Source organism: Eubalaena glacialis, chromosome 10 (assembly GCF_028564815.1).
Source record: "Eubalaena glacialis isolate mEubGla1 chromosome 10, mEubGla1.1.hap2.+ XY, whole genome shotgun sequence".
Classification (NCBI taxonomy): domain Eukaryota; kingdom Metazoa; phylum Chordata; class Mammalia; order Artiodactyla; family Balaenidae; genus Eubalaena; species Eubalaena glacialis.
In genome coordinates this window covers 17,888,610-17,960,698 of record NC_083725.1, presented here as the reverse complement: position 1 = coordinate 17,960,698, position 72,089 = coordinate 17,888,610, and the positions used below count along the sequence as shown (strand labels likewise).

Sequence of the window (72,089 nt, the reverse complement as noted above, 5' to 3'; positions counted from 1 at the left end):
GACCGATCAGGGTTGCTGAAGCTTGAAATGGCTGTTGCAACTTAAAATAAGACAACAATAAAGTGTGTCACATTAATTGACTCTTCCTTTCATGTACGGTTTCTCTGTACCATGCAATGCTGTTTGGTAGAATTTTACCAACAGTGGAACTTCTTTCAAAATTGGAGTCACTCCTCTCGAAGTTTGCTGTTGCTTTATCAACTAAGTTTATGTAATATTCTAAACCTTTTGCTGTTATTTCAACAATCTTCAAGCATCTTCACCAGAAGTGGATTCCATCTCAAGTAACCACTTTCTTTGCTCATCCATAGGAAGCAAGTCTTCATCTGTGGAAGTATTATCATGAGATTATAGCAATTTAGTCACATCTTCAGGCTCCACTTCTTAATCTAGTTCTCTTGCTCTTTCCACCACATCTGCAGTTGCTTCCTCCATGAAGTCTTGAACCCCTCAAAGTCATTCATTTGGGTTGGAATCAACTTCTTCCAAACTCCTGTTAATGTTGATATTTTTACCTTTTCCCATGAATCACCAATGTTCTTAATGGCATCTAGAATGGTGAACCTTTTCCAGAGATTTTAAATTTACTTCGCCTAGATCTGTCAGAGGAATCATTATCTATGGCAGCTATTGCCCTACAAAATGTATTTCTTAAATAATGAGACCTGAAAGTCAAAATTACTCCTTGATCCATGGGCTGCAGAATTGATGCTGTGTTAGCAGGCATGAAAACATTAGTAATTTTGTTCAGCTGCATCAGAGCCCTTGGGTGACCAGGTGCATTGTCAAGTGAGCAGTAATATTTTGAAAGGAACCTTTTCCTTTTCCTGGACAGTAGTTCTCAACAGTGGGCTTAAAATATTTAGTAAACCATGTTGTAACTAGATGAGCTATCATCCAGGCTTTGTTGTTCCATTTACAAAGCACAGGCAGAGTAGACTTAACATAATTCTTAAGGGCCTTAGGATTTTGGGAATGGTAAATGAGCATTGGCTTCAACTTAATGCCACCAGCTGCATTAGCCCCTAACAAGAGAGTAAGCCTGTTCTTTGAAGCTAGACACTGGCTTCTCTCCAGCTACGGAAATCCTAGATGGCATTTTCTTCCACTATAATGTCTACACTGAAAATCTTTTGTTTAGTATAGCAACCTTCATTGATTAACTAAGCTAGATCTTCTGGATAACTTGCTGCAGCTTCTACATCAGCACTTACTGCTTCATGTTGCACTTCTATGTTACGGAGATGGCTTCTTCCTTTAAACCTCATGAACCAACCTCTGCTAGCTTCAGACTTTTTTTTCTGTAGCTGTCTCACCTCTCTTAGCCTTCATAGAATTGAAGAGAGTTAGGGCCTTTCTCTGGATTAGACTTTGGCTTAAGGGAATGTTGTGGCTGGTTTGATCTTCTATCCAGACTACTAAAACTTATACCATATCAGCAATAAGGCTGTTTCGTTTTCTTATCATCTGTGTGTTCACTGGAGGAGCACTTTTGATTTCCTTCAAGAACTTTTCCTTTGTATTCACAGCTTGGATAACTGTTTGGTGCAAGAGGCCTAGCTTTCGGCCTGTCTCAGCTTTTGACATGCCTTCCTCACTAAGCTTAATCATTTCCAGCTTTTGATTTAAAGTGAGAGACATGCAAATTTTCCTTTCACTTAGAAGTCACTGTAGGTTATTGACTGGCCTAATTTCAATATAGTTGTGTCTCAGGGAATAGGGAGGCTTGAGGAGAAAAAGAGAGAGAGCAGTATGGTGGAGCAGTGAAAACACACGCATTTATCAATGGAGTTCACTGTGTTAAATGAGTATGGTTCTTGGTGCCCCAAAATAATTAAAATAGTAACATCAAAGATCACTGATCACAAATCACCATAACAAATATAACAATATTGAAAAAGTTTGAAATATTGCAGGAATTAACAAAATGTGACACAGAGACATGAAGTGAGCAAATGTTATTGGAAACATGGTGCTGATAAACTTGCTTGATGCAGAGTTGCCACAAGCCTTCAATTTGTAAAAAGCACAATATCTACAAAATGCAAAAAGTGAAGTGCAATAAATGGGGTATGCCTGTATATTCAAAGAACTGAAAGAAATTCTGCTTAAAGATGTTAAAGAAAGGTATTATGATGATATCTCATCAAAGAGATCATCAATAAAGAGAAATTATTAAAAAAATAAAGAAACAAATAGCAAAGTAGAAATTTTAGAGTTGAAAAATACAATAGTAGACTTGAAAAGAAAAGCTCAATAGTATATTTGAATTGGCAAATTACTATACTTGAAGATAAATTGATAGAGATTATAGAGGAATAGAGAGAAATATCGTGAGAAAAATAGATAGATCCTCATAGACATGTGGCACAATTTAAGCACACTGACATATACATCGTGGGAGAGCAACAGGAGAGGGGATAGAGAGAAAAGAGTAGAAAAAGTATTTGAAGAAATAATCATTGAAAATTTCTCAAATTTAATGAAAAACACTAATCTACACATCCAAGAAGCTCAACCAACTCCAACTAGGATAGTATAGAGATCCACATCCAGACACATCAGTGAAAGTGTTGAAAAACGAAGTGAAAATCTGTAAATCAGAAAGATAAAAATGAAAAGAAATAGGTGAAAGATTTTTCATCGCAGTTTCAATTTCAGTGCTTGTGATTGGTCTGTTCATATTTTCTATTTCTTCCTGGTTCAGTCTCGGAAGGTTGTGCATTTCTAAGAATTTGTCCATTTCTTCCAGGTTGTCCATTTTATTAGCATATAGTTGCTTGTAGTAATCTCTCATGATCCTTTGTATTTCTGCAGTGTCAGTTGTTACTTCTCCTTTTTCATTTCTAATTCTATTGATTTGAGTCTTCTCCCTTTTTTTCTTGATAAGTCTGGCTAATGGTTTATCAATTTTGTTTATATTCTCAAAGAACCAGCTTTTAGTTTTATTGATCTTTGCTATGGTTTCCTTCATTTCTTTTTCATTTATTTCTGATCTGATCTTTATGATTTCTTTCCTTCCGCTAACTTTGGGGATTTTTTTGTTCTTCTTTCTCTAATTGCTTTAGGTGTGAGGTTAGGTTGTTTATTTGAGATGTTTCTTGTTTCTTAAGGTAGGATTGTATTGCTATAAACTTCCCTCTTAGAACTGCTTTTGCTGCATCCCATAGGTTTTGGGTCATTGTGTTTTCATTGCCATTTTTTTCTAGGTATTTTTTGATTTCCTCTTTGATTTCTTCAGTGATCTCTTGGTTATTAACTAGTGTGTTGTTTAGCCTCCATGTGTTTGTATTTCTTACAGATTTTTTCCTGTAATTGATATCTAGTCTCATAGCGTTGTGGTCGGAAAAGATACTTGATATGATTTCAATTTTCTTTAATTTACCAAGGCTTGATTTGTGACCCAAGATATGATCTATCCTGGAGAACGTTCCATGAGCACTTGAGAAGAATGTGTATTCTGTTGTTTTTGGATGGGATGTCCTATAAATATCAATTAAGTCCATCTTGTTTAATGTATCATTTAAAGAATGAAATGAGAAGACTCCCTAACACCATACACAAAAATAAACTCAAAATGGATTAAAGACCTAAATGTAAGGCCAGACACCATCAAACTCTTAGAGGAAAACATAGACAGAACACTCTATGACATAAATCACAGCAAGATCCTTTTTGACCCACCTCCTAGAGAAATGGAAATAAAAACAAAAATAAACAAATGGGACCTAATGAAACTTAAAAGCTTTTGCACAGCAAAGGAAACCATAAACAAGATGAAAAGACAACCCTCAGAATGGGAGAAAATATTTGCAAATGAAGCAACTGACAAAGGATTAATCTCCAAAACATACAAGCAACTCATGCAGCTCAATATCAAAAAAACAAACAACCCAATCCAAAAATGGGCAGAAGACCTAAAAAGACATTTCTCCAAAGAAGATATACAGATTGCCAACAAACACATGAAAGAATGCTCAACATCATTAATCATTAGAGAAATGCAATCAAAACTACAATGAGATATCATCTCACACCAGTCAGAATGGCCATCATCAAAAAATCTACAAACAATAAATTCTGGGGAGGGTGTGGAGAAAAGGGAACACTCTTGCACTGTTGGTGGGAATGTAAATTGATACAGCCACTATGGAGAACCGTATGGAAGTTCCTTAAAAAACTAAAAATAGAACTACCATACAACCCAGCAATCCCACTACTGGGCATATACCCTGAGAAAACCATAATTCAAAAAGAGTCATGTACCAAAATATTCATTGCAGCTCTATTTACAATAGCCAGGACATGGAAGCAACCTAAGTGTCCATCAACAGATGAATGGATAAAGAAGATGTGGCACATATATACAATGGAATATTACTCAGCCATAAAAAGGAACGAAACTGAGTTTTTTGTAGTGAGGTGGATGGACCTAGAGACTGTCATACAGAGTGAAGTAAGTCAGAAAGAGAAGAACAAATACCGTATGCTAACACATATATATGGAATCTAAAAAAAAAAAAAAGAAAAAAAGAAAAAAAAGTGGTCAGAAGAACCTAGGGGCAAGACGGGAATAAAGATGCAGACCTACAAGAGAATGGACTTGAGGATATGGGGAGGGAGAAGGGTAAGCTGGGACAAAGTGAGAGAGTGGCATGGACATATATACACTACCAAATGTAAAATAGATAGCTAGTGGGAGGCAGCCACATAGCACAGGGAGATCAGCTCGGTGATTTGTGACCACCTAGAGGGGTGGGATAGGAAGGGAGATGCAAGAGGGAAGAGATATGGGGACATATGTATATGTGTGACTGATTCATTTTGTTATAAAGCAGAGGCTGACACATCATTGTAAAGCAATTATACTCCAATAAAGATGTTAAAAAAGAAATAGGTGAAGGAGATTAAGAGGTACAAACTTCCAGTTGCAAAATAAATGAGTCAAGGGTACGAAATGTACAGTGTGGGGAATATAGTCAATAGCTATGTAATATATTTTTATGGTGACAAATTGTAACTAGACCTATCATGGTGATCATTTTGATATGTATAGAAATATAGAATCACTGTGTTGTGCAATAGTAACTAACATAGTGTTGTAGGTCAATTATACTTCAAAAACTAACAAAGTCATAGCAGAAGAAATCAGATTTGTTCTTACCAGAATCGGGGGTGGGGGGGTGGAGAGTGAATTGGATGAAGGCAGTCAAAAGGTACAAACTCCCAGTCAAAAAATAAATTAGTGCTAGGGATGTAATGTACAACATGATAAATATAATTAACACTGCTCTTCATTATATATGAAAGTTGTTAAGAGAGTAAATCCTAAGAGTTCTCACCACAAGGAAAAATATTTTATTTTTTCTATTTCTTTAATTTTGTATCTATATGAGATGATGGATGTTCACTAAACTTTTTGTGGTAATCATTTCATGATGTATGTAAGTCAAATCACTATGCTGTTCACCTTAAACTTAAACAATGCTGTACGTCAATTATATCAATAAAACTGGAAGGAAAAAAAGAAAAAGAAAAATGACTAGTCACGTGCAAGGAAACCACAGTAAGATTAATAGTCGACTTCTCATTAGAAACAATGGATCCAGAAGACAGTAGGATAAATATTTAAAGTGCTAAGAGGAAGAGAAAAAAAAAAACCCCAAAACTCATCAACCAGACTTTTATCCAGCAAAACTATTTTTCACAAATGAAGGTTGAGAAAAAAAGACATTCCCAGATGAACAAAAATGGAGAGAATTCATTGCTAATAGACCTGCATTACAAGAAATAGTAAGGGGAATTCTTCAGGCTAAAAGTAGGTGACCCAGAGAATAATTTGAATTGACACACACACGTAAAAGGTGACTATAGAACTTAACTACCATGAATATTGAGAATCTACTGTATATGGTAATTGCTAGAACAACAATTAAAAACTTTTTAAAATAGTCAAGATATCATTAAGAGAATTAAGAGTTACACTAGAAAATATTCATTTAATACAAACAAAGCAGTAAAGAAGGAACAGAGGAACAAAAAGACATGGGACACACTGAAAACAAAACAAAACAAAAAAGCAACTGTCTCAATGATAACATTAAATGTGAGTGGATCAATCAGTCCAATAAAAAGACAGAGACTGCCAGATTGGTTAATAAGACAACATCCAAATATGAGCTGACAAAGTAGCTACACTACATTTAATGATACTAACAGAATGAAAGTAAAATGATGGCAAAAGACATATCATTCATATAGCAGTCATAAGAAAACTAGAGTTGCTATACCAATACCAGACAAAATAGACTTTAAAGCAAATAATGTTAATGGAGATAAATAGGAACATTTTCTAATGATAAAAGGGTCAATCCATCATGCATATATAGCAATTAGAAAAATATATGCATCTAATAATAGAGCTCCAAAATACATGGAGCAATAACTGACAGAATTAAAGGGAGAAATAGACAATTCAACAATAATGGAGACTTCAATATCCCACTTTAACAACGGTTAGAACAACTAGGCAGAAGATTGACAAGGAAATAGAAGACTTCAATATTATAAACCAACTAGACCTCACAGATATCTATAGAATGTTTCATCCAACAAAAGCAGATTACACATACTTATCAAGTGCATGGGGAATATTTTCCAGGAAAGAACATGTACTATGCTATGTAAACAAGCATATCTATCTATCTATCTATCTATCTATCTATCTATCTATCTATCTATCTATCTATCTATCTATCATCTGTCTAGCATCATACAGGTGGCCATGGGTTTGCATTCGCAGATATGGAGGGCTGACTGTACGAGACTTGAGCATCTGTGGATTTTGGTGTTCACGGGAAGTGGGGGATGAGGGGGTGCTGAAACAAATACTGATACTGAGGGACGACTGTACTTAGTGGTTTAAGATTGAAAGTTTCCCCTAAGATAAAGAAAAAGGAAAAGATGCATGCTTTCAACACTGTTATTCAGCATTGTACTGGAGGTTCTAGGCAGGGCAATTAGGCAAGAAAAAATAAGAGACATTCAGATTGGAAAGGAAGAAGTAAAACTATCTCTATTTGCAGGTGATATGACACTCCATATAGAAAATCCTAAGCAATTCACTAAAAACTATTAGAACTATTAGCTTCAGTTGCCTAAAGCTGGAAGTGGGAATAAGAAGGGACTGAATATGGAGACAAGGGATCTTTTGAGGATGATAAAAATATTCTAAAATTGATTTTAGGTAATGGTTTCATAATTAGGTAAATTAATTAAAAGTCAGTGAATGGGTTTTATGGTATGGATATTATAGCTTAATAAAGCTGTTAAAACAAAAATAAATACAGTTATGTGGGATATATGTTCAAATACTGGAATGCATCACATACTAGAAACATATTGAGGGAAAATCAGTTCACTCTGTTTGGGGTTGAAGGGTACTAAACATGAAACGTGGAATGAAAACCATTCTTGGTTTTGTCTATACCTGAACAACCCCAAAATCCATTAAATACAATTACTTGTAGTTTTTCTAAAGTTAGAGTTTAAGCCAGTCCACCATGAGGTTGGTGCAGAGAAGGGGTTCACATAAATGCTGATGGTAGGAGCCAAGGGCGCAGAATCCACATTTTGGCACTGCTTTGTTATTTTCTCCTAGTGTTATGTGAATATTTTATGTAGAAAGCTGTATGAGACAGTAGCATTTGGAAATGGGGAGATTCTCAAATGTCATCTCAAAGGTCTCCTTCCTATACATTCCCTTTAACAACGATGTTTTTTTTTGGTTAGACACATGCTTTTTTATTTGCTTGCAGAATCTCATTGAAGTTTGTGCGGGTGGAACAGCAGATGCTGTGATGCTTGGTAAATGCCTTTTTGTTGTTATTGTTAAAATTTTAATTTTATGAGAGTATAATTGATTTACAATGTTGTGTTAGTTTCAGGTGTACAATAAAGTGATTCAGTTATAAATATACATTTATTCATTTTTTAAGATTCTTTTCTCTTATAGGTTATCACAGAATATTGAGTAGAGTTCCCTGTGCTATACAGTATGTCCTTGTTAGTTATCTATCTTGTACACAGCAGTGTGTGCATGTTCATTCCTTGCTCCTGATTTATCCCTCCCCACCACGTTTCCCCTTTGGTAACCAGAAGTTTGTTTTTGATATCTGTAAGTCTGTTTCTGTTTTGTAAGTAAGTTCATTTGTATCATTTTAAAAATTATATTCCACTTATGTGTAATATCATATGATATTTGTCTTTCTCTGTCTGACTTACTTCACTTAGTATAATAATCTCTAAGTCCATCCATATTGCTGCAAATGGCATTATTTCATTCATTTTTATGGCTGAGTGATATTACACTGTATATATGTACCACATCTTCTCTATCCATTCTCTGTCAATGGACATTTAGGTTGTTTCCATGTCTTGGCTATTGTAAATAATGCTTCAATATTCATTGTTCATTGCAGCACTGTTTAGAATAGCCAAGACATGGAAGCAACTTTTAACAACAGTTTAAATAAAAATGCCTAGAAATTTGTTAGTGATACAAAAGGACATGTCAGCTGGTAGGACCTCTGATGGCCTAACGTGGGTACTGGGTATCAGGTATTTCAATATAAGTGGCAAGGAGCCAGTAGACAATGAGGGTTGCCATCAACAGAGCTGCTTTCAAATAATTAAATCTCCACCTTCTTCTGTGGAGTTCCTCCTCTTTTTGAGGATCATTCTCTTCTGCTAACACCCATCACCACTCTTTTTTATTTGCCATCTATCAACCTTTCCCTTACATTGTAAAAGACTTTAGTATTGAGTTCATGACCCTCTTTCCCACCCCAAATCCTGCTCTCATTCTGTGTCACTACTCCCCTTAGTGAGTACATCCTCCTTTTCTTCCTGTAGCCTCCGCACTTTTTCACTTTTTCTAATCTAATAAGTTATTAGATTGCTTAGACTGGGGGTCATAGGCAAATTTTTCTGTCAACGGTCAGATCGTAAAAATTTCAGCCTTTTGGGTCATATGATCTCTGTCACAGTTACTCAAATCTGTTGTTTCAGGGAAAAAGCAGCCCTAGACAATATGTAAGCGAATGGGAATGGCTGTCTTCCAAGAAACACTTTATTTACAAAAACAGGCCACAGATCAGATTTGGTCCATGGCCATGGTTTATATTCCTCTCCTCTGAGCTTAGACTCAGGCCTAGACGTGGGCTTATACAAGAATAAGCAAAAAAAAAAAAGAAAGAATAAGCAAATTATTTTACTTTTCTGAGTCTCCCTTTCTCTATCTGTGTATTGGGGATGATGCTTTCTAACTCTCCAAGTTTATGAGAATTAAATGAGACGATGTACCACCAGCATCGTGTAATCGATAGCACGCAGTACTCAGGAAATCCATGTTTTTTAAAAGGGGTACTAATAAAATCTTTTTTTGTAGGCTGAGTTCTGAATGAGTTGAGGAATTAGAAAAAAGCAAATGGAGAACAATGCCTCACCCCAAAATTCACTGTTACGTATAAGAAAGCTGTAATTGGAGACGGTGTCTTATATCTGTAGGCAAGCGGCATTTCTAATACTGAACCCCAGAATCAGAGAAGCTTACCTACACCATCCAGGCAGAACTAGACCAAGTCAGGCTTTCTCGAACAGGAAGGGGAGACTGGCTACCTTCGTATAAAAAATCATTCAGGTCCGTCCACATGGATGGAAATATCAGGAGTGGGATCTTAATGTTCTGCCTAGAGCAAATGTTCGTTGCCTTCCCCCACTGTTCCCAGACTGGAGGTTTATGTTCATGAGGTCAAGGCAACCTCTCCCACAAGGGTGTTGGCAGCACACTCACACTTTCTCATAGTTTCCTGAGTGTGTGCCAGGGGAGGTTCTCTGAGTTTAGCTCAAACTTCTCTGTGAATGTATTCCAAAAGCAGACTAGAATGGATTTTAACCTCCCAGGGCCTATGGATGTGGCGAAAAAAAAAGACCCTGCTAAGGGATTAAGATTCCTTGGCCATCTTTTCTTTTATCTTAAAAAAACTTTATGCCAATGTTGCATTTCCCAAGGGGTATGCTGAAGTTTAAATTGACAAAATTGCCTAAATTATTTACCAATTAAATGGCTTTAATCACCCCCCCCCACACACCGAATCATTGAGTAAAATTAACACTATGGGAAAATGTACTCTTGGAGTACCTAAGTACCCTCTTCCTTTGGGCAAAATTTTTAATTTGAGAAGCAAAAGCCAAGACTGTTATGTCAACCAAAAATCAGCTTTCCTTCACTACATTTATTTCTTCTCAAATCAGTCTCCAGGATGTGGAGCCATACCCTGAAACCACCATGCCCATTCTTGTGGGCTGCATGCCCGCACAAGTCAAGGAAGCTCTAGCCTCAGCTCAACTGCTGACACGATGACCTCAGGCCACTTTTGTAGCCCTTCTCCGTGTCCCAGGCTCTTTGTTCCACTGGGGTGGTAGTATGTGTCCTGACTAGCTCAGCAAGTCTTATGAAAACAAAATGAGTTAATTATATATTTTAGGGGTACAAAGCATGTGTCTGTTTACTATGCTATTATCTATGGGGCTGTGGTAATTATGCTGTGGCTCAGAGCACACATTTATCATCAAAGATTTAGGGAGCCAAGTGTTTTCACTTAGTTCTACACAAGAGAGAAGGCTTTTAGGGTTTAGTTTAAGAATATTGGACCCACTGTTATCATTGTCACAATACAATAGTACAAGGCAGTAGAGAGAAACATGCCTTATAAGGTGTGGGGAAGGACCGGCGGGATCTATATCTCTTTTCTTTCAATACATTCCTTTAGAAATTATCTACTGAATCTCTGTGCCAATCTTCTGCATGCTGTGATCACAGCCCTGATATCCATACAGTTATATGGATATGTGCCTGGACGGATTGGTACAGATGGAAACAAACAAATGTTATATGTACATACATATATCATATATGTGAAATATACATATGTATATCTATATGCATATCTCTACCTAGGTATCTCTGTCTCTATAGCTATCTCCATGCAGAGCAATGCAAATTGAGCATGGCTGATATAATATGGTGGTAACAGGCCACCTGGTAGGTGGCTGCATTGTGACTACTTTACCACTGTTAGTGACGATGATTCCCCATGCCCATAGAATTTGCTCTTTTGGATTCTCTCCTATCCTGTTACAGATGCAGGGTGCAGTGAAATTTAGACCTATGGCTCCTCCTCTTATGGCCTGAGATTGATTTTATTCATTCATTCATTCATTCATGCCACGGCTGCGCCCCGCCCCGCCGTATGAGGGATCTTAGTCTCCCGACCAGGAATCGGACACGCGCCCCCTGCAGTGGAAGCGCGGAGTAGTCGTAACCACTGGACCGTCAGGGAAGTCCCCTGAGATTTAATTTAAACCATCATTGTTGGAGTGCTTAATGGATGCAGTTGTTTAGACCAAGGGAAAGTGTTTCCAAAGAACACACTCCAAAGGTTGAGAAGAACCAGCCAAATCAAATCTCAGTCATTCAAGAACCGTGGACGAGGGCTTCTGTTTTCCTTCTTTCCAGTTTTCCGATACTTCTGCTACTGTGGAAGTGACTAATTCCACATGACAGCGAAATGAGGGCATAAGCAAAGGAAATCCACTACATAAATAAGTAAATAAATAACTACGTAAGACCTCAACCAAAGGTGACCCTGCGCTGGGATTAGATATGTCCGTTCTCTAAAACGAACTCCCTCCTGGCTTCTTTCTCTGGCTCTGTGGAGTGAGCAAGGGCATTTCATCGCTGGGGAAGGCTGTGATTCTACCTGGCACACTCTGGCCACAAATGGCATTTCAGCTTTTGATCAGTTAAGCTTATAGGGAGACTCCATTCCCGAAGTAAATGCAAAGACTGCTTTATCCAAAGAAACTCCGGACGGCTGTAATTCCTGTGAGAAAATATGAGAATATGATGGAGGAGATATTCATCCATAGGTACCGTACTGGCAGAGACAGGAGAGCGAACCATAGACCAGTCGGTGCTTTTCAAATGGTGCATTGCAACCCTTTAGGGGATAGTAAAATTATCTTATTTGGGCATGAAAAATACTTTAAAAATGGAATAGAGTAGTATAGAGTAAAATAGAATAACTAGAAAATATTACAGTACATTGCATGCAGTAAGGATAAGGATTGTTTTATGAAACATCGGGGTGTGTGTGTGTGTGTGTATGTGTGCCCTGAAATGAGATTTGATATGATGTTCTTACTGTGGGTCCCAGGCAAAAGAAGTTTGGGAAACACTGCTGTAATTTAACTCTTTGGCACATACTTCTGGTATTCTGGGTTTGCAAAACAAAAACTAAAATTCTGGCCACTCAACAATGACCTTCTCTAAAGAATACACTCTTGCCCTTTATGGCAATGTTTCTCAACTACTTTAGCATGAGGTGATTAAAAACCTGAGGTGGAAACAAGCTTCCTAAGAAGACAAAGGGGAGGTTTAGAAGGAAGCCCCCAGAAGCATGTAAGACCAGGGAGAGTGGATACCAGATAATGCATATGTGCGTGCATGTGTGCATGCGTGTGTGCGTGTGTGTGTGTATCTGAGAGAGATTTAGAGACCAGAATTCATCAGAGGGCACCAGAAAAAAAGTGTTTCTTAGGGTAAACAGTCACTAAAACCTTACTAAACCTGCTGAGCCCTCCATGAGAGAAAAGGCTCAGAGCCCTGACGTGACTCCAAACGAAAGAGTTCATCTGAGAGTCAGAAACCAGGAGTTCTTTCCTGCCTCACCCAGTTCAGCTCTCTGCTTTGGGGAGGACAATTGTTTCTGATTTCTAATAGAACATATGATGGAATTTCCTGGAAACCCAGAAGAGAGCAGTTGTACAGAACACAACCCTATTCTGGAAAAGTACTGAGGAGGAACCTAGGTATACACAGCAATGTTATATTTATTTGATTTAACGTGTGATTATTTCTCCTGTCCTCTCTTACAGGATTCTTGCTTTGTTTCCAAATGCTGTAGCTCGTAAATTACCGCTGCCATTGATGTTTATCTTAGTTTTCTGGGTCATTTACTTCTCTTCCAAAGACCTTGAAAAGGTAGGAATTGTTTCCTTTTTCAGAATTTCAGAAAGGGTGACTTTGAATGCTCAGTGTGATCAATGCAAGAATTAAAAGTTAAAAGAATGTTATCTTAGCAACAGATGTGGATGAGAGGGCCCTTTGTTCAGCAGTTATTCCTTTGACACCATGTATTCTATTATTATTTTTTTTTTTCAGTGGCAGGTGGATTTACTGCTGTCTCTGTAGTGTCTGGCCCTGCTAACCATCCCTTCTAAACATTCTCTCCGACCTTGGCCTCTGAGCCTCCAATCCAATTAAATCTCTGTGTCAGCCCCTGCTTTTTTCACAGGGTTTTAAAAAATTCTTTACATAGTTCAGTTCACATTTTTTGATTTTCCCCTTCTGCAGTCTTTTTTAAAAACTGATTTTGCTTTACTTTCTCCTCTTCTCAACCATTTAGTACAAATCCGATCTTTCGAAAATTCTGCTTTCATCATCTTCTTGACCTGATCAAAAACTTTCACCAATGGTTTTCACAGATGGTAGCGCTGAGGAGATCAACTCCTTAGTTAGCTATTCAACCTTCTTCTAAATTTGAACCCAACTTCTTTTCAAAGCATCTATTTCACCTTTGTCTAATACAAACCCTCAGCTCCAAACAAGAAGGACCACAAATGTAGGATGTTCAGACGATGATGTGAACTGGTAAATAGTAGAGCTCTCAAACCACAGCTCAGAAGCTTTCTCTCTGTGAGTCCTCTCTGTAAATATGTGTTTTCTAGATTTCTTCCATCAATCTTCTTCTCGTTCATGCTTGTACCCTTTAATTCATAGGCTCAGGTCCCACCCACCACCAATATTAGTGTTTCTTAAAGTGAGGTCTGGGGCTTCCCTGGTGGCGCAGTGGTTGAGAATCTGCCTGCCAATGCAGGGGACATGGGTTCGAGCCCTGGTCTGGGAAGATCCCACATGCCATGGAGCAACTAGGCCCGTGAGCCACAGCTACTGAGCCTGCGCGTCTGGAGCCTGTGCTCCGCAACAAGAGAGGCTGTGATAGTGAGAGGCCCGCGCACGGCGATGAAGAGTGGCCCCCGCTTGCCGCAGCTAGAGAAAGCCCTCGCACAGAAACGAAGACCCAACACAGTCAAAAATAAATAAATAAATTAATTAATTAATTAAAAAAAAAAGTGAGGTCTGGACACTCTCTGCACTGGAACACCTGTGTTTGTGCATGTGTGTGTAAAATGCAGATCCCTGAGCCCTACTCCAGAGCTACTAAAAAGAAATCTTTGGACTTGAGACTAAAATAATGAAGTTTTGAAAACTCTAATCAGAAAAGATACATGCACCCCGATGTTCATAGCAATGCTATTTACAATAGCCAAGACATGGAAGCAACCTAAGTGTCCATCCACAGATGAATGGATAAAGAAGATGTTGTACATTTATATAATGGAATATTACTCAGCCATAAAAAAGAATGAAATAATGCCATTTGCAGCAACCTGGACAGACCTAGAGTTTATCATACTAAGTTCACTTCAACAAGTCAGACAGAGAAAGACAAATATTATATGATATCACTTATTTGTGGAATCTAAAAAAATGATACAAATGAAGTTATTTACAAAACAGAAATAGGCTCACAGGCATAGAAAACAATCTTATGGTTACCAAAGAGGAAAGTGGGGTCAGGGGTGGGGTAAATTAGGAGTGTGGGATCAACAGATACACACTACTATATATACAATAGAGGGTCCAATGGTTAAGACTCTGCGCTTCCACTGCAGAGGGCACAGGTTTGATCCCTGGTCGGGGAACTAAAGATCCAGCATGCCGTGTGGCGCAGCCAAAAAAAAAAAAAAAAAAAAGATAAACAGCAGGACCTACTGTATAGCACAGGGAACTATATCAATATCTTGTAATAATCTATAATGGAAGAGAATCTGAAAAAGAATATATATATAACTGAATCACTTTGCTGTACACCAGAAACACAACATTGTAAATCAACTATACTTCAATAAAAAAATAAAATGATAAAGTTTTGACAAGTCCCCCAGCTGATTCACATGTCCACTGAAGTTTGAGAATCTCTGCCTACGTACTTCCAGAGCTGAGATCTCTTCTGCGCCCCACTATTCAATACATTCATCGGATATCTCCACCTCAGTTCCACTAGTTCCACTCTTCCAACACAAAGAAAAGCACACTGAGTTTATGTTCCTCTTCACCACCCTCCTTGGCAAAACAGGATCACACAGAAACAAATTCTCTGCTCTTTCTCTTCTCTCTCCTCTGTTGCCACAGCCCATTAGTCAACCAAGCCAAAACTCTCTCCACAAGCAATCAGCCGCTAATCTCACAAATTCTACCTCCTAAATCTCTCTCAAATCTATCCTTTTATCTCCATCCCCAGAGTCTTGCTTTAGTCCAGTCCTTTGTCATTTCTCAAATATGGTGTGGAAATAGTCCTCTAATTAATTTCCCTGGCTCCCAGTCTCGGCCTGCTCTAATCATTCATTCAGCAAACGTTTGTTGAGTATAGATTGTGTGTCAGGGCTGAACTAGGTATTAGGGATACAGAAATATAGGACATCATCTTTATGTTCAGGAGTCTGAGATTATATTTCTAAAATAAAAATGCCATGCTCCCAACTTCAGTGGGAACATGGCAGGGCCCAGACTTCCTGGCACAGTGTCTCGGTCAGGCTTTTTTATTAAAGGGTACAGAAAGCCTGGCCCAAGGCATTCTTGCACTGGCTGTTTCCTCTGCCTGTTCTTCCTCCAGGTTTTCACATGGCTAACACTCTTCCTTCAGGTTTTTGCTCAAATGTCATCCTCTTTATTTAGCACTAGAAACAGCCCCCACCCTACCTCTTAGTGTTTCCCTTACTCTTTGACTTTTAACTTTCTAAAATACTATATAATTTTCTTATTTGTTATGTTCATTGATTATTGTCTATCTTGACCTGCTATAAGGTGATCTCCATAAGGGAAGGATTATTATCTATATTTATTTGTTGGTATATCCCAAGTGCCTAGAACAATGGCTGGCACATAGTAGGTGCTTAATAAATAACTGTTAAATTACAAAATAAGAACTGTTCAGTGATCTAGGTGAGAGGTAATGGTGACCTGAAATAAGGTACTAACAATGAGGTTGGAGAAAAGTCAAAGAATTTGAGACAGAATTGACAGAAATAGATTGACTGTGGTGAGGGCGTGAGGAGGTGGAATTAAGCAGGAATTAGTCTAGATATGTACAAGTACGTGGCTGGTGATGCCATTCACTGAAGTATAGAACAGAGTAGGGGAAGTAGTTTTGGAAAAAAAAAGTAAGTTTAGATACGAACAGTTTATGTTTGAGGTGCTTTTATGTCATCTAAATGGAAATGTTTCTTCAGTAGACTTGAATATAGAAATTTGAAGCTAAGAAAGACGTGGTTTAGGAAAATGGATTTAGGAATCATCAGAATATAAATGGCAGCTTAACTCATTGGTGTCTGTGACAATTCCTTGAGTGAGCTACAGAGTGAAAAGAAAAGGACCTACTGTATAGCACAGGGACTTCTACTCAATACTCCGTAATGGCCTATATGGGAAAAGCATCTAAGAAAGAGTGGATATATGTATATGTATAACAGATTCACTTTGCTGTACACCTGAAACTAACACAACATTGTAAATCAACTATACCCCAATAAAAATTTTAAAAAAGAAAAAAAAGTTGCTAGTGCTATTGCCCCGAAGAACAAAAAGAGCACTGGTCTGAGAAGTGAGTGGTAGGAAAGAAAGTGATTGATGAGAACTCCTGAGAAGTTTAACTGGGTAGGGATAGGGAATAAGCAAAAGTTAGTATAGCAGTTCTTTTTTTAATATGAGAGATACGTGAATGCATTTAAATTCTTATGGAAAGAAGTTAACAGAAAAAAATTGGAAGCAGAAAAAAGTGGTATGGTACATTTAAGTAGGGCAGGGTGACAGAAAGTTGAATTGCCATATGACTACTTTTTTAGATTTCTAAAGCTGAGGTTAAGGAACAAAAAAATTTAGGTATTGGAGGAGTTGCCTCCTGGACATTGAGGTCTACTTGGAGGATATCAGGATTTTTAATGATGAAGACTATAAGTCAGTTTCTTCAAAATTTTCAGGCAATGAGTAGAAGGTACCAATGACTAGAAAATGATGGATAAGATTATGAGTAATTAGTGATATTTGGTCAGATGTATCATGGAGAACAAAAGATCTTAGAGTCTTCTGAAAAATACTGTATGTATCAGTGTCTATATATATGAAATATATATGTATTTGAATTATATATTTATATTTATATGTATTTACTATATATTTATCTCTAATATATATTTGAAATATATATACCCCTAATATTTATATTTGAAAAAAATATATTTGAAACAGGTTGTTAAAAGAATGAGGCAACTGGGCTAAGAGAAATTGAGCATTGAATCCTGATCTACTATTATTGAATTATTATTGAATCCTGCTACTACTATTTTAAAGAGACTTTCCCGTTTATATGACTCCTTTTAAGGGTCAGGCACAAAATTATTTGTTTTTCCTCACTCATATTTATGGTTCATATATTGTGTGATTCCATTGCATAATATTCTTGAAATAATGGAGGAATGCGAACAGATAAATGGTTTTCAGGGGTTAAGGGATTAAGGAGGGGTGGGCCTGGAAGGGAAGTAAGTGTGACTAAAAAGGGCTACATGAAGGAGGCTAGTGGTGACGGAAATGTTCTGTATCTTGACTATATTCAGTGTCAATATGCTGGTTGTGATATTTTACTACAGTTTTACAAGATGTTATCATTGTGGAAACTGGGTAAAGGGTATATGAGGTCTCTCTATTATTTCTGACAACTGCATGTGAATTTACAATTGTCTAAAAATAAAAAGTTTAAGTTTTCCCTCATTGCTATACTACTGTTCAAGTTAAAAATCTCATTACACACTGAATCTTACACAAACCATATTTCCCTTAAGAGTTTAGAACCTCATGTGGTGGTCAGCTTGCCTTTATCAGACCTTGTCCAAATGTTCCTGCCTGATCTCAGGTGCTACAGGAATTCTAGGGAAACACATTAGGTTTCCCACTCAGGCTGAGAAACCTTCTTCTTGCCCCGTTTGTCAAAAGTAGGGATCCCATAGAATGGGAAAGGTTTGGGGAGATTGCAAAGACAAAGCTCAAAAGAGTTATCCCATAAAGTGGTGGATGAACTCCTGGGCTCAACTCTGAGTTTAGCATGTGTCACTCTTACCCTAAATAGCACACTAAAGGCTTAGGGAATTCAGTTACAGGCTGAACCATTGCCCAGGTCCCAGACTGACCACTGGATGTTACATGCATGGGACAGATTCAAACAGTACAGCCAAAGGTTTTGAGAACTGAACAGACCTTGAAACTAGAGCCCACAAAAGGTGGGTTGGAACTAATGGCTTTAACCTAACTAGATCAATTGTCTGATTTAAAAAAATCAACATTATCTTTAGGGTTTAAACAAGATCCAGAATCTCATAGCACAGTAGTTAAAATATCCAAATATAAGCCAAAACTATTCAGCATATGAGGAACCAGGAAAATTACAACTTGCAGGAGAATAAGCAAAGTCACCAACACTGAGATAATGTAGATGTTGAAATTATCAAAAACTTTAAAACAGTAGTTATAATTGTATTAGTTTTCTACTGCTGCTGTGACAAATTATCACACACTTGGTGGCTTACATGATACAAATGTATTATCTTATGTTTCTTGAGGTCAAAATTCCAGAATGAACCTCACTGGGTTAAAATCAAGGTGCTGGCAGTGTGCGCACCCTTCTGGACACTCTATGGGAGAGTTCATCTCCTTGCCTTTTCTAGCTTCTAGAGCTCGTCTGTTTTCTCTGGCCCCTCCATCTTCAAAGCCAGCAACTTTGGGCCAAGTTCTTCTCACACCACCATCTCTTTGGTTCTCCCTCTTCTGCCTCTCTTTTTTACTTTTGAGGACTCTTGTGGTTACTTTTGACCCACCTGGATAATTCAGGATAATTCAGTATTCCTTATTTTAAGGTCAGCTGATTAGCAACCTTAATTGCACCTTTGATTTTAATTTCCTTTTGCCATGTAACCTAACATATGCATAAGTTTTGTGCAATAGAAACACAGATCCCTTATTCTTTTTCCTCAATAGGTAGGATGTTTTTTCTCCCTCTGGCTTCTATCATGATTTTTCTCTTTGTCTTTGATTTTCTGTAGTTTGAGATGATATGCTTAGTTGTAGATTTTTTAAATTATTTATCTTCTGTGGTGTTTTCTGAGTTTCCTGGGTCTATGGTTTGGTGTTTGTTATTAATTTTGGATAATTCTCAGCCATTATTATTTCAAATATTTCTTCTGTTCTTTTTTCTTTCTTTTTCTTCTGATGTTTCCAGTATGTGTATGTTATACTTTTTATATTTGTCCCATAGTTCTTAGGTGTTCTGTTCCTTTTTGCCTTTGCTTTTCAGTTTGTGAAGTTTCTACTGACATACCTTCAAGCTCACTGGTTCTTTTCTTGGCTGTGTTTAGTCTACTAACAAGTTCATCAAAGTCATTCTTTGTTTCTCTTACAGTGTTTTTGATTTCTAGCATTTCTTTTTGATTCTTTCTTAGAGTTTCCATATCTCTGCTTACATTACCTATTTGCTCCTGTATGTTGCCCATTTTTCCCATTAGAACCCTTAGCACATTAATTATAGTTATTTTTAATTCCTGGTCTGATAATTCCAAAGTCTCTACTATAGCTGAGTCTGGCTCTGATGCCCATATTGTTTCTTCAGACTGTGTGGTTTTTTTTTTTGTTTTTTGCATGCCTTGTAATATTTTATTGAAAGCTGGACATGATCTATTGGGTAGCTGGATTTGGGTATTTCCCTTCCCTCAGGTTGGTTAGGCTTTGGTAAACCCACGTAATTTAAGTTCTGGTGAAATAGTTTCCCTTGAGGGCAAAGCTTGTTAAGGAGAAGAGAGCACTCTGCGTGTATTTCAAGATTGTTATAGAAGAATTAAAAAGAGAGAAAACAAGTAAAATGGCAGCCCTAAGTCAAAACATATCAATAAATACATTAAATATAAGTAGTCCAAACATACCAATTTAAAGACAATGACTCAGAATGGATTAAAAAAAACAGTGAACCAACCATAAATTATTTATAGTACACCCATTTAAATACAAGTAGGCTAAAAGTAAAATGATGGAAATAGATATGCCATGCAATTATCAACCAAAATAATGCTTGTATGGATTTACTAATAACAAAGTAGATTTCAGAAAAAGAAAAACTACCAGAAGTAAATAGGATCATTACATAATGATAAAAGAATAAATTCATCCTAAATTTATAACCACCATACATTTGTATACATCTGACAGCTTCAAAATATTTCAAGAAAAGCACATAAAAATGAAAGAAAAAAAGGACAAATCCAAAGTTAAGTTGTTGACTCCTACATTGCTCTCAGTAATTGATAGAACAAGTAGACAGAAAGTCAGTGTAGTGGGTTGAAAGGTGGCCCTCCCTTCCAAAAGATATGTCTGCCTGAAACCTCTGAATCTAACCTATTTAGAAAAATACTCTTTGCAGATGTAATTAAGTTAAAGATCTTGAGATGAGATCATCCTGGATTAGGGTGGACCCTAAAGCTAATGACAAGTATCTTTTTAAAAGAGGAGAAGGGAGAAAACACACAAGGGGAAGGTGATGTGAAGATGATGGCAGAGATTGCAGTGATGCATCTACAGGTCAAGAATAGCAAGGATTGCTAGCATCCACCAGAAGCCAGGAGAGAGGCATGGAATATACTCTCCCTCAGAGCCTCCAGAAGGAATCATCTCTGTTGACATCTTGATTTTAGAATTCTGGCCTCCATAACTGTGAGAGAATAAATTTATGTTGTTTTAAGCCACCAAGTTTGTGACAATTTGTTATGGCTGCCCTAGGAATCTAATACAGTCAGCAAAAATATAGAAGAACTAAGGAATACAATAACTGGATCTGCTTGACATTTATATAACATTTCACCCAACAACAGCAGAATACATGATTTTTTCAGTGCACATGAAACATTCATCAAGACAGAACATACCCAGAGTCATAAAACAAACCTTAACAGATTTTAAAATAATTGAAATTACACAAAGTGTGTTTTCTGACATAATGAAATTACCCTGGAAATCAGCAACAGAACAATAATTGGTAAATCTCTCAACATTTGGAAATTAAATGACACACTTCTATATAATCGATGAATCAAAGAGTAAGTTTCAAGGGACACTAGAGAACATTTTGAACTAAACAAAAATGGCAATATAACATTAATATTTGTTGTACACAGCTAAAGCAGTACTTAGAGTGAAATTTATAGCATTAAGTGGTTGTTCTAAAAAAGAAGAAAGGTACCAAATCAATAATCTGATTTTCCACCTTAAAGAACTATAAAAAGCAAGCAGAAAGAAGGAAATAATAAATATTGATATTACAGTAGAAATCATTAAAATTGAAAACAGAATACAATAGACAATACAATAGAGAAAATCAATAGAACAAAAGTTGGTTCTTTAAAATGATTATTAGAATTGATAAAAATTTAGCCAAACTTATAAAGAAAAAAAAAGAAAGAGAAGGCATAAATAACCAATATCAGAATTGACAAATGGAAGTCACAGACATTAAATGATGATACGGAAAACCACAAAAAACTTTATGAATATAAATTTGAAAACTTAGATAAAATGGATGAATACCTTAAAGACCACAAACTACCAAAAGTCACCTAAGAATAAATAGATGTTCTGAATAGTTCTAAATCAATTAAATAAATAGAATTCATAGTTAAAACTTTTCTGAAAAAGAAGTATCTAGGCTCAGATAGTTACATGGGAAAATTCTATCAAATACTTAAAAAATAAGTAACACCAATTTTACACAATCTCTTTTTCCAAAGGATAGAAGAGAAAGGAAAGCTCCCAAATTATTTTATTAGGCCAGCATTACCCTGATGCCAAAACCAAAGACAGTACAAGGAAATAAAATAACAGACCAATATTCCTTATGAACATAAGTGCAAAAATTCTCAACAAAATATTAGCAAATCAAATATAACAATATATAAAAAGAATAATATACCATGACCAACTTGGTTTTATCCCAGGAATACAATTGCTGGTTCAATGTTTTAAAAAGTCAATCAGTATAATCAACCATGTCAACAGGCTACAGAAAAAGAAATACCTGATCATATTAATTTATACAGAAAAAAATATTTGACAAAATTCACAGTCATTTATGACAAAAGCTTTAGGAAGCTTGGAATGAAAAAGAGCTTCCTTAATTCATTAAAGGACATCCATAGCAAATATACAGCTAACATCATTCTTAATGGTGAAAGACTGAATACTTTATCCTTGAGATCGTAAAGAAGGCAACGATGTCCCTTTTCACCACTTCTGTTTAACATCGTACTGGAAGGGCTAGCCATTGCAGTAAGAGAAGGAAAAGAAAGTAAAGCACATGTAGGTTGGATATGAAGAGATAAAACTGTCCCTATTTGCAGATGACATGATTGTCTACATAGAAAATCCCAAAGAACCTACAAAAACATTTCTACAAGTACTATGCAAGTTTATCAAGGTCATAGGATATAAGGTCAACATAAAGTTCAATTGTATTTCTATATATTGTATTTTTAGCATTGAAAAATTAGAAATAAACAGTAAAAAATACCTCACACAATGCCATTTACAAGAAATTAAAAAGTGAAATCTTGAGATAAAATTCTAACAAAATGGGGCAGAATCTGTAGTCTGAAAACTATAAAATGCTGATGAAAAAAAATTATAGACATATAAATGGAGAGACATATTGAGTTCACGGATTCGAAGACTCAATATTTAATATGTTAACTGTCTCCAAACTACAGATTTTACACAATTTGAAACAAAATCTTCACAGGAATTTTTGTTGATCTAGACAAGATGATTCTAAAATTTATATGGAAAAGCAAGGGAACTAGCATAGACAAAGCAAGTTTTAAAAAGAAGAATAAAGTTAGAGGCCACACTAAAAAATTTCAAGACTTACTATAAAGCTACAATAGTTGACACAGTACAGAATTAATGAAGGGATGGATACAAAGATGAGTAAAACAGGATAGAAATTCCAGGAATGTAGCCATACAAATATGGCTACTTGATTTTTGATGAATGTAGAAAGGCAATTCAATGGAAAAATGAAAATTTTACAATATGGTTAGAACAATCAGCCATCCGTATGGTAATAAATGAATATCAACCTAAACCTCACACCTTATACAAAAATTAACTCAAGTGGATCAGAGATCTAAATATAAAGTCTAAATCCACAAAAGTTTTAAGGAAAACAGAATATCTTAACAACCTGTGGTTAGTCAGATTTCTTAAGTATAAAACTAAAAATGCAACCCATAAAATTAAAAAGTGATAAATGGGACTTCATCAAAATTAAAACATTTTCCTTTGTGAAAGACACTGTTGAGAGAATGAAAAGACAAGCTACAGACTGGGAGAAAATATTTGCAAATCACACATTCAACAAAGCACTTGTATCCATAATATACAGCAAACCCTTGAATCACATGGGTTTGAACAGCACAGGTCCACTTACATGAGGATATTTTCAATAGTAAACATGACAGTACTACACGATCTGCAGTTGGTTGAATCCATGGATGTGGAACCAAGGATGTGGAGGAATTGCATATACCAAGGACCGACTATAAGTTATACTCGGATTTTGGATTGCGTGGAGGGTTGGTACCCCAGCCCTCGCATTGTTCAAGGGTCAACTGTATAAGAAACTCTCAAAATTCAACAGTAAGAAAGCAAACAATTCAATTAACAATTGGGCCCAAAAACTTGAATAGATCCTTTACCAAAGAGGATATATGGCTAGCAAATAAGCAAATTAAAACATATATAATGAATGTGGTTTGCCATTAAGGAAATCCAAATTAAAACTCTGATGAGCTGTCCCTATGTGCCTAGTAGAATGGCAAAAAATACAACTAAAGAAAACCCTGCAATATCAACTGCTGGTAAGAACGTGGAACTCCTGGAACTCTCATTGCTGGTGAGAATGCCAAAACATATACCCACTCTGGAAAACAGTTTGGCTGTTTCTTGTAAAGTTAAAGATACACTTACTTACCATATACCCTTGTAATTCCCACTCAGGTATTTCCTGTAAAGCAGGTCTCTCAACTGTAGAACTATTGATATTTTGGTCCAATCAGTTTTTGTTGTTGGGGGCTGTCCTGTGCATTGTCAGATAATGCACCTTGGCTTCTACCCACTAGATGATAGCAGCAACTCTTCAGCCTCCCCACCCCCCAACAAACCCCCACTCTGCTTTAGTTGTGACAATCAAAAATGTCCCTCAGAGATAGCCAAATATCATATGAAAAGATGCTCAACATCATTAATTATCAGAGAAATGCAAATCAAGTCTACAATGAGGTATTACCTCACACTGGTCAGAATGGCCATCATCAAAATGTCTACAAACAATAAATGCTGGAGAGTCTGTAGAGAAAAGGGAACCCTCTTACACTGTTGGTTGGAATGTAAATTGGTAACAGCCACTATGGAGAACAGTATGGCGGTTCATTAAAAAACTAAACATAGAGCTACCATATGGTCCAGCAATCCCACTCCTAGGCATATATCCAGAGAAAACCATAATTTGAAAAGATACATGCACCCCAATGTTCATTGCAGCAGTATTTACAATAGCCAGGACAGGTAACCAATCTAAATGTCCATCAACGGATGAATGGATAAAGAAGATGTGGTACATATATACATTGGGAAATTACTCAGCCATAAAAAAGAACAAAATAATGCCACTTGCAGAAACAAGGATGGACCTAGAAATTATCATACTAAGTGAAGTAAGTCAGACGGAAAAAGACAAATATTATATGATATCACTCATATGTGGAATCTAATTTTTTTTTTAAATGATATAAATGAACTTGTTTACAAGACAGAAATAAACTCACAGATTTCAAAAACAAACTTACAGTGACCAAAGGGGAAATGTGGGGGGGGAGGGATAAATTAGGAGGTAGGGATTAACATACACACACCACCATATATAAAATAGATAACCAACAAGGACCTACTGTATAGCACAGGGATATTCTATAATAACCTATATGGGAAAAGAATCTGAAAAAGAATGAATATATGTATATGTATGACTGAATCACTATGCTGTATGCCTGAAACTAACACAACATTGTAAATCAACTATACTCCAATAAAATGTAAAAAAAAAAAAAATGAAGAAAAAAAAATAACTCCCCCGAGAAAACCCCCCAAACCCAAAAATGTCCCTAAGGCATTGCCAAAGCTTCCCTTCAGGGCAAAATCATAGAGCAATGAGAGCTCATATTCACACAAAACCTGTACACGAATGTTCATAGCAGCTCTATTCATAATTGCCCCAAACTGGATACAGCCCAAATGTTCTTTAGTAAGTCAATGGATAAACAAACTCGTACATCCATACAATGGAATATTGCTCAGCAATGCAAATGAACAAACTACTGACACACAACAATATGGACAGATCTCAAGGGCAATATGCTGATGGAAAGAAGCTGGTCTCAAAAGGTCACATAGGGACTTCCCTGGTGGCACAGTGGTTAAGAATCCGCCTGGGAATGCAGGGGACTCGGGTTCGATCCCTGGTCTGGGAAGATCCCACATGCTGTGGAGCAACTAAGCCCTTGAGCAACAACTACTGAGCCTGTGCTCTAGAACCCGCGAGCCACAGCTACTGAGGTCATGCACCACAACTACTGAAGCCTGCACTCCCTAAAGCCCACATGCCGCAACTACTGAGCCTGTGTGTCGCAACTACTGAAGCCCTCGTGCCTAGAGCCCATGCTCCACAACAAGAGAAGCCACTGCAATGAGAAGCCCACGCACCACAACAAAGAGTAGCCCCCGCTCACCGCAGCTAGAGAAAACCCGCGCACAGCAACGAAGACCCAACTGCAGCGAAAAAAAAAGATCACATACATGATTCCATTTATGTGACATTTATGGAAAAAAGGTGAAACTATAGCTATGGAGAATAGATCAGTGGTTGCCAAAGGTTAGGGGAGGAGAGAGCATGTTACTACAAAGGGCCAGTGTTTGGGGATGATGAAACTGGTCTCTTTTCTGATTGTGATGGTGCTTATACAAATCTAGACATGTGTCGAAACTCATAGAATTGTACATTAAACAAAGTCAATTTTACTGTATTTTAGTTAAATGAAACAAAACAAAAAACAGCATATATACCTGAGGTCTGCTCACACCAGTTCCTGTGTTACCTAAATTTGGTGAATCTAGTTAGAATCAGGATGTACTTGAAAATGAGGAGATTGGAAACAAGACAAAGATGTAGAATCTGCCCTTGTCTCTCAACATCATGCCTTTCCATGACTCTTGCCTCTAACACTTCCTTTGTTACCCCAATGCCTCATGCAAAATACCAAGGTATGCTTGAACTGAAAAGAGAAATTGTATCCCAATTTCCAAAGAGATGATAGTTAGGCGTAGGTAAGGTTCTCATTCTGGAGTAAAAAAAATTTAAAGAGCCAGTGATTTGCTATTTTTAAAATGCACACCTGAAACTAAATAAGTTTATTCTATTATTATCTCTCAACACAAATGTCCCATGTGTAAAGAACCCTACTTTAAGAGTGAGGAAATGAGGCTTCATTGAATGCATAATCACAAAAGTAGTAAATGGTGATACCAGGAATCAAAACCTACTGCTCTTTTTACGGTAGTATGTAATCACCATATCAGGGTTGAAGGAGACGTTTTTATTTTCTAGGAATATCTCATGTCTTATTAAGCTATCTATTTTGAGTCTTCAGCAACCTCACTCTCGGAGAAGATCCCCACCTCTTTAACTTCAGAGTTTGTCTCCTCAATCATTAAGCACCCAGTGTTGGGAAATGAATCCTGAAAACAAGAATCCTAATAAAATCAAGAATAAACACACCTTAGCCCTGAGTAATCAGATGAAAACTCCGCTCTGGAAGTCCCATGTCAAGAAGAATAAGTTACAGTTCTTCAAAATCCTCCACAATGTCTTTATCATCTATTAGCTTAGACTCTTCTTTAATTTGGTTGTTATTGGGATCTTTATAACATAAGAACTTTAGGATATTTGTTTTTATAAAGAAATCAGGAAGCAGAATTGCGTAGCTATAATTAATGAAAACCATTGTCAGAAAGAAGGAAACCAGGATGGCTGATTCTGCTTATTAGTTTGTTCCTCAGAGCTTCTCCAAGCCCTTTAAATACTTAGGTTAGACTTTTTGCTCTTTTTTCTTTTCTTTTTGACATTAATTGCCTTCTTGACTCAAAGAATTGTTCTTGATGGAAAGTTAATGGTTCTGGACTTATGGCCACAGTTTACAGATATGTAGTAAAGATAAAGTTTTTTTTCCGAAAGGAAAAAAATCTCAGTGCCAAGAATAGCTCTGCCTAAAAATCCTCTCTCCGCTTCTCTGTCTGGTAATCTTCCTCTCATCTTTTGAGAATCAAATGTCATCAGCTCCGTGAAGAAATTCTTTAACGAAAAAAAAAAGCTTTATTGAGATATAACTTACATAACATACTATTCACCTATTTAAAGTATATAATTCAATGATGTTGGGTACATTACATTATTAATTGTAAAAATTGTGGTTAAATATGACATAAAACTTTAACATTTTCACCATTTTAAAGTGTATAATACAATGGCATTAATAACATTCATAATCACCACTATCTATTCCCAAAACGTTTTCATTGCTCCAAATAGAAACTCTGTGACCATTAAACAATAATTCCCATTTTCCCCTCATGAAGCCATTTTTAACAGTCTGAGGCCAAGTTTGCAGCAATCTCTTTTAGATGCCCATGGAGTTCTACTTATATATCTTTCAAATTATTCACTTTTTGTAATAATAAGTTTACACATTTGTTCCTTTCACTAGATTGGTTTTTCTGGGTATATAATCATATCAGCTGCAAATAATAATTGTGTACTTCCTTTCATAATTAATCAGAAATAATTAGTTAAATTAAAATTATTATTAAGATCAGTAAAGAGGGCAAAGAGTATCTTTACCATAAGAACCAGTAGAGTAGATCTTTCTATCCACTTGATTGAATCTAGATAGACAAAAGAATGACAAAATCCAGTCATACAAAATATGAAAAACTGATTCTAAAGTTTATATGGAGAGGCAAAACCCCCAGGGTAGGCAAATCAATATTAAAGAACAGAGTCAGAGGACTGACGCTACCTGACTTCAAGAATTACTATAAAGCTACAGTAATCAAGGCAGTATGATATTATTGGTGAAAGAATGATGAACTAGTCAAGGGAACAGAAAAGAGACTCCAGAAACAGAACCACATAAATAAAGTCAACTGATGCTTGACAATGGAGCAAAGACAGTCTTTTCAGTAACTGGTACTGGAACAACTGGTCATCCATCCATGCCAAAAAAAAAAAAAAATCGAGACACAGAGCTTACACCCTTTCCAAAAATTAACTAAAAATGAATCATAGACCTAAATGTAAAATGCAAAACTATAAAACTATAAAACTTCTAGGAGATAACAAAGGAGAAAACCTAACTGACCTTGGGTATGGAGATGACTTTTTAGATATCATACCAAAGGCACAATCCATGAAGGAAATAATTCATAATCTAGACATCTTTATAATTAAAAACTTGTGCTCTATGAAAGGCAAGAGAATGAGAAGAAAAGCTGCAGACAGAGAAAGTATTTGCAAAAGATACATCTGACAAAGAACTGTTATCCAAAATATACAAAGAACCCTTTTTTTCCCCCTCTAGGATTATTTGGCACATTTTCATGGGAAAAAAAATTAGAAACCACTTGATACATATATAATACACACACACACAGAAACTGAAGCATCTCTCTGTAGAATCTGAAATATGAGCTTTTAGATAAGGCTGTAGCTGTAGAGAGCACATCAGTTCCCAAACTGAAAGATTCCCTTATTTATCTCGAAATTGCCGTGGGAAATGCTAGCTGTGCAATTCTAACCATCTTCTCCTAAGGGAACAGTCTATCATTGCTTAAACATGAAATGTATCTTTACTACACACATATCCTTTGCCAAACCCATTTGAAAAGCCATTTATTTGGAAGGTTTATTTGATCAATCTACTTGGTAGCCAGAACACCTTCTAGTCCTGCAGTCAAAATTTGGAGCATATTTTCAAGCAGAACTGGATTCCATACATTAAAAGATAAATGTGAACTAAAACTTAGTAAAAGAACCCATAGTAACCACATCAAGAGGAAAGGTTCACTGCTAAGCTACGTCAAAATTATACTTACATAAAAGGCACGAAATACATATATATTAAAAATTTATGGTCAAAATAAACCAGCTAAGCTGTTTAATTTATTCCCTTCTTGTCAACCAAAGAACTTCTCTAGTGTGTGGTACAATTTAGTGGTTAAGACTACAGGTTCTGGAGCCCGCCTCCCTGCTGTTGAATCACACTTCCCACCACTTACTAGCTCTGCATCCCTGTCCAAGTTATTTAACTTTCTCAGGGCCTCAGTTTCACTTTCTGTAGAAGAGGGGAAGCAGTTCTACTAGTTTCATAGGGTTGTTGTGAGGATAAATTAGAAAATACAATTAAAATGGTTAGAACAGCATCGACGCATAGAAAACATTTGCTAATCATTATTGTTAATGATACTGTAATTTTTCATTTTGTTTCCCAATTTCCATCTAAGTCTTCCAACTTAAAATATAAAATTGTTGTTAAGGGGAGATTGGGTGTGTCTTGCTTTTGTCTCCACATGTCTCCACAGCTAACACAATACAGGGTGCATAGCATGGATTCACTATGTATTTTATGGAAGAAGGAAGGGAGGGAAGGAAAAAAGAGAAATGAAGGAGGGAGGGAGCAAAGGAGGGAAAAAGAGGAGGGGAAGGGAGGGGAAAGGAGAAGAAAGGAGAGGAGAGAAAATAAAGGAGTAAAACTGAAAATGTATAGTCAGGAGTAGAAAACCAATAGTACTATGGCATGATTTCATGTTTGGGAGTAGAACTCTCTTAATAATTTCACAGGTAACTTGATTGTTCTTTATCTAAATCTACTTATTTAATACTTTTGATATATATGTACAATCACAACTGTTTGAATACATTACAAGTGTGCTTTCTGGTTAACTTTCCAAATATTTTAAAGCATTTAGTTCATTTGGTTTATACACACACATTGAAGGTATGAGGAAAAACACAGAATGAAGCATAAATTCATGTACACAGGCTAATTCAAAGTTAAGTTTTTAGACTTGTTTGCCCTAAAACCCATTTCCGGCTTTCCGACCAATACAGAGGTGACTGAAGGCTGGTTGGAGTGGTGAGGCCTGAGGCAGCTTCTGGAATTTCTGAGCAGCTCTAGTCGGTACAAGATGGCTCCAGTAGTCTTGAGTTACATGGAGTCTGCTGCGGCAAACAGATGTCTCACTATTGGATCCTCCAACCTGGCTCGGTGACCACATTATTGGGTTTGCCTTTGAGTACTTTGCCAACAGTCAGTTTCATGACTGCTCTGACCACGTCTGCTTCAACAGCCCTGAAGTCAACCAGTTCATCAAGTGCACGGGCAACCCAGTTATTTAAAAAAAAATTTCCATGGGTAGATATTGACCAAACCATTAGGTGTTTCATTTGTTAATTTAAATGTGCTATGATCTTAACAAGAAGTAACAAAATTGTTATTCTATTTAAGAGAAAAAAAATTTTTGGAAGCGATTATTTACCAGATAGTGAAATTATGATCATACATGATAATAAAAAAGGATGACAATAATGTAATAAAATGTAAAAATAAATTCAAAACGTAATTATCCTGCTAATTTAACTAAATCTAATTAGAATGAATTTGGGTAGTCTAAGTGATCTAGTTTGGCCGACTAGATTTTTACTTAATAAAATGGTCGATTTTTCTCTTCACTTTGTACCTGATAAACTTAGTACAAATGTACTTGTTTATAATTTGAAGTGACGTATTTTCATGATTTTCCAGTAGTGCTAATTCCTATAGAACAAATATTTTCTCAAAATTTTGTGCTCTACTGATAGTGTATTTTTATCCACTAAATAAACATTTTCTTGTTTAAAAAAATAGAATTGAATACTTAGATAATGAAAGTATGGAGAACAGTCTAAGATTAGAAGCAATAGAATTATGTCACAAAGGAATTTTTCAGTGGTTTAACTATAAATTTAAATACTTCTAAAAATGTCAAGATATGAACTGATAAAATATTTTCTGCAAAATTGAGAGACTAAATGTTAAGATGTTTGTTATATAAAGAACTGATGTCAACCGAGAAATTAAAAAACATTGAAATCAAAATAAAAAATTCAACAACGGAAACAGACCATATGGAAGAGAAGAAATATATTAGTAAAACCAGTGTTTGAGGGAAAATAAAGTTGAAACACACTAGTATTAAAATAAATGTAATTTAAAACACTAGTAAGTCTCCATTTTCACCTGTCACATTTGCAAATAATTTATTTTATTTTTTAACATCTTTATTGGTGTGTAATTGCTTTACAATGGTTTGTTAGTTTCTGCTTTATAACAAAGTGAATCAGCTATACATATACATATATCCCCATATCTCCTCCCTCTTGCATCTCCCTCCCACCCTCCCTATCCCACCCCTCTAGGTGGTCACAAAGCACCAAGCTGATCTCCCTCAGCTATGTGGCTGCTTCCCACTAGCTATCTATTTTACATTTGGTAGTGTATATATGTCAATGATACTCTCTCACTTCGTCCCAGCTTACCCTTCCCTGTCCCCGTGTCAAGTCCATTCTCTACGACTGCGTCTTTATTCCTGTCCTGCCCTTGCAAATAGTTTTAATGACAATGTTTTATAATTTAACCAACAGTATTTAAAGTGATGAATTTTGTAAGGGAGACTTAATTGAGATATCCAACCCCTTTCTCTTGGTGAGCAGACAGCTATCCAAACTCCTCAGTCAGAAAATGGATTTTGTATGACTCTTTTATTCAGGCAATGATCCAATTATTAGAATATGATATATGTGATGTTATATAATTGTTTTGGCATAACTAAATATCTTGTTCCAGAAAAATCTTTGACTATAGTTATGACACGGGAAATAAGACACCTGGGCTTCAAGCCTTTCTGTATAAATATTAAACAGCAGTCGACTTAAAAAGCAAAACAAAGCAAAACACAAACAAGCCAATTAAGAAACAAACAGGGGTGGTTTCCAACCCCAGCTTCACCTATGTCATTTTAGGCCATGGCTAAATGTACCTCCATGGGGCTTGAGAGATTCCTGGGACCTGAACAGACTTTAAATTGGTGGTAATATTTCCTCCAATTACCTCATTGTCCAGGTGAATTCATGGCATTCATTGTCAGCTAAACAAACACACTTTTGATATGACTACATATGTCTCTCAGTACTCTTGTTAAGGAGCATTATACATAACTCTTACACTTTGCTGCAATGATAAAAGAGACACTGGTGTGGCATGACAGCTAGTCTTACATATTGCTGATGGCAATATAAACTCTTGAGAATATATTTGACAGTCAAGAAGAATAAAAATGTTTATATTTATACTTTGGTTGATTGATAACTTAATTCAACAATATATGATCTGGTATTTCCATCCCTAGGAATCCATCATAAGGAAGTAATCCTGTATATGAAAAGTTGGAAAATATCCAAATGTGATGTAAAATGGAAATGAATAGCTATAATCCAATTGTCCAATATCATTGGCCACACAACCCATTTTACATCCTCTTGATGGAGTATCATGTAACCATTAAAAATGATTGTGAAAATTATGTAACAATATTAAAACGTTTATAATCCATGGTATTATCTGCAAAAAAGTATTAGAACTATATTTTTAGTATGATTACAACTAGATAAAATATATGTATAGAAGGAAAAAGAAAGGACATAATAATTAAAAAATACTATAAAGATAGCAAAGCTTAGGTAGGATCATATTTTTAAAAATATGCTGTTTTCCATATTGCCTATAATATGGCTATAGGATTTTCATAAAGAAAAATAGACCAAATAAGGAGATGGTGAAGGGAAACACAAAAATCTAATCATTAAATAGTATATAATTATTCTATATATTTAATTTTTAAGCCAATGACTTCTAGAAGAAATCATCAGCTGGCAGCACAGGAAGTCACATTTCATGGAAATTAATCCTGTGATTTCAAAACTGAAAACTAGTTAGAACCCATTTTTGATATGTGATTGCATCTACTGAAATGTATGTAAACTAAACCATAATAATTTATGTTGAAAAACAAGCCATATTATTTGCTGATAATATATCCCTTTTCTCTCAATACTTCAGTTCCTTGTTCAGCTTGAGAAACCCTATCTCTCTGAATCATTGGAACACCTTCAGAAAGTCCTTCTACCCAGAAGTACCACCCGATCCAGAATTTTCACCAACAGAGACTGAGCTGAGAATAAAGGGGGTCATGGAGAAACTAGACCAGCTGGTCCCACCCAGACCCTTCACCCACGTGAGCTCCACCACCAGCACCACACATAGCAAAGCCACCCTCCTCAGCCCTCAAGACACATACTGCAGGGGGGATCAGCTAGACGTCCTGCTGGAGGTGAGGGACCACTTGGGACGCAGGAAGGAATATGGCGGGCATTTCCTGAGGGCCAGGATGTCCTCCCCAGCCCTGAAGGCAGGCGCTTCGGGAAAGGTGACAGACTTCAACAATGGCACCTACCTTGTCAGCTTCACCCTGTTCTGGGAGGGCCGGGTGTCTCTGTCTCTCCTGCTCATCCACCCCAGTGAAGGGGTGTCGGCTCTCTGGAGGGCAAGGAACCAAGGCTATGACAGGGTGATCTTCACAGGCCAGTTTGTCAACGGCACCTCCCGGGTCCTCTCTAAATGTGGCCTGACCCTACTCTGGAGTGCTGAACTGTGCGAGTACCCGCACTATCGCGACCAGGAAGCCTTCTACTGCGTGAAGCCTCCACACGTTCCCTGTGAGGCGCTGACCCATGTGACCACCAGGAATGCAAACATTTCCTATCTCAGAGAGAAAGAATGGTTCCTTTTCCGCAGGTAAACGGGCCTTCAAACACAATCATCGATACAAAGAAGGAGACTTAGGTTCAGACCAACACTGCCTAATAACTTTTCTTAATCAAGCTCCCTTATGTTGACTAGGTTATAATCAGAGATTCAGTGCAGATGGTAATATATTCACAGGGTCCCATACAGGTCACCTCTACAACTGTGGTTTTATTCATCCTGAACTATTTGCTAAAAGGAGTACAACCAATGAAGCAATTCATGTAGGTCTATAGTTCTCCGGAGTTTGTAATACTTCCAGGTTCAGGAATTTTCTAGAGACCAGTATTTTCTATAATGTATTCCATGGAATACCAATCCTATAGAGTGTTAATGGATGCTATGCAAAAACAAAAAAAAGAACAACAACAACAACAAAAACCCCAAAACAAACAAAAAACCCAAGGGGAAGGAATGCTATCATTACTTAGTCTACCTCACCCTTTACATCAAATGAATCACCAAATCCTGTGAATTGTACCTCCCAAGTATCTCCTGAACCAAGCCATTTCACTCTATTGCTGTTGCCTCTATCCTTGTATAAACTATCATCCTACCTCAATTAGATTATTACAACAATCTCCAGAGATGTTTCCTTGCTCACAGCCTTGTTTCCTTCCTATTCACTCTGCACCCAGACCAATGTTTTACTTTTCCTTGCTCAAGACACTTAATATGATCGCATTGCTCTAAGGATGAAATCCAAACTCTTTAATATGTTTACAAGGACTTACCTAGCTCTGAAGCCCCTTATCTCACCTTTCTGCTGCCTTGCTCTCTGTCAGTCAAATTGAACTCCTTTAATTTCACAAATGGACTGTGGTGTCTCTCAGCTCTGGCATTTCACAAGCCTTCATCTAAACGTCATTTCCTCTATGTTTGGGTAAAATGCTAGTCCCGTACTCTTCCATTGCATTCTATTCTTCCCCAATCATAATACTCATTACACTATTAAATTTCAGATATATATTTTATACCCTCTGTTAAATTGTAAGCTCTGTGAGGCAATAACTGTAACTATTTTTTTCACCATTCATTCATTCAATTTATAAATAGCACAATCTATATTCCAGACACAGCTCTAGGTGTTGAGAATTTAACACTGTAGTGGGGTAGAAAGACAACAAACCAATAGACAAATAGATTTGTAACATAAAGCCATCAGAATAAGAGATCTGAATGTGATGGTGAATGCTATTTTAAAAGCGTGGTCAGGTACGACCTGTCTTGAGCACAAATCTGAGGATGGGTCACTCAGTAACCTGAATGAAGTGAGAAAGTGAGCCATGTGAATTATGGGGAGAACACTATTTCAGGAAGAGGAATAGAATCTGAAGCAATGGCATGCTGGAATGTTCCAGGAACCATGAGGGGGGACCAGGGAGGCTGGAATGCAATGAGAGAGGGAGAAAGGAGGTCAGGCGAGTAGGCAGAGCCTTAGAGTATCTATTAACTTTAGTCTCTATTCCTTCAAGTGGGATGGAACACAAAACATTTCCCCAAATTACTTGACTGTGGACCACTTACTTATTTATTTATTTATTGGCCGCACCGCGCGGCATGCGGGATCTTAGTTCCCCAACCAGGGATCAAACCTGTGCTCCCTGCATTGGGAGCACAGAGTCCTAACCACTGGACTGCCATGGAAGTCCTGGACCACCTATTTAATGGATCATTTTCAGGGATTGTGGTTCCATAGTTTGGTAAATACTGCTGTAGAAAGGCCTTGGTTTTCAGAAAAGCAAGTTGGATATCATAATATCCTGGAAATTCAAGTTCAAATCCAATTCAAACATTATGATGACACGAGGGGAGGGGGCAGGATACAACAGACCTTACCTGGCTACAGGATTTCCTTTCCACTCCTAGGTCACCTTTACTTCTTTTTGTTTTCCTGGTCAAGGTGTGAAAAAATCCATTTATCCTATGGCTCAGCCAAAAGAGGCTGGACTTTTTCAAATAAATATTTTACTAAAAACTAAAGGAGACATAATCATGGAGACATAAAGGCCTAAATAATTGCAAAGACACAGAGACCTTCCTGTCTTGAAGGTCTCAGAACCATGTCTTAACTCTATGGGCAGAGACTACCTGTGCTGATTCCATATTCCTTGTTGGCCACATCTGCTCCCTCTTGAGATGGTCCTCCTTGCAGCTTGGGCTGGAGGAGCTCTCCTTGCACACTCTCCTGGCTGCTCTCAGGAAATGCTAAGTCCCTGGTCTGGCAGATCTGCAGATCTGTATTTTGGGTCTAATCATGCTTCTCAAGTGAGCTATGTTCATGACAATAATCTGCCTGACCCCATTTTACTTCCCAAAAGACACATTGACTTCCTGGATCCCCTGCTCTATTCAAACCATCTATTCTCCCCCGCCTACGCCCCCCCGCCCCCGCCTCCAATGCATGGAAGTAGATATCTCAGTCTTCTCAAAGGTGATTTAGTGCCCACACAAGGAACAGTTGGCTTCATTGGTGATTCTGGATCCAAGAACTCTCACAGATCATTCTATCACTAAGATCTAGGGCCCCTTCTTAAGCCCACGCCAGATTCTGTGGCATCTTTCTTTCCCACCAGTCCAGGGACTAAGCCTGTTTCTCTTTCATTTGTCACAAAGTAAATACATTTTCCTACCAGGGTTCTCTCTCCCAACCCTAGCTGCAGAATCAGATGCTACCTCCTCAGATATTCACTTCTTCAAAGTTAAAAAGTCATTTTTCTTCTTAATTTAAGAGTTTTATTGAAAATCATGATGGGAAAATAAAGGGTATCACATGAGAACACATCACACAGGCAACAAGTTGTTGACAATTCTTTCCATTTCTGTTAGTTTCTAATACTATGGACCCCCTTCTGAAATGTGATACACAGGTACACTCAATACTAAGACAAGACACATTGAAATGAATGCCTCTATACCATGAGTACATATTTTTAATCCTAATTTTAAGGTCCCATTAAAGTTTGGCTTTGGTAACCAAATTTACGAGGTAGCCGGCTATTGGTCTCTTTTGTCAACTTCAACCTTACCTGGAATGGATGTAGAAGAATCAATGTTTCAAGTTTTAAAGTTCAAGTTTCCCACTGAGACAAATTTTAATTTGTGCCCAAGAGAGGTCTGATAGGCGCCTCAGTAAGATACTCTGGAGCGACTCTGCTCTCCAGCCCTCAGATGCCCTTGATAAAGAAAATATTTTTCACTTGACCTAAAAAAATCCTTCCCTGGGATTCCAGCAATCCCTCTCAATTTCGGAAAATGTGTCCTTTGTCCCTCCTGGAGATCTCTGTGGCTCTGGGCCTGGAAGTCCTTCCTTCCCCCAGATGGATTTCATTCTGATGAAATGAATTTGATTGATCAGTAAAGTGACCATCTTAATTGGTAAGACCTATACCTTGAGGTGAAACTCACTGTGCCAGAGCCTTGAAATATTATAGTGAATAAGATTTGACCTACTTATTCACTATAATATTTCAAGGCTCTGGCACAGTGAGCTCTCAAGGAGATGACAGAGAACAGAAAATAGACTCCTGGGGGGATTTGTGAAGGAGGAGAGTGCAGGGAGGAGAGGCTGGAGAAGTAGATACTCGTAGGCAGTGCTATGCCAGTTGAGGACCTTGGTCCTTATCCTGCAGGTTGATGATGGAAAGTCATGGAAAAATTTGGTGTAGGGGAATAAAACAGGCAGCACAGTGGATGTATTTAAGTGGGATAACCCAAAGGGGCAGAAAGACAATATTATAACAATCTAGGACATAGTTCTCAAAGTAATGTCCTTGTATTAGCAGCCTCAGCATCACTTGAGAGTTTGTTGGAAACCCAATTTGTGGACCCCTCCCCAGAACTAATTTTTTCTACCTCATTGAGGTATGATTGGCAAATCAAAATTGTATATATTGAAGGTGTACAACATGCTGTTTTGATACACATATACGTTGTAGGACAATGACTAAAATCAAGCTGATTAACATATCCATCACCTCACATAATTCGCATTTTTGTGTGTGTGGTGAGAACTCTTAATATCTACTTTCTTAGCAGATTTCAAGTATACAATACATTATTATTAACTATACTCACCATGCTGTACGTTAGATCCCCAGAACTTAGTCATCTTCTAACTGAAAGTTTGTACCCTTTAACCAACATCTCCCCAGTTCCCCAACCCTCAACTCTTGGCAACCACCATTTTACTCTCTGTTTCTTCTCTCTGAGTTCAGATTTTTTAGATTCCACATAAAAGTGAGATCATGCAGTATTTGTCTTTCTGTATCTGGCTTATTCATTTAGCAAAATGTCCTCCAAGGTCATCCATATTGTTGCAAATGGCAGGACTTTCTTTCTTAAGGCTATTGTACATATAAACCATATTTTTCTCTACCCATTTATCCATTGAGAGACACTTAGGTTGTTCCCATATCATGGCTATTGTGAATAATGCTGCTATGACCATGGAAGTACAGATATCTCTTCAAGTGCCCAGAACTATCGAATCAGAAGCTCTGAAGATGAAACCCAGCAATCTGAGTTGTAACAAGCACTCTAGATGATTTTGATGCATGCTCGAGTTAGAGAATTACCTGCCTAGGAAAATGTCCTTGAAGGACTGAATTACTACGAGTGGTAAATGTGGAAAGGGTGGCTTGTGGTAGAAAATCATTTGGAAGGTAAAATCAAAGAGAAATATATTTGATTAATTGCACAAAGAAGGTGAGTGACTCTCTAGATCTCTGCATTCTTGTCATCAGTAGGAGAACAGTTTTATAGAATCCTGGCCCGTCTATTCCCTGCAAAATATCTAAAATATATCAAAATGAAGGAAAAATTATTTGCAGAGAGTTGAGAGTGGTTTGATCCCTCTAAGTCCCCCATGATTCATTCTTAATTTAATGTCTGGACAGCTATCAGGCTATTTTACTTTCCCATTTCTTGAAGGTCCAACATGGGGCTTGAAATAATGAAGGACTTTACCTCCATCGAGGTCTTGCCATGTAACAAGTCTATTGTGTTCACAATTTATCCATTTAAAGGACATTCTTACTTTAAGAGATATTTCTTGAACATTAACCATTTCAATCTTTCATTTCCTGAGATAAATAGTATTAATCATCTTGGGTTTTGCAGAAGGGGTTTTATTCTTGGAAATTATTTTCATATCAATTTAAACCAATTTTTGTCTTGAGTCAGATATAAAAGGCTAGGTAACCCTTCATTTCAGCTGCCTTCTCTCAAAATGTACAGGTTATTTGTATTTGTATTTCAACTTGGGATTTGTTCCTGAAAAGCCAATAATTGGATACTGGTGAAAATGTCTCAAATGAACTACAGAGCTAGGAAATCTCTCTTTCAGCCAAACCATCTCAGTTAAAGTTCTATGAACTAGCAATTCCTGTGGATCTTTTAAATTTTATCACATAAACTTCAGTGGTCAATACAAAGCCATCTCACTTATCAAAGTGATGTTTCTACTATCCTGAAAGTAAAGTCAACTTCAGAAAAGCAAATTACTCCTGTTTTAACAGTCAGTGGGGTATGCATTTATCCATTGCCTTTTTCTCATATATTTGGCACATGTTTATTGAGGACCTACTGTAGGCAAAGAACTTTGCTAAATCCTGTGGAGATATAAATGAATCAGGAACCCAGACCTAAAGCTCACAGTCTATGAGAAAGACAGATCCCTTCTCTGCCATGGCAACCATTGTCCATACCCAACGTTTACACCAAAGAAAGTTCTTTGACCCTTGAAGCCACTTGAGTCCTCTTAACACCCCTGTGGTTTCTCTCTTGCCTGGACAGTAATTTCTAGTAAAGTCAGGCAGTTTCTTATAAGACAGTGCCACACTTATTTTAGGAGCCATTTATAAACCTGATATAATTCAGTATGGACAAACTTAAGTCCCTAAACATATACCCCAAATCTGAACAATGTAGGTAGATGACAAAAAGATGTGTTTTTAAAGTGGCAAAATAAAAAAATGGCCTGAGTCACACATGGATGGAAAGCTTGATATGAGTCAGTGAATTCAGCTTAGGCCACTTCAAAGTGGAATATTCAGAATAAGCGGATAATGTTCCTCTCTTTTTCTGCACTAATCAGACCACACAGAATATTAAGTTCAGTTCTGGGCACAAGAAAGAAACATTGAAGGAGTTTTCCTATTAACTAGAAAACATGGTTCTGATACGTACAAAATAAACAATGTGTAATAGTCATCTTGTAAAGGTGTTCAAGCTTTCTCCATGGATAAGGCGTTTGAGGGGGAGAAGATGTCCAGTCCCCCCCGCCAGTGTCATGGGTATGATATTCAGCTGGGCTACCGAGTCCTGCTCTTTTGCCACCACACATTTCCCCCTGATTTTGGCTAGCTGTCTCACAACTGAGTGGCCTTAGGGACAAGATGAAGCCCTGGGAAACATTGCAAATGCACAAAGAAAAAAATTTAACCCCAGTCTAGGAAATACCATTCATTATTGGGATTATTCAAAAGTGAGAACTTTTAACTCATCCCTTAACATGATCTTATTAAATAAATATTTGGGAAGAGAGGATGGCAGAGATAGAGAAGGGTGGAGGGAAAAGGGGAAAAAGAGGAAGAAAATGAGGAAAGTGTTTCTGAAGTAATTTGTGATAATAAAAGTTGCTGACTGTGGGAATTTTTATTGCCAGAGAGTGAGAACATAGAAACAAAATGTCAGCTTGGCACGAAGACTCCTTTTCCCAGTGGTTATACTGTGAAAAGAAGGTAGATTGCAGCATTTTGCAAACAGATCAAGTTAAATGAAACAAAAAATATAAATGACTGCTTGAAGAGAAAACTAATTTACCTCATGGGAGATTCAACACTGTGTCAGTGGATTCACTACTTACAAAAAGTGATAAAAAGTATGTATTTTATTTTTATTTTGAAACTATAGTTGCCTTCAGAGGTTATTTTTATAGTAGAATTCTTTGCTTCCCTTTTCTGACATTTATTATTTTTAAAAATTTGCCAAATATTTGGATTTGGGCTTTTAATAAAAAGTTAAATTTTATTTTTTTCATTCACAAGTATTAACATTTTCTTCCTCTTTCTCTATGCTGATAATAAGTTCAAAATTTTGTTAAGATTTTAATGCACCTGTTAAAGTTCCCTTCCTCCCGCAGGCAGCAATGCTCTTAGAGTTAGAAGTGATCTTGGCTAGAATTTTACAAATATGTGCATTTAAAAATTATATCATTATTTTCCTTTTGTAAAAAGATTTATTGATTTTTTTCCCCGTCAGCCTTAAAATGTTTTGATCATCATGGAGCTGGGATCTTTAAAACACATGTGCTTCTGGATGCTGAAAGACATATTTTGATTCAGTGGAAAAAACATGGTCATCCATTTATTACCAAAAATCTGTTCTCAGTGAAGGATGAAAATTATATCCCACGGGAAATTGACCGGCTAGCAGGAGACAATGACACAGCCACTGTCATCACTCTCGGTCAGCACTTCAGACCCTTCCCCATCAAAATCTTTATCCGTAGGGCCATCAATGTTCAAAAGGCCATTGAACGTCTCTTCTTGCGAAGCCCAGAGACCAAGGTGATCCTGAAAACTGAAAACACCAGGGGGGTGTCTCAAAATGCAGAGATGTTTAGTGACTTTCATGGTTATATTCAGAATCTTACCATGAGGGATATTTTTGTGGATCTCAACGTGGGTATTATTGATGCCTGGGACATGACTATTGCATATAACACTGATAATGCTCATCCACCTGATTATGTGATTGGAAATCAGATTAACATGTTCTTAAACTACATTTGCTAGAGGAAAGATACAAAAAAAGCCAATACCAGCCATTCTCTATAGATGACCTCACTTATACTGCAAGGATAGTTTAATGAAATCCAAGGTAGGAGGAAACAAAATAAAAATAATTACTGTTAAAATATACATAACATAAAAATGACCATTTAAACCATTTTAAGTGTACAATTCAGGGGTGTTTATGACATTCACAATATTGTACAACCACCATCTCGACCTATCCCCAGAATTTTTCATCATCCCAAACAGAAACTTTGTATCCATTGAACAATAATTCCCCTCCCCCCAGGCAACCACCATTCTACTTTCTGTCTTTATGAATTAAACCATCCTAGGTAGCTCATATAAGTGGAATTGTATAGTATTTGTCCTTTGTACTGGCTTATTCCACTTAGTATAATGTCTTTAAGGTTCATCCATGTTGTATCATATGTCAGAATTCCCTTCCTTTTTTAAAGCTGAATAATATTCCATTGCATTATATATATATCACATTTTGTTTATCCATTCATCTGTTGATGGACACTTGGGTTGTTTCCATCTTTTGGATATTGTGAATAATGCTGCTATGAAGAGGAAACCAAATTTGAAGGATTGTTTCCAGTGCTGAGTATGACGACAGAACAGCAAAACATCATCATTCATAGTTTGATTTTAAGAAATGTAAGGCCTGGAAAGGAGCAGTCTAAATGATTCAAGTTTAGAGAAAATGTGAAATGTAGGAGAAAACTTAGTGAAATCATAATAGCAGTCTTTGTGCTTAAGATAATTATTTGAAATTTGGTAAACAGTTGTTCTCTAGATTTCAGTAAGAATCAAGGATCACAGTCTAAACCCACAAACTCATTGAGACAAACCAACTAGTATTATGTCAATGTACAGACCCTACAACCCTGGTTCTTGCTGACCTTAAAAGTATGAGATGAGATCCCCTCCAGAGGACCTCAAATGACTTCATAAGCTTTGTCTCTAAACTGTCCTCTCAGAATAAAAGTATCCTCCATTTCCATTAATATACTTGAGGTCACAAGAGTGGAAATATTGTTACTCCAGGGTGATTTCTTTGTTTGGACTGTGTTTCTTAGGGAGAGGAAGTGAAATTATAGTACTGTAACATCAGTATAAAGGTCAATCCATATAGCTTAGGACCAGGCTCCTCTAAATAAGGGAACACACATTAGAAATCTTTCCTTTTGGTTCTAATTCTTCGCATAGGAAACTTTCAAAATACATCTAATCGTTCTTCCAATCATTGCACTCTTAAATGCTTATATCACTTATCATTGTCCCACCAAAGTTACCTTAAGTTCGTTTAACCTAGTTCTGAGTTGATAGAGTTTCCAGTTTTGTTACCATTACTCTTCTCTGATTGCACTGAAGTGTGTCTGTGTCATTCCACAGCATACCCCATGTCTCTCCTCAACAAATTGAATGCTCTAATTTAAATGTGATCAATCAGCATCGAAAAATGAGGGTCTATTACTTCACTCATTCTAAAGCTGAACTGTACAATATTATAGCCATTAGTCACATGTGGCTGTTTAAATTAAAATTAAATTAAATTAAAAATCATTTCCTTGGTTGCGCTAATCACATTTCATGTTCAGTAGCCACATGTGGCTAGTGGCGCTGTACTGACAGCACAATATTTACTTTCATTTGTTTCTGGAGACTATTTGTTAATGTTTTGTTGTAGTATTTGAATGTGTTTTTAATAATAAGGCCAATGATATATTGTAGATTTTTACGGTGAGTAAAAAAATTATCAAATGTTGCTAAGTGTCAAACTCTTGACTTTTATGCCATTTTCTTCTGGTTCAGTCTTTTAAAGAAATCCTGGTATCTATATAGTTCATAATGCTTTGGCCTTGAAGTGATAGCCTCAGATTATTGCAGATATTGACTATGTTGCTTGTGTATTTACAAGACTTGAGCAAGCCATTTGAAATGTAAAGATGTTCTTTACTGGTATTATCAAGCCTCTTTCAAAAGCCCATGTATGTACAAGGAATGAAACTAGAAATCAATAACAAAAGGAAAACTCACAAATACATGGAAATTAAACAATGGACTCTTTTTTTTTTTAAACATCTTTATTGGAGTATAATTGCTTTACAATGGTGTGTCAGTTTCTGCTTTATAACAAAGTGAATCAGTTATACATATACATATGTTCCCATATCTCTTCCCTCTTGCATCTCCCTCCCTCCCACCCTCCCTATCCCACCCCTCTAGGTGGTCACAAAGCACCGAGCTGATCTCGCTGTGCTATGCAGCTGCTTCCCACTGGCTATCAGTTTTACAATTGATAGTGTATATATGTACATACCACTCTCTCACTTTGTCCCAGCTTACCCTTCCCCCTCCCCGTATCCTCAAGTCCATTCTCTACGTCTGCGTCTTTATTCCTGTCCACTGCAGATGTATTTGATGAAGTCTCATAAAAAATAATAAAAGTAAAAAATAATACCCAAGGGGCAAATAGATTACTGATTCTGTAAAATTTAATTATCAGAGATTTGTGGTTGTATTTTTTATACTTTCTTTTTTACTTAATTGCATAAAATCACCACATTCACAGATATTTGGAAAGAATCTCTTCACTTTATGTCTAAAATTATTTTGAGTTGAAGTATTTGTCACTAATTTTTCCACTACATTTAATTTCAATAATCCACTCTTAAGCCTTTGAGTTATTTGTGTAGTGAGAATCTAAAATTATGTAATAAAAACCAATAAATTTAACATAAACAAAAAATACTCTGAAATGATATAAAAATATGTTTATGAATCCCAAACTGCTCCATGTTAACTGAATACTAGTCAAAATTAAGTGACCGAACAGACCTTATGACTCATGCACCACCTTTGAGTAAGCGATTTTTATTAAGAATATGGAGAAATTTGGGGAAAATCGTAATTTTGCCTGATAATTATATCAAGTCTTTCATGGCTTTAGTCCTCTCTATTAGACAAGACTTTTTTTTAAACGGGTGATAGAAATCAACCTCAAACTAGCCCGAGGAGGGGTAGGATAAAATGCATTTCATTTCAAATCTATGAAATATAAGTAAACAAAATATTTAAGTGTTTTTCTTTGAGAACTACTCAAACACCTCCTGACCCCTTGCTAAACTACCACAGGCCGCACTCTGAGAATTAGTGCTTTCTCCTACAAGGGTATTTTCAAAGTCAGCTCCTCCAAGAGCTTGGGTACCACAACTATCTGTGAAGCTTATAAAAGACATTGATTGACAGACTTAATTCTGACTAACCAAATAAGGCTTTTCCTGAGTGATGCTTAGAAGTCTCTATTTTTACATAGTAACTCTAACATACCCATCTTGGCATCTGGCAATGGGATTAATTTAAGAATCACACCCTAGAGTATTCTCTCTCCACTCTATTCCCTGAGGTCAAGCAACTTACACTTCTCCATTTGCCCTGTCTATATCGCTCCTCGGTTCTCATCTAAACCTATCACATGGCTGAGTCCTCACCACAGGATACTGTGGGAAGCAGCCCCCAAAAGAGTTAACTCATAATCCTTGTGGAAGTTTCATCAGCAGGTAGGACAAGGAAAAGCAGCCTTAGTGGGGCCTGATCACCAGGCAGTTTGTCTCTACCCTCACCTGCTCTGGATCCAATAAAACTAGTTGTCTATGCCTCCTCTTCTACTGCACTTCATGAAAAAAGGAATTCTGGTGCACAAGAAAGGTCACTCCATTTCCTACATATAAGTTACCCTAGGAATAGGGGAGGGGTGATGAGGGATGAAATAAAAATGTTCTGAAATATAGGTGGGTATATGTTTCTTGTCTCTTCTATTCATCTCTGTCTTCATTATCTGGGTCTCGGATATATTACACAATATGTCCTTCCTGCAAAGTACAACCTGGGCAGAGAAATAAGTGAGTGGCACTTTTCAAGGATTTGGCTAGCATATATTGAGATGCAAGCTGAGGGTTTCCTGGTGGCCAAGCAGGGAATGGTCAGTGCTGCTTCTATAGTCTTGAGCAATTCAGCTCTGACCCCCAAGCTGCAAATCTCACTAAGCCAAATGAGAGCTCTGTGACTGAAAAGATCTGCCCTACTCAGAAGGCCATTTGGTATCAGTCATTGTTACTAGGTTAAACACTTAGGGAGGAGGTAGGTGGAGTTCCATACTTTAAGCAGCTGGTGAAAGTATTCCTTCCACCTGCAAAGCGCACTTTCTATAAGGAGAATGGAAATAAATAAATAGGTTCTGCCTTTTTGCATATCTGCTGCTAGTTTAGGAATCAGCAAATTGATGGCTGCCAGCCAAACCCAGCCTGCAGCCTGTATTTATACAGCCTGGGGGACAGGGGCTAAGTATGGTTTTTGCCTTTTTAGGTTTGTAAAAATAAAACAAAGAAGAATATGTGACCCGCAAAACCTAAGATAGTTACCATCTGGCCCTTTACAGAAAAATTTGCTGACCTTTGGCTTAGAGTCCTTTTAGACTGGTGTACCTGGTAACTTCCTGGCTGGCCCTCCTCTTAATTGGACTCTTCCTGGATCTACCATGAAGACCAACAGAGAGTCATTTCTGACCTAGTTCACATACCTGTCCTCCATTTACCAAATCCCACTGGTGTGCAAGTAAATGTTCAACAACCAGCAATCGGAACAAAAAAGCCCTGATTTGTAGCATCTGCCGGTTTTTGTGGTATAAATGTTCCCCTCCACGGCTGGTTTCAAGCTACCAGCATGATGTTACTGAACACAGAATTGGGAAGAAAGGCACACATCAGATCTCACTAGATGGTAGGAGCTGACTCCAGCAACCACTGCCCGGTCCTGAGAGGTGTGAGGCATCTGGCGTACTGGAAAGAGAATCATTCCCTGGTTAAATATTCTTAAATTCAAATCCAGTCATCGCTACTTAACTCGTTGGATGACCTTCAAAAATTCACTTAACGTCAACGAGCTTGTTTTTTCATGTGCAAATTTGAAATAATGCTACATTATTATCTCAGAGAGAAGGATTTGGGAAGAGTGAGAATAGGTACAAGCAAACATACCACACAGTGTTTGGGATACACCTTCCCCACTTTTCCTCCACTGGCCCCATAGTAGGGTGGAGGCTTCCACTTCCCTCCTCCATCTTCTCTGCAGGTCACTCTACTTAGGCCAGGACTGGATGGGAGTCCAGTGGATCCTCCTTCTGGGTCTGTTGTGGAGGTGTTTGGGCCCCAGGAAAAGTTTGAGGTCTGAGAGAGTTGGCTGGGGCCTTATGAGCAGGACAAGCACAAAACTTTGGGTAGGTTGTCCTGAGGATGTCCTTCAAAAGAGAAAATAGTCACTGGATTCCACTTTAAGGGCTGAGTTCCAGTCTTATTTTGCTCTGTATCTATCATGGCTGGCACAATTGCATGGAAATAGGAGCCATTCAATATATAATTGCTGGATGAGTGAATGAATGCTGATTGTATCTGCCAAAAAATGAATGCAATCCTGATCAAATACTAATTAAGAGACTGGGCTGTGAGCAGCCTGAATTTGAATCCCAACTTTGTCCCTTGCTAGCTCTGTATCTTTGGACAACTTACTTAACCTCTCTGGACTTCAGTTTCATCATCTATAAAACAGATACTAGTATCTACTTTCAAGAATTGATTTAAAGTATTTACTAAAATAAGTCTGGAACAATATAAGTGCTCAACAATGTAAGCTATTATTATCTTTCTCATCAAAGTCAATGTTAACAACTAACACTCATTGACACCCACTATGCCTCATGCTCTTCTTTTAATCTATTAGTCGGTTCATCATTTCAAGGAAAGGAAGCCACAATACAATAGTACCACTCTAATATGTCAAGATGCCTAATTTTAATAGAAGAGATTCATCATAGCCAAATATTTCTATTCTTTTGGTCTCTCATGCTCATCCGATTGAACAAGCAAAGGCTGTGATGAAATCAAAACAAGTCTGAATAATAGCAGCAAAAGATGTTAAATCCTGATGCCCACTCTTGCCTCTGAAATGTTCTCTGCCTCACAGACATGTCTGCTCCTATCTCATCTATGTCACTGTTCTTAATTCTTAGACTTTATACCTTGGGTAAGATATAGGAGAGATAATGGTTAAGAAACAGAATGTTTTTCTGTAAATATTATGATATGGTCATTTTGATGCTTTGTGGAAGCGGTAGTATGGGGTAGCATTCGACTTTTAGCCTTTATTTCTCCCAGTAACTAATGTGAGAAAGGAATCTTCTCCCAGGATGGCCAGCCTTCACCCCACCCCTGGACATAGTCTCATTCTTGACCCGTAGTCCAAATATTTTACTAGTGCCAACTTTATTGTAGGCAACTTGCTGTTAAATCCTGCAAGTAATCTTTGGCTTTATAATTAAGTAACTGGATTTAGATTTTGGCTTAAATTTGTGGCTTTCTTGCTTTTGAATTGGGCTGTACCTTGTGTAACAACTGGCATCATAAAATACCCAATGTCTTGAACCACTTTGGCTTAGGACAATTGCCTTGCTCCATTAGCAAAACAGTAGACAATATTCTGGGAAATGTGGCATAATTCTTCAAATTTTCATCCATAAAAATAGAAGAAATAATCCTTATTGATGTCACTAGTGGAAAAAATATAACAGAAATCAAAGGCCATTTCAAAACGAAGAAGTGAATCAAGAGTCAGACATGGAATAAAGTAAGGGCAAGGTAACTCTCAGAGTTGGGACTTGCAGATGGGTTACAGGTGATGGATGAATTTGGTAGCAATTTTACTCATACATAAAAGCTTTTGAAAGAACCAAGCTAGTCTGCCTCTGTTTCTTTCTTTCTCTCTCCCTCTCTCTCACCCCTTTCCTCCCTCCCTCTCCCCTCTCTTTCTCTGTTTCTCTCTTTTCGTCTCTGTCTCTCTGACTCTCTCTCTCCTCCCTTTTGGTGGACAGGGATATGTAAACGTCAAAATGTAGCCTAAAAACAACTTTTAAAAATTTCATCTACATTCTAAAAACGGTCCTGAGGTTATTTGTGTTTGCTTTTTGATTTACTTATATCCAATACTTTTCCATCCCTGCAATGTCTAACTGACATTTCTTAACAGTTTTTTTCCTAGCCCCCTACACTCAATATCACACACTATTCTTTTTACATTGGAAGGTAATTCTGAGTTCACTTCTCTCCTGATTTTTTTTTCAGGCTTCTAGCAGCCATGAATAAAGTTTCACATGTAATACTTAACTCTTTTTATAAACAGAAATTGTAGAATGAAAACTGAGGTCCCCTTCCATTTAGGGGTCCGAAAAGGAATTCAAGGGGCTCTCACTGGTCAAATATGGGGCAATGTGAACTCCGAAAAGAATGACTGCAATTGTTTGAAGCACATTGAATATATAAAAGTCTCTGAGTTTATGGGAGAGAGGGAGAGGGAGTGAGAGAGAGAAGAAATCTCATTTATCATCATTGGAGGTAGGAAGTACAGAAATACCTTACTCTAAATGTTGATAATTAAAGTTAAAGAATTTGCATTCATCTTGCTTTTCCTGTGTGAATTGTATTCAGGGAAATCAAAGAGCTTGAACTGATGAAGGAAAGTTCTACTTAACAGAATTGTTCCAGGGAATAAATGTGGAAAGAATTAGAAAATCACCAGCTTTTAAGCTCCTAATGAATTTGTCTATTTAGATAATAATTATTAATAGATGCTAAAGTAATTACAGATATTCACAAAGCGCCCAAACATTGCCCCACAAGTTACTTACTGGCTGTAAGAGGAAAGTGCATCTACACAATGGGGAAGTCAGCCTGCCACCACCCAAACCCACTCAGCATCACTACAAGCGGGACAGTAGGCAACTACATGCCTTCTGAACACTTCATGCAACATAAAGTGTTTTTGTCCAAAATGTTGAACCAGAATCTAATTGAGCCTTCAGATCTATTTCTAGTTTATAGGAAACCTAGAAGTGTAATGGAACAAATTAACTAACACCTTGGGGAAGCAATGAGAAAATTCAGAAGATGGGTTATTCTGCAGAACAACTGCCTCATTTTTCAACAAGTCAATGTCAAAAAAACAAAGGAAGTTGTGAGATAACTGTTCTAGACTAAAAGAGATTTAAGAAGTAGAATGGTGGTTGCCAGGGGTGGGGGGTGGAGCAACGTGAAGTTGTCCAGTGGGTATAAAGTTTCAGTTGCACCAGATGGATAAATTCCAGAGAACTTCTGTACAATATCATGCCTATAGTTAATCCTACAACGTGCAGTTAAAGAATTAAGAGAGTAGATCTCATGTTAACACACACACACACACACACAAACACAAACTAAACAAAAATAACCAATTTGCTCAAGGAAACTTTTAGAGGTGATGGATATGTTTATTACATTGATTGTGGTGATGGCTTCATGAGTGTTACATGTTTTGTTCCAGATAAATTTATAAAGTCTATTTGAAACAACCCCCATCATACTCTGATCTAATTCACTCTGACTTGTTTTTTACAGATGACTTGTTTTTCTGCTTAGTTGCATATCCACACCTGGTATTTTTCTCTTTTAAGAACACTCCCCTTTACACTCCCTTCTTTGTAAGCATTCTTCATTCCAGAGAGAAGGTCACAGTTCGATAACCTTGAGAACCACAGAAGCCCATCACAAGACCAGTCCTGACGGTCTCCAGATGATCTCTGGATGGAAGGAATGCAGGCCCTGCACGTACCCTGATCCTAATCAACAACCCTGCTCCCTGAACCATTACTATAAGACTCCTCAAAACACCCCCCTTCCCCAGGCTGGGACACACAGTTTTGAGTGCATTATCCTGCTGTGGCCCCCCTTTGCCTAGCAAAGCAATAAAGCTATTCTTTTCTGCTTCACCCAAAACTTTGTCTCCGAGATTCAATTTAGTGCTGGTGTACAGAGGCCAGAATTCGGCCACAACATGCCCAAGCTCAAATTGTGCACATTAAACATGTACAGTTTTTTGTATATCAATTATACATCAATAAAACTGTTTAAAGAAAGAAAGACTTAAGAGATGTAAGATCCAATTATTAAAATGTATGATTATATATTGAATCCTGGTTTGAACTTGTAAAAGATGTTTTGGGGACAATTGGGGAATTTTGAATATGAACAGGATACTTGATAGAACTAAGATAATACTGTAAATCTTGTTGGGAATGATAATGGCATTGACCTTAAGTAAGAAACGCCATGTTTTAAAAAGGAGAGGCGTACATACGTATTTGGAAATTAAGTTTCATTTGTCTGACATTTACTTTAAAATACTTTTGCCAAAACAAAACAAGTGGAAAATAAATGGGACAAAACTAAATAAATGGAAAAAGATACAATGATAGTAAAATAGTAGTGATAGTGAAATTCTAATCATTGTTAAAACCAGATGATAGGTATCTGAGGATTAATTATATTAGTCCATTCTACCTATTTATCTAAATGTTTGAAAATGTTCAATAAAAAGTGAAAAAGAATATGAGGGTCCATAATCCCTTTGTTACAAGGAAATGGATGAAGTCACATCCATCATTGCTTTTCTCATGGTGAGTTGAAATCCACAATAAGGGTAGTAAATCTGGCAGAATTTCCAATGAAACTGCTGTGATTATAGGTACGTATAATCATTAGTGTAACTGAGATGTTCAGGCTTCATTTATCTGTGACGAAAATTACATGTCACAAATCCTATTTTTAAAAAATTTGAAATAAAGATATATATAAATATATAACACATATATACGTTAAAAGCAAGGCTAAGTACAATAGAATGGTATCACACGGAATACCACTCCCTTCAAAGAGTTAATTATTTCTGTTTTAGGTTGGTAGGTGGTATACCGTAAATTTAAGTTCATACTTCTTATTGATTATACTGACATTAGATGGAATTCATTGAGTCGTCATTGGGAAAGATGAGGAATCTAGGTCACTTCCAGCTTCTTTCTTCCACTGTAAGATTTGTTCCTTATATTAGTACTTTTAGTGCTTCTGTGGATTGTTTTTTTTATTACATTAGATAATACAGTCAAACCTCTATTTCATGTTAGATCACCTGTAGTCAGTATGTCTTCACTGCCAGCAAGTACAATAAATAATAATATGCCACTACTTCTTCCTTCCTTTCACCTCTCTCCCAACCCAACCAAAGAAATGGCAGAAATAATATTTTTAATGAATAAATTAATAACAATTTTAGGAAACAAGGAAGAGAACCAATAGCAGATGGAAAAATTTTGAGCATTTTCTGAAAGTCAGAAAACAATGTCACTCCTCAGGGGTATGGAAAGCAGCAGCTTAGTGCAGGAGAATGTTGGGTGCCATGGACCCGGGGGGGCATGGGAGCTGTCTGGTTGTGCCTTTGTTCTTCTCCACATTGCTTTGAGTGGACTTTTGCCCATTCTGTCGTCACTATAGGTCCCTGGTATGAGTCAGAGGTGGCAGCGCCCATCAGAACCATTGGATCCACTTGGTCAGGGAAAGTGTTCAGAAGAGTTACACACAGTTTCTGCCTCCCCAGGCCTGGTGGAGGGCCTGCAGAGTGACTGCATCCAGCCTCATGTGACCACCTGACCCAGGCCTCAGCCTGCTTCTGGTGGCTGTGGTTGCTGGGGGTCTTGGGCCACAGTGTGCGTGTCACGTGTCTCCTCTCAAGCAGTTTCCTGGCCTCGTTCCTTGGCTGAGAACCTCTCAAGACAAGTAGGCTGTGGCCCCGGCCCTCTCTGATGCCATCCCCCGCCACAGGTCCTTCTGGAAGCCCCATACTTCTCATTGGTACCCGAGTGGCTCTCCCCTAATGAAGGTGACTCACTGGAGACAGCCTGGCTGTGACAGCTATGAGTGAGCCTGTGCCCCGTGTCTGACCCCCCTTGCCTTTGCACTGTTCCTGACAAAGGAGGAAGCCTGCAAGGTCAAGTGGCTGCCCAGGATGCCCAGGGTGAGTTCAGGCCATGGGGGGCCTGGGGAGTTGACTGCGTATCTACCACTTATGAAAGATTTTTAATACTGATATTATTTCTCTTCGCATAATCACCCCTGAGGGAGGTAGTAAGATCATCCCATTTTACTGATGAGAAAACTGACACAGAAGGAGGTTAAATAATCTGCCCCAAATCACATCAATGATCAGTAGCTTGGACCAGATTTGAGAGGTCTGACTTTAGAGTGTTTTCTTTTAACAACTGTATTTCCTGCCCTTGAATAGAATTAGGATAGAGGATTAAGTAGAAAAGAGAAAGGCGTGCCAAAAGAAAAAGGAAATAGAGGGTACAAAATAATGGTATCCCAGAAATGTGAGCAGCATAGAGGAAGAGAGAAGAGGAAAAGTTTGACTAGAAGGAGATAGTATTAAAAAGAGGAGGAGATAGGAAGGAAGTGGAAAGAAAGTCTGCAGTTTCAACCCTTGTTTATATATTGTACCTGGAAGATCCCTGTTCTTGCATTTATCAGCAAAACTTCTATTTAAGCTTAATTTTCCTATATAGTTTAAGGAGTTCTGTTTATGAGACAACACATCATTCCCTAACCTTTACAGAAAATTTGCAATTTATTTAAGAATTGCGAGGAGGAAAGGAAGGAAAGAAGAAAGTGAGAAAAGAAGAAAGGAAGGGAGGGAGAGAAAAAAAGGAAGGAAAGCATGGAAGGAAGGGGAGAGGGAGGGAAGGATTACTAATTTTTGAAATCCCAAAGTGTGGAAAGCATAGAGTTGGAAAAGTGTTATCAAAAACACAGTAATAAATGATCCATTTGGGCAGGAAGAGGGAGAACAATTCAAGGTTACATCATATGGCAAGATTTCCTGAGGGCTTCAGAAGGAAAGAGTCTCACAATGGATTTCGTACGCAGTTATTAATTCCCCTGGGCATGTACCAGCTGTATCCCCAAATCTGAGTTATCTTCATAAGGAGATGATTTACTTTGGCCTGCTCAGAGAGATTGTCATGAAACTGGATTGAAACATCTAATGTAGTGAGTGAGCAAACATTTCCTAGCTTTACAAAGTCTTTGGTGGGGCAAGGAAGGGGTCACAAAAATGATCCAGGCAACTAGTACAAACATCAGTATGGAAAATAATGTACGTTTCCTTCCAGTGTACAATACATGGTATGAATCTTATTATAGGTAAATATGAAAGAAATTTCATGCACAATCACAAGCCACATGACACCCCTTGGTGCTGACACTGCCCCTTTCCACTAGATCTCTTGTGCTCAGAACCCTCTCCTGACTGGTTCCAAGTTCTTCACAGTTCTTCCCAGCTGTCCTCTCTTTGTAGCTCAGAATTTATCAACAATGCTTTCTATAGAAGGGGAAAATCAGAAATGAAGAAACTTCCTAAATTTCCTCTAGAAAAATAAAATGTCAAACTGGTTGGAGACAACATACACAATCCTAAGGATGAGAGACCATTATTATTATCTCCATTTGACAGATGAGGAACCTAAAATTCAAAGAGGATAAATAAAATAGTCAAGGTCACATGAAGGGCAAACCAGTAACCTGAGATTTAATCCCAGATCTGTACAATTCCTAACTCAGATCCTAACCACAACACCGTACTGCTTCTCATGCCATTATGACAGCCCACTTCCCAGTTAGACTCTCACCCTTGAGTCAACTGCAGAGCGGAAGTCTCTTTCCCCTTATCCCACCAGAGTGCGTGACACCATAGAGCTTCAACATGTTGACATTGAAAATATTCCATTCACTTCTGCTTGTAATGTTATAGCCAACAGCTAGGGTCTATCTTTGCATTCTTTTTCCACCATCTTTTTCCTACCACTCGACCAGTCTTTTGCCATACAAAGGCCTTTGAAGTCCAAATGTTACCTGGCTACACCAAATGAAGAGACTTGCATACCCTGTTACCATATTTAAGTACCTCTGAACTTTCTACTAGCCCAAGCAGGAACTTCATAATCCTCCATTGCACTACATCTGAACAAAAAGTCTTCCCATCTGTTTCTGAACATCCCCAAATGGGTGCCTCGTGTGTGCCTATGAACCATCTGCTGGTCTTTTCTGTGTTTGCCTCTTCCACCCCTCTCTGTTTTGGTTCATGCCTGCTGACAAGCAATGCTTGCAAAGCTACTTGAAGGAGCATCATTGGGACTTCCATGGCTTTATTTTACACTCTGGGTAATGTTGCCTTCAGAAACTGCCTCCTCCTAATGCTAATAAAGCTAGTGATCCTTGGCTTGCCGCAGTTGTGCTAGATTTCAGGTTACAGGTCAGGAGAATACCCTAAAACTCTATGCTACATTTTTGCACTGGGGTCCTGTAGCAGCATTGTTTGTGCCATAGCTCACAAAAGTATGTTGTCCACACTAACAACATCTGAGGTCTAGCTCAGCCAGCCAAAATTCCTTACTGCATGTTATTAAATCATGCAATCATAGGACTCAGAGTTAAAGAGGATGGTGAAGAGCTTCTGTGTTAACCTCGTACATGGTGCCAAATTCCCATTTAAATCAGTGGTTTTCAAACTTTAATGTGTATCAGAATCACCTGGAAAGCTTGTTAAGTCACAAGTGTTTCTTGCAGTGTGTACCGACAACAAATTTTCTTAGCTTATTTTACCTGAATATGCTTTATTTTACCTTCATTCATGAGGGATATCTTTTGCTTGGTATAGAATTCTGTGTTGACAGTTGTTATTCATAAGCATTTTAAAGATGTTGTTCCTCTGTTTACTGGCCTCTGTTATATCCAATAAGAAGTCAGCTATCATTTGAGTCATTATTCACTCTTTATGTATTGTGTCAGTTTCCTCTGTCTACTTTCAAGATGTTCTCTTTATCTTTAGTTTTCAGCAGTTTATCTCTAATGTGCTTAGGAGTGGTTTTCTTCAAATCTATCCTGCCTGGGGCTCTATGAAGTACTTGAATCTGTAAGTTTATTTCTTTTTCTAAGCTTAGGACATTTTGGGTTGTGATTTCTTTACCCCCCCCCCCACTTATTTTCTATATTCACTCTCTCCTTTCCTTATGGGACTTGTTAAAATAAAAAACAAATGGAGACCAGCCTTGAAAATTCCCTGAGCAGACAAAACTACTTTAGTCATACAAGCAAAGTTTAATTTAGCTTACTTTACAAGAATAACTTGACCTAGGTCATTTCTTGTTTATGACTCGAAATCATAAGCAAAACTTGAACTGCTGATATGAGGTAACCACTGACCAATTCCCTATCATTTAAGAAAATTCTAATGTTAGAATTAATCACTGTGAAGAATAAACAGTCACTGTCTCCTTACCCTGGAGCCTCATTCCATGTTTGATTTGAGTGCTCCAGGTTCACAAACTGTCTTTTTGCTGTGTACATAATAAACTTTTCCTAATTACTACTTTGGTGATTCATTGGTTTTACCTTGGCTGTTTCTGAACTTTTGACAGATTCCAACTGCATCTATGTTAAACTTTATGATGTTGTCCCTGAGTCTTGGTTCATCTAAAAAAATTTTTTGATGTACTGAATAACTACTGATTTATCTTTAAGTTCACTGACTTTCCTCTATAATCGTCATCCTGCTTTTGAGTACATCAGTGACTTTTTAAACAAATCTTAGTTCTAAAATTTACATTAAAAAATTAGTGTCTATTTCTCTGCTAGCATTTCCTATGTTTTTATGTATTGCAAGAATATTTTTCTTCATGTCATTGAGAATAGTTTAAAATCTGCTAATTCCAACATCTGAGTCATCTTAGGGTTAGTCTCCACTGAATGTTTTTTTCCTCCTGAAAATGGGTCACATTTTCCTGTTCTTTCATGAATAGAAATGTCTGGGATTGAATTCTAGATATTGTAAATATTATGTTGTAAAGACTATGGATTCTGTTATATTCCTCTGATAAGTATTGTTTATTTATTCTTATTGTTTTAGCACTCAGTTGACTTGGTTGGACTCACAGTGCAAACCTGTTCCTTGGGAAGCAGTTCAAATCTCAGTTCAGTTCTTTATCCTTTGCTAAGCAGCTTAGAATCTGCCCTGCACATGCATGGTCTGGGGACAGCCAGAGATTTGTTTAAAGACTGCACACAGCATTTGGGGATATCTCCGTCTATCTCTCTCATTTCTAGGGTTCTCCTCTCACTTTCCAGTTTCTTTCTATTGGCTCTCTTTTCTGACTCTTCAAGTCAGAAAAGTGGAAGATTTGCTTTAGGAGTTTTAGATGCCCTGTATAGTACAGTCTAAAATTTTCCTTAGGCTCAAAGCTGTGAAGACAAGAAACACACCAGTACTGTTCTTGTTTTTCAAATATCAACCCCTTTCCAGAATCTGCCTACTTTTAGTTTCTCTTCCTTCCACGCTAGATTTTATAATAGTTATTTGTGTGAAAATCTGCTCATTATAAGCTTACTTAGCCATACTAGAACTAGAACCTCCTCTAGTGATTTGAAAGGTATGCATTCTATTTCTCATTTTAATATTAACACGAAAAATATTAATATACCTTTAATTTTTATTTAGGCGTTAATATCTAGAGTTAATCAGTATCTATGGCTTGCCAAAACCAGAGCAAACAAACACCAAGAACCTTAGCAGGGCTTGTTCCTATCTTCTTTCCTTCACCATCATCTATATTGAGATCATCTGGGATTCTCAATATAGATTATTAACCTTTTACATTTAGGCTTCTTTAGTTTCTTTGCTTGCCCTTGCTTCTTATGACCTGTGTCTTCTCTGAATTCATTTATTTCTCCTTTTGGAGTATATCCTCTAATAATTCTTTCAGAGTATGAAGTTGGTAACCTTTTTGATTTAGTTTTATTTTAATTTTTAAATTAAAATTATATAGGTACATAGATTAATGGCATTTGTCTGACAAAGCTTGTAATGCATAAGAGCAATTCCCTACATCCTTATTCCTTAAGTTCTGCTTTCTAGACTTATTATCTATTTTTGATATATTCATTAGCTTATTATATAGGGAGATAAGTGTTCATTTCTCTTACCCTACTGCTCTCCCATACACACACACACACACACACACACACACATCTTTCCCCTTCTCTTCCTCCCAGAAGACTATGATTTTGATTAATTACTCAGGATTTCATATTACTGGGTTTATTAGTTTCCTATTACTGCTGTAACAGATTACCACAAACTAGTGGCATAAATGAACACAAATTTATTACCTTACATGCTGTAGGTCAGAAGTAAAATATCAGTCTCACTGGAGTAAAGTGAAGATGTTAACAGGGCTGGTTCCTTCTGGAAGCTCCTTGTGTTTTCCAGCTTCTAGAGACCACCTGCATTCCTTAGCTCATGGTCCCTTCCTTCATTTTCCAGACCAGCAGTGTAACATCTTTAAATCTCTCTGACTCTTTGACCTTTGCTTTAGTTGCCCATCATTTTCTCTCATGCCAACCCTCCTGCCTCCCTCTTATGAGGATCCTTTTGATTACTCTGGGCTCACTTGGAAAATCTCCCTTTTTAAGATCCTTAACTTAACCACATCTATAAGTCCCTTTACAGTGTAAGTTAATATATTCACAGGTTCCAGGGATTAAGATGTGGCCATCTGGGGCAGGGGCTTGGCATAATCTTGCCTACCATACTAGGATTATATAAATCTTTCTATAAATGAATCACATGGTATACTATGATTAAATTTTCATTACTTATATAATTTATTTTGATGTTGATAATTATCTTCTGTTGTTTGCTTAATTTTCTGCGTACTTATACATTTTCCCCTATACTCTATGTTAGAATAATAAAACTCTCTTTAATATGTCAAACACTTTGGGTAAACTACTAGTTCCTGTGATGGTTAATTTTGTGTCAGCTTGACTAGGCCACAGTACCCAGGTATTTGGTCAAACATTATTCTAGATGTTTTTGTAATATTTTTAACATGAAATTAACATTAAATCAGTAGACTCTGATTAAAGCAGATTACCCTTCATAATATGGGTGGGCCTCATCCAATTATTTGAAGGCCTTAATAGAAAAAGACTGACCTTTCCTCAAGAAGTGGGAATTTTCCCAGCAGACTGCCTTTGGCCTCAAACTACAACTCTTCCCTGGGTCTCCAGCCTGACAGCCTACCCTGCAGATTTTGGATGTTCCAAGCCTGCACAATCTTGTGAGCCAATAAATCTCTCTCTCTCTCTCTCTCTCTCTCTGGCTATATATACATCCTCTTCGTTCTGTTTCTCTGGAGAATCCGGACTAATACAGATTTTTGTACTGACAGTGGTTCTAGAGGAACAGAATCTTAAGGATGAGTTTTCTGAATTGGTTCTGGGGTATCTGGAATTGGTTCTCTGATCTGATTAGATTTAAAGACACTAATGACTCTATTTCCAGTAATAAAGAATGATGTCTTTGTAAGAGGAGACTAGGACTCAGGTTGGTACAGAGGTAAAACCATTTGAAGAGTCATAGAGAAGACGGCCATCTACCAGCCAAGCAGAGAGGCCTTAGAGGAAACCAACTATGCCAACATTTTGACCTTGGACATCTAACCTCCAGAATTTTGAGAAATAAATTTCTACTGTTTAAGCCACCCATCAGTTAGGTCTTTACAGCAATTCTGTAATATTATTTCTTCATTCCTCATTTTTTAGCCTGTTCTTATTTAATTGATATAATATTCTGTCCTGTTCCTCTGAGAATATTACCTTGATTTAAAAAAATGTCCTGTTCCTTTAATTATCTTCTTGAGTGTCCTGTTTGTTGAGTTTGGTGCTGTTTTATGTAGTGAATTTCCAGAATGTTAGGTGCTTCTTGCTGCATAGTCATCTTGTATGAGAGTTTCCCTATTCTAATTTCAGTGGATGCTAATTTTGGGGGTGAACAATGCTGCCTTAAGTGATTGTGGTACTGAAACAGTAGGCTATATTTCAAGGAGGTAAAAATATTTATTTGGGGGGCATGGGTTTCCAGCTTCTTCCTGGATGCTGCAAGTAGCCTAATATGTTGTCCTTCCTCTCTTGCCCAGGTACCCATATTCATAGTTTTAGCCCAGAGACTAATGTTCTGTTGGCTGTTCCTTGGTATAAATGGACATGGGATGTCATTGTCCTATGGGGTCAACTCATCTGGACATTCAAAATATATTTCTTTAATCACCTAGATGTTTCGCCAGGGATCCTTCCTGACCCCCGCGTCTACACCTCCAACTTGAAGTATTGATACTTCCAAAGTCATTGCCACCTTTCCTAAGAGTCCTCTTATATGTTTTGGACAATGATTTCTTCTGTTGATCCAACCCCATGTGTATATTCTATTTTTCATGGATTCCTCATGATCACTGGTATACATTTTCGTTTTATAGTGTGTTTATGAATTTATTCCTTTAAACAATATCTTTTATGCCATTTTTAAGGATTTAGGTCAGGAAGTGGAGACAGGAGTTTGTGGTCAATTCATTCTCCAATTTTTTATCTTTTACTATGCTCTGGAATAGTTTAAGTAGCACCAGAATTATTTGTTATTTTAAGTCTTGATAGAACGTATCTTAAAGAAACCCCCTGGACCTGAATTAGTGGCAGAGTTTTGACTACCTATGATAATTCTTATCTTGGTCAATTTTGATCATTTGTATTTTTTTTAAAAACCCATCTTTTCACATAGATCTTTTAATCTGATACAAATTTGACATAGTAAATTCTTATTATAACTTTAAAACTCCCCTATGTATCTACAGATATGTCTTCCAAATACTGCTTACTTGTGTAATGAGCAACTTTTAGGGCAAAGCTAATTCATCTTGTTTCCTCCACAGTGTGCGAGCACAGGGCTTTATATATTTGTTTAGCTTTCTTTTTAATCCCTTTCAAAATGCTCATTGTACTGGCATTGGTCATGGTTCAGGGAACCAAGACTTTGGCCAATGCCACGTGTGTGGCTAATAATTCACTTTCCTATACACTGCTCATCTTTAAAGCTATGGCTGTCTGTAGGAAGTAATGAAAGTTAGCATGATCTTCAATTTGCTTCATTTCACAATTACATCATCTCTTGAATATGTTATTTGTACACTCATAGGGTTGCTAAGACTCTTCAGCTTCTCTTGGATACACGCTCCAGGAAAAATAAGCACATGTCCCTGTGTGATTCAATGGTCGCTTCTCTGAAGTATAGCAGAGAGTTTTGCATGTCTCATCCTCCTGTGGTGTTTGGGAAGTTTTTTCTTTTCTTGGCATTTCTAAAAGCATGGTATAGTTTTTCTTTTTTTTAGCATATTCAGAAGAATCTTCTACAAAAGAGCCTCAACTCTATATTTATAAGAATATAAAGGTTTCTCTTTTTTTACCTCTGCTGTTTGGGATCTTTCCAAATCCACTTCTTATGAGTCGTTTCCTTCTACCACTGTATTTTTACAAAAGGATTTCTTATATCTTATGTGAGAATTTTTCTTCCTCACTGATAAGCCAGGTTTGTAGCCCAAATCTATGAGTTTCTAGCTTTGTGAATGTAGGCAAACCCACTTAACTTCTCTGACCACAGTTTCCTCGTTAGAAAACTGGAGGAGTTAAAATTATTTCCATCTCGTAGGATTGTTGTGAAGATGAAATGAGATAATGAACGCACATTGCTTAGCGTGGCACACAGGAATCAATAAACATTAGGTGGAACTGTCAGTCATAATCATCATCGTTGTTGCCATTTATATGTCAGTTGCTTTCCTCTGATACCAAGCAGAAACTCCAGCTTAAACTTGCAAGAGGTATCTGGAGTGATCACCTGCAACAGGAAGGTAACCATGGCACACTGGCCTACAGGCCTTTGTTGCAAGTATCTGTCTCTCTGAATTTGAGCTTTATCTAAGTGGTCCTATGTGGGCACCATTTGTGTCTGTTTGTGGTGTTCCTGGAAAGCGTGCTTCTAAAACCTGCTTCTTCCCTTCTCTCTCTGGAAGTGATAAACTGCCAACCTCTGAGTGCTAGCAATTTGCAAGGTATTGATTTCCCTGACTCCTGCACTCCCTCCTAGAACACATATACACATGGTAAAACTTGTTTCTTCCTTTACACAATTGGATTTCTCTTATTTTCTGTGTTCTGACAATAGTCCGATTTCGATCTTTGCCCCAGAATTTTAGTGCTGTGTTTTCCTTTTAAACCAGTTCTTTCAGCACTGATACCGGCCAAGGCCCCAAACTCATCTCTGCTGGTATCAGTAATATCCCGATCCCATCTCCACTGACATCAGTTAATGCTCAAACCCATCTTCACCTATATCAGCTAATGTTTCAAATCCCTTTCCACATGGATTGGGTGGAGGTGGGTTTGGGGCATTAGCTGATATCAATGCTGGAAGAATGTTTTTTAAAAGAAACAGAGCAATACATTTCTGCAGCAAAGATAAGAATTATAATAATAAAGTATGAAATGAATTAAAATATTAAATTATAAATATAATAGTAACATTTCTTGAGTACTTAAAATGTGCCAGTCACTCAGCTGAACCCTCTTCTTGGCTTATACCTTGTCATCCTGCCAAACAATCCTTGAAGTAGTTTCTCTTATTTTCTCCATTTTAGGGATGAAGAAACAGAGCTCTGGATGGATTAAATCACTAACTCATGATCACACACATCTGTTGAGCGGTGAATCCTGGACACAAGTCTAGGTTTTGAGGGGCTCTAATAAATTGCTCCCCTATGCGTCCCTCTTGAATTCTAAACCGAGAGGAACAAAATAGTCAGAAAGATGGAGATCAAAGATTGCCTCTTTTACTGATATAAGTTGGACTGGAGGGCATGGCTTATGCAGCAAAAATTGGCTTCCCACTTCTCAATGTCCCTCAAGTAAGATCATGGGAAAGTTTGATTCTGCAGGGCAGGCACACCTGACCAGCCTGCTGCCTTATATCACTGTAGGTTGGAGATGGGAAAAATAGAGAGTAATTTCTTGTATACTATTGTTATTACTAAAGAAAATTTGATCTTGTCAGTAGATTATGTGTTATGATGCTTCCTAGCTATGTAATCTTAGCTCTGTGCCTCAGTTTCCTTATCTGTAAAATGGGAATTACGGTCATATTTTCTAATATTGTTTTTATAGTGTAACATGTAAGCATGATTGAAATAGTACCAATCAAACTGGAAAGGTGAGGGAGTAAGCAGAAGAGAATAAGAGTTTTTGGTGAGGGGCTTACTTGGATGTTTAAAATCCATTTATTTTATGCAGAAATTTAGAATTGACCAAACTTTCATCTTTCTAATACTTTACCGATTTGGTAATGTAGATACTGTTACCTACATTTTATAGATGGGAAACTCAGGCTCAGGCGGATTAGGTGGGCTAAAGTGGAACAGTCAATACATAGCAGAGGTGGGACGATAGTCCAGACCTTTGCCTCATCATCTATTTCCTATTCTTTTTTTTTTTTTTAACATCTTTATTGGAGTATAATTGCTTTACAATGTTCCTATTCCTTTTTATTTTTCTTTTTGGCTGGGCATTTTAGATAAGCTTTCTATTTAGTTAGTGTAAATATTTTTCTTTACCAAAGCTAGGAAAGAGTGTGTTTCTCCATCCTTTCTTTGTTTCTGTGGATTTTGCTTTCTTAGCTGCCCCTGGAGCCCTTTGCTAACGCAGCTCAATCCCATGATTGAGCTGATTTGCTGAGAGAGCAGGAGTGCTTCCCCTATTAAATTGTGCCTGGTGTGAATGTGGTCTTTGGCATTCACCTTCCTGTAAATTCTAGATAGAGACTTTGTCTTCAAAGTATCATTTGTACACACTAGATATACACCAAAGTTTAACTTTATCCTACGAATCTGGCCAAAAAACCTGGTATTCAGCCTTGGCTTCATCATTAGTCTTTGGATGTTAGAGTAGCCTAGACATATGTTTAAATGTAACTTTTGCCACCTTTAACTTGTCCATGATCAATAACAGCTTCGTCCTGTGGTTTACTATTATGTCTAAATGGTTTAGCAACGTGAGTAATACAAACATGACATGTTATTCAGATTTTTCGCTGATACCTTTAAATGTAAGTGAGCATTCTAGATGTTACATAGAATGAAAATCTCTTTGTGTATTTTATATACAAACATTCTCAGCCCATTAAAGTTATGAAGGCATATTTATTATTGCAATTATAAAATGGAACAATTATGAAGGCTGTTCACTTTTTGTACAAAAATAATTAAGAATATTTAAATATAAGGATATAAGTTAGCAGTTAATACAAAAATTAAGGGAAGCTGGGTAACTTCAGGAAGTTATCCTTGGTCAGCAAATAAATATTTGTAAGAATTTAAAAGCAGAATAATAAAAATATGATTATGCCATAGTTCTAATATTTATAACATGACTAGATATTAAAATAGGCTTTAAGAACCATATTTAAAACTTAGTTTTGTAATTCCATTTAGGCCATGATTCTCTCAAGGAAAGTTTCTTTTGGGAATTCTTTATGTCTTGTGAGAATGAAGTATGAATGTCAACTTTGTGACCTTCAAATTTCATGAGAAGAGAAAACTCCAAAATCACCTAGAAAAACTAGTTATAATAAAGAATAATAGAGTAGAATGCAAGAAGAAAACACAAGGGAAAAATTAGGTGGCTCCCAATTTCTTGTTCTTTTACCAATTTTAATGAGTTACTTTATCTCACAAATGTGCTATATAGGAGCTGACCACGCTAAGCAAATACTGCTCCTGTGGTCACATGATAAGCTTAAAATGTCAAATTTCACTTCTAAGTTTAGTGATAAAATTGCAATAATAATGTTTTTTCTATATTATAAAAATATAAGTAATAGATTTTGTATAAATATAAATTTTGTGTAGACATAAATAAAGTAATATATTTTACATCCCATAACTGCCTTCTACAATGGCTATTTGGCTTGGCTTTAGCTGAATAGTGGTTTTCACACTTGACCTTTGGGCATTTGGCTAAAATCTATATTTGGTGAGCTTCTACTACAAACTATCTTGTATAATTTTGGCAACCATGTTGTACCCTTAGCAGTGGGTTGCTGACCCTCATTAAGTGAGTATTCCTACTATGTGGGGTAACTAGTTATGATGATGGGTATTATTATAGTATCTTTATTTCTGTTAACTGAGCCAGGATTTTTTGTCAAGAATGTCAAATAAACTAAAAACAAAACAAAACAAAACAAAAAACAAACCTCCTAGTAGGAGTCAAGTAATGTAAGAAATTCAGTATGCCAAATCCAGAGATATAAACCATTTGAGGATTGTTACCAAGACCAGAGATGGGTGAGGGGACAGAAATTCTAAGTCCAAGAACTAGTAGGAGATCCACTTCAGGTGCCAAGAATCCAAGCATTTAAAGGGCCAGGAAACAAAAGAGTGCATTTTCCTCTTTTATCACCCTACGTCTAAAGATAGCAAATTTTTATGTCTTGTTCCTATGTTAGCATTGTTATGTCCATAAGAAAATCCAGATTCCCTGTCTCTTTGGTTGATTCATGGTCGTATTCCACAAAGATAGCACTCTGACCCCTCTTATCTTCAAAGTGATGCTCATGTCTTTTCCCTTCCCTCTACCCAGGTTCTTTCTAGGAATGAAGTATCTATGTAGGCTAGATTACACTATAGTAATGAACAACCTCTACACTTAGTGGTTTAATCCCCCCCCAAAAGTCTTTTACTTGCCTTACTTGCCTCCTTTATTTCCATTAGGTGTCTGACTCCATGGTGACACTCGGATTCAGGCTGGTAGAGAATCTGTCATCTTGTAGCTGCAGCATCTGAGCACATGCCTTCTTCAATCACCACAGCAGGGAAAGAGAGATGGGGGCATAGCATCTGGACCCTTCACCGCATCTGTATAGAAGTGGTATGTGTTATTTCTGCTTACCTTTCGTTGGCCTGAAATAGTCACAAGTCACATGGGTTAATAATTGCAATGTTTTGTACACACAGAAGGGGAGGAAAGTCAGATTTTGGTGGATACGAATAATGGCTACCACAGTCTGTCTTCTAGTCACCAAATATTCAGTTCACTCTTCTCCAACAACCCTCCCCAAGGGAGACAACCTGAAATGTCAGCCGGTTATGGTTGTGAGCTCAAAGCCCAGGGCCTCTTCAGGAAGGATCATAGTCTCTACTTCAGATCCAGGCCTGGCTCCTCTTTATCTGGAAATAATGAATGAGAAAGGTAAGTTATCTGCCTGCCATGGACCCAAAATCCAGGAAGGGGAAGAAATCACCGGTCTAAGGGAATTCTTCAGTCTCATTGGCAGGCGTTGTGAGGGTCCTCTACCCTGGAAGCTTCCTAGTCCTTTGTTTTCTTGGCCCCAGTCTTTGGGAGATTTTCCTTTAACTGTTTTCTTCTTCAGCCACAGCCGATGATGACTTTGGGAAATAGGCCCTCTATGAGGGCTATGCAGATTTCACAGCCCATGTTCTGGCTAGAAAAGGTCAGGAGCAAACAATTTCTCACAATCTTTCAAAAACATATAGAGCTTCTTGCCATTTGATTCCAGTCATCTTCATGTGCCAGAAACCACACCCATATTCACAATTCTTTTTTTGCTTATTATTATTTTATTTTAAAACAATCTCAAGCGCATAGAAAAGCTGCAAGTATGGCACAAAGAACTTTCTTTTCTCTGAGCCATTTGACAGCAAGTTGCTGATCTGATGCCACCTCGTCCCCTTGTGTGTGCATTTCCTACTAACAAGGATGTTCTCCTACATAACCAAAATATAATCATCAAAATCAAGAAGTCAACATTGATATGTTACTACAAGAGGGAGGGGATATATGTATACATATAGCTGATTCACTTTGTTATACAGCAGAAATGAACACATTGTAAAGCGACTATACTCCAATTAAAAAAAAAAAAGAAACCTCAGACACATTCACATTTTGCCTGATATTTCAAAAATGTCCTTTATAGCAAAAGAATTCAGTTCAGAATCATGAGTTGTTTTTCATTCTCGTATCTTCTGAGTGTCCCTCACTGTGGCCCAGCTCCTCAGTCTTCCCTTCATTTTCATTACATTGACACTTTGGAAGATTATAGACCGATTACTTTGTTCTGTGTCCCCTGATTTGCATTTGTTTCATGTTTCCCCATTATCAGATTCAAGCTGTACGTTTTGTCAAGAATATCACAGAGATGATGCTGTGGTCGTGCCACTGGGTGACAGAGTTTGATTTTTTCACTTCGATCACTTGAATGAGATGAGGTCTACCATGCTTCTTCACTGTAAAGTTATTCTTTTTCCATTTGTAACTAATAACTATTGTGGGAAGGTACTTTGGAACTATGTGTATATCCCATTTGTCATCAAACTTTCAGTTTATTCATTTATTAATTTGTATTTAGAATACATATGTTTTCCATTTTATTTAATGAATTATAATCCATTACCATCATTATTATTTTGATAATTAAATTGTCCTAGATTTGATCAGCAAGTGCCCCTTCAAGCAGGCATCTGTGTTCTTTTGACATGTCTTTATCATTCTTTGAGCTACTCCTTGCTTTCTAGGACAAGAAGGTACCCAAGCTCATTTTATACTTTTCTTGCCCCAGCTCTGGAATCAGACGTTTCTCCAAGGAGCCCTGGTTCCTTTTGGTAGAGAATGGGTATATAGAAACCATGATCTAGGCACTGGTATGTTCATTGCAGTGTCACTCTTCCTAAGCTCTCTCAGAGGATAGAGTTAGGGAATCAGTGTATGTATGTATACACACACATATACATAAACATACACATTTACTTCTATCTCTCTATCTATCATCTATCAATCTATCATCTATCTAATATTACATATAACATATATATAAAATCTCCACAAGCTCATATGATGCATCACAGGGCTGATTCTAATTTTCTCCCTTTTCATATTTAAAGTGCCCTTCTCTGACAATGAGAAACCCATCTCCCATTTTCCTTATTTCATCAATCCCTTGGGAATCATCCATTTCTACTGCCCCTTCCCTGCACGAATGCCCTCCTCACTGCACTTAGGCTCTGACAGCCTGACTCGATCTGCACTTCTAGTGTGGATGCCACCCTCAAACAACTCAAGATCTGATACCCATGTTAGGCTGCCACTCCACAAAGACCCCTTCTTAGCCTTGCTGGGTCTCTAACTCCCATACTTGGAATGCCCTTTTCACTCTGGGCTCCAAAAGCCCATGACAAGCCATCCTCCACGTGGAGTCTTCTGCACCCAGCTCAGGGTTTGCCACCTTGGGTCTGATGTGCCAACTCCCCCATCCCCATCACCACGGATGGTCTCCTCGGTTCCCATGGGTCTCTGACTCTCTTTGCTAATGTGTGCTTGCCACAGGGATGTCCTCTGATACCCCATGCCAGCCCACTCCTCCAGCAAGACTCTTCAGCCTTCTCAGGCTCTGACACCACTTGCCGGGACACTTCCCTCCACAGGGATACCCTCCTCACCCTTCTGAGGCTCTGACACCTACACTCCCTCCTCCAGGTGGGCAACCTCCTCGCCCCAGTCAGGCTCAGACCTGGGCAGCTGTCCTATGCAGATGCCCTCCTTATTCAGCTCAGACTCCAGTACCCTCCTCTGGGCCACTGTGGCTGCCCCCAACCCCCCACCAGGTATGGATGGTCCACCTTCCTTTGCCCAATTTGGCTTTAGCGCCAAATTCTTCAAGAAGGAAAGGGAAGAGAAGAGAAAGATCCCATTGTTCCTTTCGGGACAAATTTCTCATATCTGGTATGTTTCTTTGCATTTTCCTTCCCAAAGCTCTCTTTCTCTATTCCACTTCTTGGGGCAAGTTTTACCCTTAATATTTGACATGAGTAATTTTATAAAGTTGAAAAAGATTTACTGAGCAATATATCTGTAATTTGATCCTTGCCCTTAGGTAATATAATCTGTTGAAAGATTTTTTTATCATCTTCCTTAAAATTTCTTTCTGACTCTTATATTTTACTATTTGCAACCTAGAAGCAGTTGGGTTTTTTGACCTTGCAAAGCCCCCATTCCTAAATCTCTCAATTTCCTTTCATTTGTGCTTTCAAATTAAGTAATTTTCTCCTGGGCTTATGTCTTTCTTATAACACCTAGCCAAACATGACAAATATCACTAAACAAACATTCTAACGTATTTTCCCCTAGAGCTGTAGGTTCACTCAAATCATGATCTATTTCTCAAGTTACATGAATGACAGTTTTACGAAATATTTGGTCACTATAAAACATGGTTCACAGCCTTTCTAGTCTCTGTTATCAGTGTCCTTGCCAATGATCATCTAACTGTGAAACCTGTGCCACCACATATTTTGAGTTATTATTATTATTTTTTTACAAAGGCACCCAATTTCTGGCAGGAAATTCTGCATTAATAGGAATGGATGAGGTTATGTTCTGATAACAAACAATCCAAAGTTTCAGTGTCTTAATACAGCAAAAGTTGATTTCTTGATCACATCGTATGTCCTGTTCTGGTTGGTGAGGATAAAGGGAAGGCTCTGTTTGGCATAGCCACTCAGAAACCCAGTTTGTCAGATGTTCTGCCATCTGTATCTACACCATCTGAAACAACTAACTCCCTAGTTGCCTCAGCAGGGTAATAGGGACTGGTGAAGAGTGCATGGACTTTCCATCGCCTCACACCAGATATGACATACATCACTATGGCCACATTTCAATGGCCAGAATTAGTCATAGGATCCCAATCAACCATGAAGAAGCCGAAAGTGGCCTTTCATGTGCCAACAGGGGCAGAACTAGATATTGGCAAACACTAGTATCTTTTGCATGTACATTTCACTAGCAGATTTCATTTGTGTCTCATTCCAACATGGTTATTATTTATGAAGTGTCCTTCACACTCATTCAGCAGATATTTATTGAGTGCCTATTATTTTCTAGGTACTCTTCTAGGCACAGGTCATATAGCAGTGAACAGAAGAGACAAAGCCCACTTACCCTCATTCTAGACAGACAAATTTTAAATATACAGTGTGTCAGGTGGTGATAAATGCTGTGGAGAAAAATTAAGCAGAAAAGGAGTCTAGGGCTTTCTGGTGGGGGAATGAGATCTGTAAGCTTGAATATTTCAGTTGGAGAAGGTCTACTAAGAAAGTCACTGTAGTTGGCTGAATAATGGCACCCAAAGATGTCCACGACTTCATTCCCAGAACCTGTGAATATGTTACCTTTTATAGCAAAAGGGACTTTGCAGAGATGATTAAGGATCATGAAAAGGAAAGATTATCCTGGATTAAGTTGGTTGGATCAAGTGACAAGGGTCTTTATAAGAGGGTGGTAGGAGGGTCAGAGTCAGAAAAGACAATGACAGTGGAAGCAGAAGTCAGAGGAAGGGAGATATGAAGAAGCTACGTGGCTGACTTTGAAGGGGGCAGGACCCAAGGAATGCAAGTGCCGTCTAAGGTTTGGAGATGTGGAAGGTGAGGTGATCAGCTTGGTAAAATAAATTAATGTAAAAGTGCATGTATAACAACCAAAAAGAAAACCCCCTTTATCCTTAAAAAAGCTAAGCTAAATATATTATAATTCCATCATGTGCCATAGTCATGGTGTAAATTGTTCATCAAATCATTACAATAAATTCCAAATCATTTGTTAATGTTTAGAAATTGTTGGTGTGATCTTTCATTTGAAGAGGTTGTCACTAGCTAAATGATGCCCCTGTCTGTGAGCTATGCTTTAATAAAACAGACTACATCCAACACACAAAAACTTCCCCACTAAATTAAGTCATTGGTGACTTAGAGTGTCAAATTAACATCAATAATATAGATTATGATGCCAAATCCTCTCAGCTTCTATTGAAATGCAATTATATTAAAAATGTTCTACCCTCCTCAATGTTTTAGTCCTTATATTACTGAGATTTTGTGTATTAAAAATCTATATTATCAACTAAATCAAGAAAAGCATTTTGGAATGTCATATTTAATTGGGTGGAACACGGTCCTTCCGGCCAAACAAGAGGCAAAGCACTATAGCAGTTAAAAGCATTGGCTATGTGCCAGACTGACTAAGTTTGACTCTTGGTTCTGCCATTTAAGTTTTAAATAACCTCTCTCTGTCTCAGTTATCTTATCTGTAAAAATGGAGATGATAATGAGCATTAAGTACCTAAATGAGTTGATATTTACCAGACAAAGCAAATACTGTAAGTGATTGCTCTCATTTTTATGAATAAAATTATTGCTGCTAATTCTTGTGATGGGTGAGTGTTTGATGGATTTTAATGAGCTGATCCAATTAGATGGAGGTGAAATTCAACAGTGATCTATACTCTGGGTATCCTAGACCTCAAACTGTCCCCAAGTGTCCCATCCATTCCTTCCTGCTTACCTGTTCTCCCAGCATCTCCCAGATCCTTTCTTTCTTTTTTTAAAAGAGTTTCAGTTTTATTATTATTTTTTTCAGTTATACATATATATATTCTTTTTCATATTTCCCATTATGGTTTGTCACAGGATTTTGAATCTAGTTCCCTGTGCTGTCCTGTAGGACCTTGTTTCTCCATCCTATATATAATAGTTTTCATTCCAGATCCTTTCTGAGGCAAAGTCCCATGGAGGCTGCAGTCCTAGTAGCCCTGTGAAAGTGACACCAGGATAAGTACCAGCAGCACTAGGCCAGAGCTTTGGGGGCCAGATGGAACTTAGGCATTTTCTTACGTGAATACCAGTGCCACCAGGGACACTTCCTGCAAATCTCTGGGCCAACTAGAGCCGGAATCTAAGGTTGGCTCACGGGAGCCATGGGGGGTGGGCTGGCATTCCAGGAGCCTCCCAAACATTATCACTCAGAGATCCTCAGGCCTGTGCACGGTGTGAGAAGGACATGGTCTACTCTGCTTGGGGATGGAAGGATGACAATGCCAGGGAGTCAGGACCCTTGGGGAATATAAGTGGCACTTACACTATCGATCAATGAGAAAAGAATTTGGCCTTAGTGATGGAGCAGGGACCTAGAGCCCCCTCCAGTGCCTAGGATTATTTCTTTAATTTCTGGATTTTGAGAAGGTAAT

At 37.5% G+C, this 72,089-nt stretch overlaps 1 protein-coding gene across 1 annotated transcript; it reads left to right on the top strand.

The window, feature by feature from the left end:
- The first annotated feature begins 11,965 nt into the window (after positions 1–11,965).
- Positions 11,966–42,137, top strand: NXPE2 (neurexophilin and PC-esterase domain family member 2). The gene is given in 7 exon segments (XM_061203670.1): positions 11,966–11,991; positions 13,000–13,105; positions 24,096–24,189; positions 33,549–34,329; positions 39,271–39,340; positions 41,014–41,221; positions 41,602–42,137. Coding segments are annotated over 7 exon segments (1,821 nt in total).
- Positions 42,138–72,089: the final 29,952 nt, after the last annotated feature.